Source organism: Capsicum annuum, chromosome 1 (genome assembly GCF_002878395.1).
Source record: "Capsicum annuum cultivar UCD-10X-F1 chromosome 1, UCD10Xv1.1, whole genome shotgun sequence".
Taxonomy (NCBI): Eukaryota; Viridiplantae; Streptophyta; class Magnoliopsida; order Solanales; family Solanaceae; genus Capsicum; species Capsicum annuum.
The window spans coordinates 63338774-63410862 of NC_061111.1; the positions used below are offsets into that span (position 1 = coordinate 63338774).

The 72089-nt window shown below is 34.3% G+C and overlaps 1 long non-coding RNA gene and 1 other non-coding gene across 4 annotated transcripts in view; one reads left to right on the top strand and one right to left on the bottom strand.

The window, feature by feature from the left end:
* Positions 1-21233: 21233 nt before the first annotated feature.
* LOC107845017 lies at positions 21234-40631 on the top strand. Its single transcript, XR_001666678.2, has 3 exons — positions 21234-21320; positions 22610-22763; positions 40506-40631. It is a non-coding gene; the product is annotated as an uncharacterized LOC107845017 (long non-coding RNA).
* Positions 40632-71635: 31004 nt separating this feature from the next.
* Positions 71636-72089, bottom strand: part of LOC107844782 — a 2694-nt gene continuing 2240 nt past the window's right edge. For 2 of the 3 annotated variants that reach the window (XR_007045515.1, XR_007045512.1), the window contains one exon: positions 71636-72021. This is a non-coding gene — a transcript (uncharacterized LOC107844782). The other variant, XR_007045514.1, reaches the window with a different exon arrangement.

The window sequence follows — 72089 nt, forward strand, 5'->3', positions numbered from 1 at the left end:
TATTTAGGACTGTTAGTGGAGACGGTGTAAGCTACCATTTGGGAAATTTTCTACTTACAGGTGACATGCTCATATTGTGTATTTATATACCTTATTTTGTACTTTTCTTGGTTACCCTATTATACCTATTGAGTACAACTGGACTACACTCAGCCCTACAATGCCCTTTTAGTGTAGATCCATGTACGAGTACACCATACGATAACCGAGTTCGGGTGGTGATTTTGATATATTTAAGGTAGTGTCTACTCTATGTTTTCAGATTCAACCATCGACCTCATCCTATCTAGTTTATATCTTATTTTTGTATTTTGAGATAAGCTTGTAGTTTCTTAATGGATTTTCAGTTGTATTTTCAGATTTTGAGTTGTCTGTAGATTGTTCTTACACTATGACACCAGGTTTTTGAATAATTTATGGTATTATTTCTATTCAGACTTTCTCTATTGTTATACATATATGGTTTGACTTTGCTTTAGAAGTCTCACCTTGGGATTTATGTGTGATTTACTATTATATATTAGTTTGTCTGATTAGCTTACTTTTCAAGGCTTAACTATGGTAAGTGTCATGATGACCTGAGTTTTTAGGTCATGACAAATTAGTATCAGATTAGCCTGGTTTATTAGTCTCATCAATATAAGAACAAGGTGTACGGTAGAGTCTCGTGGATTGGTATGTAGACGTCTGTAGCTATCTTTGAAAGGCTATAAGATATCTTTAGGAAATTTTCCTTATATTGTTCCTTGTTGTATGGGTTTTTCTAGATCTTATATTCTAAGCTAAGTTTTATGCTTTTCTGTACAGATGGTGAGGACTATATCCCGTGAGGCTAGAGATGTCGAGCCGATATCTGAGGAGATAGTCCAACCTAAGAGATAAGGTAGGGGTCGAGAGGGGATCTAGAAAGAGGACAAGTATGAGTATCTACCCCTTTTAAAGGGAGTACTAGAGGGTATCCTCAATCCCCAAGTTGAGAATGCTAGATATGTGGGTCCTACTAAGGTCCCACAGAGTTCTACTACCCCAGTCCTAAAGGGTTTATTGATTTCTTTGCTTATTTATTTGGAGGTTGTCCCTTAAAATTCACCTAGTATTCCTCTAGCTTTGAGTGTTGTACCTCTATATGTGTCTGAGTCTGCTTATGGTGTTCCTCTGATTTCATGTATGATTTGTTTTAGACCAACGTCTACTTATGGTATTCTGCAGGCTCTAAGTGATATACCTTCTTTTGTGCCAGTATCCAAGTATGGTATTCTGAGTTCAGGAGTTCAATATTCCTCTATGTTACCTCCTCCGCTAGGATCATAGCCTGTATATTCACTATGTCTCCTGTTGCATGGGTCCTGTTATGTCTTATGAGGATCAAAAGTGATTTGAGAGATTTACTCACTTGGGTCAGCCTAAGATTAGTGGTACTTCGGGCGAAGATGCCTATAAGTTCTTAATTGATTTTTAGGAGAAGTTATACAACCTTGGTTCTTGAGTCATATTGAGTTGCTTACACTACCTGTCAGCTAAGAAATGTAGCCAGAGATTAATGGAGGTCACTCATTAATTGTAGACCTTTTGGTTCACCAGAGATGAATTGGGATAGGTTTGTTAAGGACTTTTTGGATAGGTTTATGCCATACAATTTGAGGGATCAGATGAGAAAATTTAGTGTATATTTTGTATGCTTTATTTACTACTTTGCTTGCTCGGCCTATGATACCTACTAAGTACAAGTGGACCATACTCATGCCTACTGCTCTCTTTTGGTGCAGTTTGATTACTTGGAGCAGGGCTCCATGACTGTTGCTGATTATAAGTCATGTTTCTATGCCTTGTCTATATATTTTATTGCTAATATTGCCATTGAGCTTGAGAAGATTCAAAAGTTTGTGAAGGGATTGGATGCTAATTTTCAGTTGGCTACTGTCCAAATAGTGGTGACAGGGGCATCATTTCAGAGTGTGGTGGATCATGCAAAGATGATTGCGGCTATTAGTCAATCTACTTAGGGAGGCACCAAGAGGGTGCACTGTCAGGGCGAGTTCAGTGGTCATAGCCATTGAGGCAGAGATTTTAAAGGTTCTCGCAGGTATCATGGTAGACCAATGCAGGCAGCCTTACAGGGTTCAGGTAGAAGGTCTTCTAGTTTAACGACTTTAAGTAATTGGGCATTATCCTAAGATGGTCACTCTAGCTTAGTTGTACCTCCTCAAATTAAGTCTGGCCATAGAGGTTGTTGTGTGTGTGATGATTTTGGTCATGTGGCCAAGGATTTCACCCATTGTATTTTTAGGCCTACTCTTATATCTACTATAAGAGGTGACCCTCAAGAAGGTAGAGGTGCTACTAGAAATACACGAGGCTGAGGTGGTGGTACTCTTATGGTAGTCGTGAGTCTATCTTATCTAATAATGGATATGGATAGTGCTATGCTAAACCCACCACACCTGAGACAGAGGCTTCTAACGCTGTTATCACAGTTATTATCCCCATTTGTTTTAGATCTGTATATGTATTTTTGATTCGGGATCGACTTTCTCCTATGTGTAGGTATATTTTGCTTTGGGTTTTGATTCTACTAGTGATCCTCTTTCCATGCCTATCCATGTATATACCCTCATAGGAGACTCTTTAGTGGTGGATCGAGTGCACCGATCCTGTGTTGTGACCTTTGCTGGCTGGAAGACTTAGGTAGATCTTATTATTCTTGATATGGTAGATTTAGATGTCATATTGGGTATATATTAGTTTGATATCATGATCTTATAGACTGCTATGCTACTATTGTGACTTTAGTTTTATCGAGTGTGTCAAGGATAGCTTTAAAGGATACACTTCATTCGGGTCCTAAGAGAGTTATATCCTTTCTTTAGGATTATCACTTGGTAGAGAGAGGATGTTTTTCTTATTTGGACTATAATTGTGGTACTAGTATTAATTCACCGCCTTCTTTGGACTCTATCTGTATTATCCGTGAGTTCATAGATGACTTTCCTATAAATATTTTTGGTATACCTCTGAACCGTGATATTGATTTTTCTATTGAAGTTAAGATGGGCACCAAGCCCATTTCTATTCCTGCTTATAGGATGGCCCCAACGGAGTTGAAAGAATTGAAGGATCAATTGTAGAAATTATTGGATAAGGGACTTATTTAACCTAGTGTATCACCTAGGGGTGTGTCTATTTTGTTTGTAAAGAGAAAGGATGGGTCTATGTGTATGTGTATTGATTATCGACAGTTGAACAAGGTGAAAGTTAAGAATAAGTATCCTCTTTCTTATATTGACGATTTGTTTGATCAGCTTCAGGGTGCTTTGGTGTTTTTAATGATTGATTTGAAGTCCAATTTTCATTAGTTGAGGATTAGAACCTTAGACATTTCAAAGATAGATTTTCAAACTTGATACAGTTATTATGCATAGAGTTGATAAATTATATATTTTGATAGTATCTCGACTCTTTTGTCATCGTATTTATAGATGATATTTTGGTTTTCTCCAAGAGTGAGGTAAACCATGAGGAGCATTTAGGGATTGTACTTTAAAGATTGAGAGATGAGAAGTTGTATGCTAAGTTCTCTAAGTGTGATTTTTGGTTGATGTTTGTTTCTTTTTGGGTGATGTGGTAACCAAATATGGTATCATGGTCAACCTGGCCAAGATTGTAGTGTTTTGTGATTAGCTTAGGCCTACTTCTCCTATTGAGATTCAGAGTTTAACTATCTTAGCAGGTTTCCATCAGTACTTTATTGAAGATTTTTCATCTATTATGGCTTCTTTGACCAAGTTGACTTTAAAGAAGATTTCCTTTCAGTTGTCAGATGCTTGTGAGTCCGTCTTTCAAATGCTCAAGAATTTATTAACCTTAACACTTTTCTTAACCTTGCCCGTGGAGGGCGTAGACTTTACCATCTTTTATGAGTTGGTTTAGGTATTGTGTTAATTTAGGAGGCTGGGTAAGGTGATTGCGTATGCTTCTCATTAATTGAAACCCCATGAGAAGAAATACCCTACCCACAATTTATAGTTGTGTGCGGTTGTCTTTGCTCTGAAGTTATGAAGGCACTATTTGTATGAAGTCTATTGTGTGATCTTCTCAAATAGTTGTAGCCTTCAGTATTTTTTCACCCAATAGGATCTTAAAATGAGGCAGTATCATTGGCTTGAGTTTCTTAAGATTATAATCTTACTACCCTTTATCATCCAAGCAAGGCTAATGTGGTTGCGGATGCCTTGAGCAGAATGTCAACTATTATGGGTAGCTTGGTGCATCTCTTGAACCAAGAGAGACCTTTGGCCTTAAAGGTTCAGTCTTTGGCTAACTAGATAGTTAGGCTTGATATTTTAACACTTGGGTGTATTTTCCCATTCATAGAGGCTAGATCTTCTTTGATAGAGCATATTCGAGCTCCTTAGTTTGATGATGCTGGTTTGAGAGTGATTTGAGATAAGGTATTGAGTGGTGAGATTAAGGAAGCCTCACTTGACTCCACTGGTGTTTTAGGGATTAGGTATCAAGTTTATGTATTGAGAGTAGGTGATTGAGTGAGGTTTATTTTATAATAGGCTTATTGTTCTAAGTATTCCATTAATCCAGGAGTGACTATGATGTATCGTGATTTAAGACAACACTACTGAAGGGTGTTATTAGGAAGGATGTTGCAGACTTTGTAGCTCATTTCTATGTTGCCAGTAGGTTAAGGGTGAGTATTTAAGGCCTGGTGGTTTGCTTCAGAGGTTACCTATTTTCGAGTGGAAGTAGGAATGGATCACTAAAGACTTTATGAATGGGTTACCTTATACTTCTCGTGGTTCAAACATTATTTGGGTCATCATGGATCGATTGACCAAGTTTACTCATTTTATACCTTTTCAGGTTTTATTCAGTTCTGAGAGGTTGGTCTCTATCTATGTTCGTGAGATAGTTCACTTTCATGGTATGCCAGTGTTTATTATCTTAAATAGAGGTTTAGTCTTCACTTCTCACTTTTGGAAGCCATTTTAGGTGGAGTTAGGTACCTGTATTGATCTTAGCATAACTTTCCACTCCAAACCGATGGTTAGTTAGAGAAGACTATTTACGTTTAGAGGATATACTCTGAGCTTGTGTTATGGACTTTGGAGCAGTAGGAGCAATATTTAGCCTTGGTGGAGTTTGCGTATAGTAATATCTATCATTCTATTATTTAGATAACACCTTTTAAGGCTTTGTATGGTAGGTATTTTTCTACTAGGTTGGTTGGTTTGGGGTTTTTGAGATTAGACCTTAAGGTATGATCTTGCTTCGTGATTCACTGGATAGGGTTCGGTTATTCGGGATAGGCTTCAAGCGACTCAGATTAAGAAGAAGTGTTATGTGGATTATAGACTTTGTACCTTGAGATTTAGTGTGGGTGATCGAGTCTTCCTTCGTGTTCGCCCATGAAGGGCATGATGCGGTTTGGGAAAAGGGTAAAGCTTATCCCAAGGTATATTGGGCCATTTGAGATTCTTTAGACTATTGGGGAGGTAGCTTATGAGTTATTATTGCCCCAGATCTTTCAGCTGCTCATCCAGTTTTTCATGTATCCATGTTACTGCATTATATTCTAGATGAGTCTTACATTATTCATTGGGACACAATGCAGCTAGATGAGAAACTGTAACACCCCATATCCAAGTACGTGTATTGGCGTATTCAAGTACGTGTATTAGTCTTATTTATATGGAATTAATTTTTTTATTTTATTTATACCGGAATTTACCTGTCGATGGTTCCATGTGAAGGTTATTGAATAGGCATTCCAACGATATAAAGATTTCCAAAAACGGATAGGTTTCGATATAATTGAGCACGTTCGAAACTATAAAACGGTGGCCGGGATATTTGGAAATAGTAAATGTGCAGGAAAATTTCCTGCACACAAACTACTGAGGCCAGCCAACTTTTTGGGTCAACTTCGAACGATCATAACTCCCTTAATATAATGAACTGGGAGAGATACGACCTATGAAAAGAAAGATCTTTGAGTCTTCTTTCCAATTCAATTGGTTTCATCCAAATCCAACGTTTGAGTAAGGAGTTATACTCGTTTTACTTCAGCCTATCAAAACAGATATTTAGGGTCAACTTCAAACGACCATAACTCCTTGTACAGGACGAACTGGGTGTCCTACTTTATATGAAATAAAATCCCTTTGAATTATCCTTCCAACGATACCAATTTCACCCAAATCCAATATCGGAGAAAAGAGTTATGGTCGATCTACTTTAGCTTATCATAACAGTCCACCAAAGGACAGATTTGACATTATTTAAATTTTAAAGGCATTTTGGTCATTTTCTATTATATTATGGACGGGAATATGTGTATATATACATGTATATGAGTTTAAAAACTCATTTTCATCATCAATCATTGAGAAAAAACAAACCCTAGCAAAATTTGACCTTTAAATTACTTTTGATTCAACCGTAGAAATTCCAAAGTAATTCGATAACTGCGTTTGTCATCTCGAGAGCTTCGAACGGCACCTATTATATGTGCAAAAAGGATTGCATAATCAAGAGATGAATTCTAAGGTATGAATATTGTTTGCCTTTGTTCTTTTCCATATGTATATGTGTGATAGAGGATTATATGTATTGGTTGTTATTGAAAGGTGATGGAAATAGGGTCATGGACTATTTTGCATGGTTTGGTTGTATTGAATTATTGAAGGTGGATATGGTAATTGAGTTATGGAAGGTGGATATGGTGATATACTATTGAATTGATAATTATTTATGTCTATGACTCAATTTGGTTTAATGAATTAGTTGGAAGGATAAAGGAATCCAAACTTGATATTGGAGGATGTTGTATGAATATGCATGGCATGTGAATGTAATTGGAGTATAAGAAGGTTAAAGTGACACCCTTTATAGTGTAATTAAGGCTTACTGCTTAACCACTAGTTTGGTGAATTCAAATAATTGAATTGTGACGTTTGGTTGCTAATACTAGATTGCTATATATGTTCATTGTAGATAAGTAATCTAAAAAGACAGGAAGTCCATTTGGGACTAGTATTGAAAGTTGACATTCTGGTATGTAAAGCATACTTTGTACCATATCTTTGGCATGAAAGTGAACAATTGTTCTATTAAGAAAGTTTCCAAAGTTATTCAATAACATGTGATCCATAATGGTTTTGTATGATGTCCTACATTACCAATGAACTTGTTTCCACCCTACAAGATGTCAAGACATTCCAATACTTACTTTTTTTTCCAAATCTTACATGTTTATTGCACTAATGAATGTCAGAAGGTATCCGGTTACTCAAACAAGATCCATGTGCTATTAATGACTTCAAAACGTTTCATTGATATACCAATAAGTTCCTACTTCATTGTTATGGCATTGATGACTCCAAAATACTTCATTGATGTGCCAATGAGTTCTTACTTCATTGTTATTGCATTGATGGTCTATTTATATGTCTCTTATTGATGTATCATTGTTTCAAAGTATCAAAAATGCGGTGGCGACCGAAATAACAATCTTAAAGATTAATTGAACTAAGTGATGGAAGTTCTCTCTTATCGGGTGGTATCCTACGGGTATAAGCCTATCATGGGTCGATCCCTATTTATGTGTTTATGGGTGGTATCCCAGGGGCATAAGCCTATCATAGGTCGATCCCAATTGATATGTACTGGAGGCAATCTAATGGTCACAGTACAGTACAATAATGATTACAAAAATGATAAGAACGAAGGTAAAGTGATTGAATAAATACAATGTACAGGTTGTCACAAGTTCAAGTAAGTGTGGTCCACTCCTATTACGATTTATTCACTTGTTTCTGATTTCTATTGAGCTCTTATATCATATGTGATTATCTACAGCTTTACATACTCAGTACATATTTTGTACTGACGTCCCCCACGGGGGACCTGTATTTCATGCTGCAGGTACCTCAGCTCATACACCGCACAAGTAGGAGCCAGGATATCCAGCTGCTTTTGGTGAGCTCCAATTTGCTTCGGGGCTTTCCGTGTCATATCTAGTCACTTTTGGTATTTTATAGAAGTTAGTTATATGGCGGGGTGTGTCCCGACCTTAGTTAAACTCTGTGTATTGTCTAGAGGCTTTGTAGACCTAATATACAGTCAAGGTGGTGTTTTGTTAATAGACGTGATGGCTCCAATGGCCAAGTATTGTATATACATATATATGTGTGCTCGAGCTTAAACAGGTGATTATTTCCTTTTATATGCGACATGATGTTGTCCGAATTTTGGGTTGTCATAGAGGTATGCATGGAAAGTATAAGGTTATGAGCTGGTTCTCCCGGGCCTCCTCGATTATGGGTGCCGATCCGCCCCAATAGGATTTGAGGCGTGACAGAAACTGTCTTTTATTGAGGAATCAATTTCTATTTTATCCCGAGATGTTAAGAGGTTGTGTTCTAGAGATATTTTGGTGGTTAAGGTCCAGTGGAGACACCTTACTATAGATAAGGCTACATGGGAGGTTGAGTATAACATACGTAGTAGTTATCCCCTGTTCTTTGCTAATTTAAGTGTTTTCCTTGCCTCCGGTTCGAGGATGAACTAGATTCTTAGTGGTGGATATTGTAAGGACTTGATTCTATGAATTTCTCCTTTTTATGTGTTTTGATCATTTTACCCCTCCCTTTGGTTGATACGTGATGCTTTTGGGGTGTGGTGATGGTTGGCATCATTTTCAATGCATTTTGATTGGATTAGTGCAAGTTAGTTGTTTTTAGAGGTTAAAAAGGCCTTATGGTTGACTTCTATCAACGTTTGTTGTTCTGTATGTCAAATGGAAAAATGGACTGCGCCAGTAGATCCAAAATTTCCATTTTGGGTAAGTAGCGTTGTTGGTTCAGTTTTGTGGCTTTGGGATCTCATTTTGACCCTCGATTTGGAAAATTATGAAATTAGGTCTCGGGAGTTAATTTTATGAAATAGCCTTTTTTGAAAACCCGATGTCGTCATTATGTCCGGAACGTTGAATTTAATCTTGTAGCATATTTTATTTGCCTACACGATATTTCAAATGAATCTCAAGGGATCGATCTGCAATAATGCATTTTAGCAAAGTTGTTGGTAGACCAAAATCTAGTGGCCCAAGCGTCGCGAAAGCGGAACCTAGCCTGGCAGCCTAGTGCCGTAAAAAAGGACCCTAACCACTTTAGCAGTAGGGGAATGCTTTAACGATCAACCCGTGTGGGGCCGGATCACTTTAGCGGTCGATCCACGCTAAAGCAGTCACCACTTAAGTCGTCAATTGACCGCTTTAGCAGTCAACATTGGGTCACTTTAAAATGATGTTTTCTCAATTTTTTCTTTTATTTTTTAGACTTGGAGGTTTGGGTTAGGCGATTTTTGGGCAATTTCTTTCATTTTCAAGTTTGGGTAAGCTTCTATTTCAATTATTTTACTTTGATTCTCGTCATCTAAAACTTTATGTGATTTCAAAAGTGAAATCTGGGAACTTGTCCTAGAAGGCCTAAAATGATTTTTCTTCAATTAAAACCTCATTTAAACACGTTTTCACTTGGGTTTTCTCCTATGAATTTCTTTAATCATGAGTAAGATATTGATAAACTAATATTTTGTTTTTACTTTTTCTTTTTGAAAAACTCGTTTTGAGGGTCTGTTTTGACTCCAATTTAAAAATGGACAATATGAGTATTGTTGGCTTCTTTTTTATGTGTAAATTCTATATTTGTATGTTTTAGTTGATTCGGCAGCTGTTCGAGTGTGGAAAAGCTCCACATGAAGGGTTTAGGATTGAATTTCAACATCACGAGGTAGGTTATAACTTAACTTTCTTCAAACTGGGCTGGGTAGTTAATATTCATATAAAAGCATGCTATGGGTTTGGATAATAATAGTAGAAATAATGTTACTAATGTTGTGTGCCCGTGTGGGGGCTTATGTTGTTGTTATTGGTGATCTAAGACGATAATTTCTATGTGGGGCCCGTGTGGGGCTCTTATTTGATGTTGTTAGCCTTTTATATGATTTTACTTCCTTTCTTCATGATAGAAATGTCTAAGTTAGGGTTAATGTGATATTAATCATGTCTTACTTACATATTTTACCTTAATGGTACATGACTTATACTGAATCATGGATAGTTGACTTATTAAGTAGATTTTGAGCTCACACTCGTATATATTGAATGGATCTGGGATCTTCATACTAGTTTGGTTGTTAGCATACATCCTCATACTATACATACATTCATGAGATATTGGTTCCATTATGGAAACATTAATTTTTTTGATAGAAATAACACATTTCTACAAAACCATCATTCGTAGCCTAATAGTCGAAGAAGAGATGTGGACATTAAGATTAGGATCTGTATATTGTGATAATATATGGGTTGTGAGTCCCTCGTGTTTCTTACCTGAAAGCACTGATGCTTGGTAGGTGTATAGGGAGGTTATGTGATAACCTCGATCATATCACATTATCATAATTATCATCCTCATTACAGTTCATAAATCTATACATCTCCAGTATTATATTGTGTTTCTACATTTTATCTGATGCATACTATTTTGTTTCTTTTTCATACCTATTTTCTTCTTATGTGCTACATTTAGAGTTATTAGTGGAGAAAGTGTGAGCTATCATTTGGAATATTTTTTGCTTGCAGATAACGTGCTCATTGTGTGTATTTATATACCTTATTTCTACTTTGCTTAGTCGGCATACCTTATTTCTACTTTGCTTAGTCGGTCTATCATACGTACTGAGTATAAGTGGATCGTAGTCATTCTTACTGTTCCTGTTCGGTTCATATCTAGGTACGAGTGTGTCGCACGACAGTTGAGTTCGGGCGGTGATTTTGATATATTAGAGGTAGTGGCCGCTCTATGTTTTCAAAGTCAACCTCCGACCTCATCCTATCTAGTTTATGTCTTATTTTGTATTCTGAGATAAACTTGTAGTTTTCTTATGAATTTTTAGTTGTATTTTCAAACTTTGAGTTGTATGTAGATTGTTCTTACACTGTGACACAAGGTTTTGATATGGTTTATGGTTTATGGTATTATTATTTTTCAAACTTCCACTATTGTTACACATATGGGTGTCAAGTGGGTCGGGCCGAGTACCGACCCGGCCCTCGTAACTAACCCAGCCCGGTTTGACCCGACCCTAAAGCCCTAGGGCTTTAGGATTTTGGGTCCCGGGCCGGTTATTTTTTAAAATGGGCCCGGCTAACCCGGCCCGGCCCGGATAAATTTAAAAAAGAAAAAAAATGGTATTTTGGGTTTTGGGCCAAACTAGCCGTTGGCCCAACGGCTATATAGCCGTTTTTGGGTCCAAACGGCTAGTTTGGGCCCATTTATTAAAAAAAAAAAAACTTAAAAAAATATTTTTTAATCCCAAAAAAAAATCTATAAATACCCTACAACTTCAAATCATTTTTCACTCTCTCAAATCTCATTCTCTCTCAAATCTCAATTCTCAATTCTCAAATATTCAATATATTTAATTTCTTAAAGTGTTCACTTTAATTTTTTAATTTTTCGTTTACAAAGTACGAGTGGAAGTTTCTAAAGTCGCAATCTTCGGATACTTCCAAAATTTGGTATTGTCGTTCCATCTCTTACGTTTAATTTTTATTTATTGTATTAATTGTTTAATATTTAATTTTATTATATTTGTGTATTTTGAATATTTTTAGTTTAATTTAATTTATATTATGGATAAATTAAGAAACCTCGCTACTAAAGGTGTTAAAAATTTTTATCTCGGAAGTGGTAGTGGTAGTAAAAAGTGAATTAATAGCGGTAGAGGTAGTTCAAGTAGTAGATATACCCGTGTGCCTTCGCCTCCGGTACCGCTTGGTACACTTTTTGAGGAAGAAATAGGTGTAGGTGCTCACGATATGGATTATGTAGAAGCTCAGAAAAATCACGGTATAGAAGAAGAAAATGAGGTAGATGCGGTTAATTTAGACGAAGATAGTGAAAATATTGCTGAGACACCCGCAGTAGGAGATGCTAACGTTAGATCTGAATCAATTAATCTCCCTTCCCGTCCTCCCAATGCCCCAAAACCTCGTAAAAGAACTAGTATTGCATGACAATTTTTTGAACGTATATCAGATATTGAGGTGCAATGCAATATTTGTCAACAAATATATAAGCATAGAAGTGGAGGCAAACAAGGGGGTACGGGTACGTTAATGAGACATGTAGCTGAAGATCACAAAAGAGAGTTAAATATTGCAAAAGGTGGTGGGGATGTTGGTGGGTCAACGCAAACTAGAATGGACCCAGCAACCGATCACGTAGCGAAGAAGTATAATAAATTGAGGGACCGGGAAGAAATAGCTAAAACGGTAGTTGTGGGTTGTTTGCCTTTTAATTTTCCTTCTTCTGATACCTTTATTCGTTATATACAAGCAATTTATAATCCTATGTTTAACGGTATTCCTAGAACTACTTGTCGGTCTGATATTTTTAGACTTTATTCACAATATTATTTTTATTTATCAACATTGTTAAAAAATATTCAATGTAGATTGTCCCTAACTTCTGATCTTGGTCGTGTTGTAAATAAAAATGATTATTTAACCGTTATTTGTCATTGGATGGATAGTAATTTCGTGATGCAAAAACGTATTCTTGCTTTTTTATATGATGAAGATTGTAAACATACTGGACAATTTATTGCTAATTTTATTGTTAAAATTGCCGGATATTATGGTATCGAAAATAAAATTTTATGTATTGCTTTTGATAATGCTTCTAACAACAACACTGCTATAAAAAGATTAAAATCTACGCTATCTCCGCCCTTGCCTGAAATTTTTCATATTAAGTGTGCATGTCATATATATAATTTAATTATAAAAGATGGTCTTGAATTTTTTGAGTTTTATATTGAAAAAATTCGCCTTGCTGTTGGTTTTATTCAAGGAAATAATCGTAGATCGAGAATTAGAGAATTTAAAGTTAAATGTCAAGAAAATGGACTTACACCGATTTTGATGCCTGAGGAAATTGATACTAGATGGAATTCTACTTATGAATTTTTAAAAACTTGTTATAAATATAGAATTCCTATTACACTAGCTGTTAATCAACATTGCGATTCATTTGTTGATTCTGCTGATTGCATGCTATATAATTCTGATTGGGTTGTAATTAATGATCTTGTTAAGTTTTTAGAAAAATTTTATGTAGCTACGGTTGAATTTTCCGGTGCTTATTATCCTACTGTTTGTAATATTTTGGCATATATATCCGATATTTCTGGTTTGCTCAAAAAATATAAAAATAAAGAAGGTTATAAAGAAGCTGTTGGCGCCATGTTTACGAAATTTAAAAAATATTTTTTCCCGATTCCCCCTATTTACTTGGTTGGTGCTATGCTAAATCCGTGCATGAAATATAATAATATGTGTCACTTTAGTACTCTTATTTATACTAACTTAGAAATAAATACTAACCATGATTCTGAACAAGTACAACCTGATTTGTGGACGGCTACGGCTGATGCAAAGGATTACATAGAAAAATTATATAATCACTATGCTGATTTATTTGATTTAGCCGTACCTACAAATATCACTCCAATTGTCGCTCCTCATCCTCCCAAGGAGCCATCATCTTCTAAAAGGCCAGCACATAGTGGTTTTTCTGATTCGTTTTATGATTTAAATTGTTGGAACAGTGTTGATGAGAGAACTTACACATCAACTTATCGGGAAGAGCTGAAATATTATCTTCGAACAGCACCAGAGGATCACAGACGACGGATCAACACGTTGGATTAGTGGAGGAGTAATGAAACACAATATCTTGTGCTTTCAAGATTAGCTAGAGATATCTTGAATGTTCCAATGTCAACCATTGCATCAGAGAGCGCCTTTAGTCAGGGACGATAGTAGCTTGGAGACAACCGACACTCATTGGGAAGCAATGCAATGAATGTTCTAGTTTGCCTCAGAGATTGGATTAGAGCGGAAAGAAGAAACCAAGGAATGGAACCGGAGCCGAGCGACGAGCTAAAACTTGAAGAAATTATGACTTCACGGGAGAACTCAGTAGAATCAAGTTAAATGCATGGTTTTGCCCCCGTTGAACTATCCTATGCAAGTTCCCATTAATATTAACATGAATGAGTTGGAAAAAATGATGCATAATTTATAGATTTTTCATTCATGTAAATTATATATTTTGGATCATTTTGCAATCAATAAAATTCCCCAAATTCATTCACTCCTTAGTCTTTGCTTTTTATATTTTTTCATTTAACGATTTAAAATTTTAAATTGAATTTCTAGTTTTCTACTTTAAATTAAAAACTTACTTCTAATAGATTATTAATATACTACGAAATATTATTAATTTATTATATTAAGTAGCATATGTTTTGTATATTTGTGCATATATCTTCTATAGAAGTGTATATTTAACGTATACATGTGTATATGTTTTATAAATTAGTATATAAGTATATCTATATATATTTTAATGTATATATAATGTAGTATATTTTATAAGTAGTAGTATATATACATTGAATGGTGCGTATACATAGAATAGAGTGTATATATGTGAATAGATCTTCTATAGACGTGTATATTTAACGTATACATGTGTATATGTTTTATAAATTAGTATATAACTATACAAATATATATTGTAATGTATATATATTATAGTATATTTCATTTAAAGTATTACATATACATAGAATAGAGTGTATATATGTGAATAGATCTTCTATAGACTTGTATGTTTAATGTATACATGTGTATATCTTTTATAAATTAGTATATAACTATACAAATATATATTGCAATGCATATATATTGTAGTATATCTCATTTAAAGTATTACATATACATAGAATAGAGTGTATGTATGTGAATAGATCTTCTATAGACGTGTATATTTAATGTATATATGTGTATATATTTTATAAATTAGTATAAAACTATACAAATATATATTGTAATGTATATATATTGTAGTATATCTCATTTAAAGTATTACATATACATAGAATAGAGTGTATATATGTGAATAGATCTTCTATAGACGTGTATATTTAACATAGACATGTGTATATGTTTTATAAATTAGTATATAACTACACAAATATATATTGTAATGTATATATATTGGAGTATATCTCATTTAAAGTATTACATATACATAGAATAGAGTGCATATATGTGAATAGATCTTCTATAGACGTGTATATTTAACGTATACATGTGTATATGTTTTATAAATTAGTATATAACTATACAAATATATATTGTAATGTATATATATTGTAGTATATCTCATTTAAAGTATTACATATACATAGAATAGAGTGTATATATGTGAATAGATCTTCTATAGACGTGTATATTTAACGTATACATGTATATATGTTTTATAAATTAGTATATAACTATACAAATATATATTGCAATGTATATATATTGTAGTATATCTCATTTAAAGTATTACATATACATAGAATAGAGTGTATATATGTGAATAGATCTTCTACAGACGTGTATATTTAACGTATACATGTGTATATGTTTTATAAATTAGTATATAACTATACAAATATATATTGTAATGCATATATATTATAGTATATTTCATTTAAAGTATTACATATACATAGATTAGAGTGTATATATGTGAATAGATCTTCTATAGACGTGTATATTCAACGTATACATGTGTATATATATATATATATATATATATTGTAGTATATTTTATTTAAAGTTTAAAGTTTAAAGTAGTACATATATATTTGGATGGTGCGTATATATGTGTAATTGTGTATATGTGTATATATTTTTGAAATTCTAATGTAGTATATACTATATATATAGTGTATATATATTGTTTAACATATTTATAATGTATATAGGTGGGTATATATTATGTATATTGAAAAAAAGTTTTTTTTTTATATTTTGACCGGTTTTTTAATCGGGTTTGACCGGGTTGGGTTAAGTGGGTCAGGTTAGGGTGGTTTTTGATTTTTTTACTGTGTGGGGCCGGCCCGACCTGGCCCACTTAGACCCCAACCCGGACCCGGCCCGGCCCTCAACCCGGTTAAATAACATGGGCTGGTTCCGGGTTGGCCCGGTCCGGCCCACTTGACAGCCATAGTTACACATGTATGATTCGATTTCGTTCTAGAAGTCTCACCTAGGGATTTGTGTGTGATTTACTATTACATACAGTTTGGGTGATTGACTTACTTGTCAATTCTTAGCCACGATAACTGCTATCATGGACTGAGTTTTTAGGTCATGACAGTTCCCCTCTCGATAGATATGGTGTATTAGTATGTTGAAGTACTCCATACGACTCCTGATCATCTCTATTTCTATACTTGTGCATCAAGGTGTCTCCTCCTCTCTATTATTATATTTTTGAACATCAAAGAGTCTATCTCCGGAATCAGTGGTCTATCTCATGCTCAACACAGTAAAGTGTAAACTAAGCCTTTGAACATAGCTTTTGTTTCTGCCACTATATTTGTCTTATGCCCCAACTTTTTGTACTGGGCGTACATTAGGTTTCCTTGCCAATTCCTCACACAAAACAATAGGAACTGGGTCTAAGGTTGCCCCTAGATGCTCCATCAGAGTTCCAGTTCTCCTATGATAACTTCTAATGAACTGTCCTAGTGATCAAAATGGGATCATATTTCTCCAGCAACGCCACCAAGTCCGGCCAAAGAAAATAGATAATCGTACGCCAAGGATTTTATTACCCAATCATTTTCAAGATTAAAGGACATTTTGATACATTTGACACAACTTTAATTTAAGGTCACAAGATTCAAAAGTCTTCTTTATTTTCTTAAACTTTGTGTCAAGTCAAAGTAGGTCATTCTTTTTGAAACGGAGGGAGTAATAGCTTAGAATATTACAAGAACTTCTATTCTTAATAAATTGTCATTAGATGTATGGGAATTTTTTGAATTTTATTAGATTCAAAAAAGGAATAAAATGATAATCCGTCTTCATATTTCACAGCTCTTGTCGATGATAGCAATGAAAATATTGAAGTATATGACCAAAATGACATAAAGAAAGTTATACTTCTCCTTGAAAAAAATGATCTAAATGGAAAGATAATCCATGGTAGATCATGAACATGTATTTTGATACATCATATGCCACCATTGCTTATAAGTACAGGATGCACTATTAAATTAATAGTACTCTCATCAACATGGTCATGGTCGGCTGAATTTCGACATTTTTACACCACAAATATTAGTAATATTTGTAACTTTTTAAAGATTATACCTAAGAAGATTTTTTTCTTCCGACAGGGGCTAAGTTTTCAAAGGAAAAGATTAGATCCATTCGAAACAAAAAGTTGTGGTTAAATATAAATATTGGTATCACATTGATAACTTTAATAATGCTATTTTATATGAAAATATTAATGAAAAGCATTCTTGATTTATCAAAGTATGTTTTCATGTTTATACATAAAATATACCATAATAATTTTGCCTATGGTGAATTTTATATGGTCCTTCCCAAATTATTTTACAAGAAACTTATGAAGTTTATATATTGAATGGGGATGATGTTTTCCCAAAATAAACTAATTTAGAAAAAGAATATATTTTCTTTAGTGGAATGGTCACCATGCATTTCTTTATTAAATTTTCTATTCCAAGAATTATGAAGTGGTCCATCAAAGTTAATTATACTACTAAATTATCATGCTTACAAAGAATTTTTTTTATGCAAAGTTTTGGAACAAGTTGCATCAAAAAAATGCTGAAAGAAAGGTCCTCGACAAAGAAATTATAGACTCTATCAACGCCTCCAATAATACATATAGAGATTTAGCAAAAGCAATACTACAAATAGATGATTCTAGACATAGAGATATGAAGAAAGGAGTCATCTCGAGATATGAAATAATTGCCTCTTACATGGTAGAGGTCTAAAAGAGATTTGATGAAAAATCTAGACATAGAGATATCAAATGATATTTCCATGATATTTGTAGGTCATACCATAAAAGAGAGTGAAACTTGTTTTGGAGGAGAGTTTCAAAGTGCTAGTAGCACCGAAAAAATTGGTATTCATAATATTAAATTAATCTACTTCAATTTAAGCTTGAAGTTTAGCTAGTTAAAATTGACCCCGAGAAGAAAAATAATGACAAGTAAAAGTGAATGGAGAGAATTTAATATAGTTTTATTAGTGAGATATGGGGAAGATATGATATTTATGGGCAGAGAGTTTGTTTCCTACAGATTCTAGGCTTTGTAGAAGATTTTTGGAAGCATGGTTAAAGAAATAGTATGGCAGTGAAGTAAGAAAATACATGACAAATGGAGCAATAAATAGAGATGTGCATTCGGTCTTTGTTTTGTGTTATTTGGCTTCGCTCTTTCAATTTTGATTTTGAAAAAGTACAACTCGATTCCAACCAACATAATTTTGTTTGGTTTACTTTTCTCGTTTTTATTTGATATTTTTCTCCATTTGATTATTCGATTATGTCAATAATTAATAACATAAATAAAATTATCTTCGCATGCTGAAAAAAATAAAAATTTGATATAAGGTAAAGTAATAATATTGAATCTCTTAAATATACTTTCTAATATAAGTCACGAGCAAAATTTTAAAACACAATACTTAAAAAGTATACCAAATGAAAATTCAATGCAATTAACTTGGCATTAATTAAATGCAATAGGCAAATACATAAATACGTTATTACCCTAATTAAAAAGAAAATAATTAAATGGGTTGAAAGTGATAATTAGCTAAATTCCAATTCTATACTAAAATATTATATTTGTATATTAAATAATTCAAATTTTTTTTTTTGGTTTTTCAATTTTATTTTTTCTAAATACGAAACCAAACTAAAAAAATTTAAAAATATAATTTTAACTAGGGATCAAACCAAAAAATCAAACTCCATTTCAAATTAAAATTTAGTTTATTTGATTTAATTTATCGATTTACTCCGAATAATAAGCACTCTAACAACAAATAGTAATATATATTGAAGAAAAAGAAATTATATAATTGTTAGAACATACTATTAATAAAAAGAAAAGGAGATATATCAGTAGATCCAAAAATATGTAGATCCGCTTGCAATAGGGGCAATAGAGAATCTGGGGATATATGAGTTTGTAATTGGGACCCAAGTCTTGACAAAAGATCGACACTATGGTTGGATTCTCTGAAGTTATGTCGGATGACTGAATTCTCCAATCTCCTCATAAGCAACCTGCAAGATGAAACTATATATTCAAACATTGATGGAGGGTATTGAAAATATTGCAATACTTGTACTGCGCCACTTTCAATCTCAAGAGGACAAAAATTTTTTGATAGGAAAATCTCTTGCCCTTTTTGAAGAGCTTCAAGTTCAAAGAATTTGGTATTGCGGATTTTGCTGTAGCGTGAGTAATCGAGGATCCTATTTCTCAGAAAACCTCTATAAATCCCCCCACAACTACCTTATTAGCATCATAAGAGTCATCAATATTCAATTTAATGATGCCATTATTGGAGGGAAACCATTTTATGCAGATGAGTTTAATATTATTGGAATTGGGGTCGTTCGACATATGAAGCTTGTATTACATAGTATTGTATGTATGACTAGGAAAAGAATTGGGAGTGAAAGCATTATGATTTTAATTAAACTAAAGCTGCCAGATAGCAAAAGGAAGCAATTCTAACCAATTAAAATGGTCATTTATAATGAGATTTTTAAATCTTGTAGCTGAAGGAGCCAGTGAGTATGTAGGGTTTGCAGGGATTAGGAGAATTAGTGGGGTTAGGAGTCATAATCATAACATGTTTTGCCATATCTACATTCACTGGTGGCTTGAGTGGGAAGGAGTATTTCTTGAGGTTTAGCGTACAATTGTGAATGTATTTTTTATCCTCATTTTCGACATAACCGTAAGGGCTTCATTTTTTAGTGTTGAGATTTCTGTGAAGGCTCTTCTCCTTAGTAGAATCAGAATCAAGGGTTCTTCTTGAGAGAGGGTGGTGGGAGTCGAAAAATCTAAAAGTACTGAGCTTTGATTGGTGTAAGTGGGTTGAGGAGTTGAGATCATAACTGATGGTCCATGTATCACTGGTAGTGGTTCAATGGGAATAATAGCGAATTTAAGCTTATTACTTCCATCGGGGTGAAGAAAGGAAATTATATCAAGTTTTGCATGTTCGAAAATTGGACCAAATAATGGGGAAGGTCCCAGAGAGCTCGAGAACAAAAGCAATATGTTCTGATTTATTGTAAAATTTACCTCTATCTTATTGATTTTTCTTTGCACTACATTAAAATATGTTAATAAAGCGTCATTCTACGTTGCTTTTACCTATCTATATACTAGATATTAGAGTTTTGATTGGTATTAATAAAATTATTTTTTTATTCTAATCATTTAATTTGTTTCATATAAAACATCATTAACTTTACTTTTGTCGTCTAGGAAAAAATATTTATTCATTAATTCAATAGGATGTTTTGTTACTTAGTTTTTTTTTAAAGAAAAATCATAATTTTGAAGAAGTTATAGAAAAAGACAAAGGTTGATGATATAATAATATTAAAATAAGCATTAAAATATTTAATTGACATTCAAGGAGGAGAAAATGTCCAAAAGTTAAGTGAGAATTTGATTTCTAGAGCAAAGTTTAGAGTGTAAAAATAATAAATTACCAAATATGACATGAAATTGGTAATTATGTCTAAATTATTACTTTAAGCCTTTTATTTTGATCAAGACCTTATTAGAATGTGAATATTGCATTACAATATAACTTTTTTCATTTTTAAAACCTAGTTATTAAGTGTACTACTAAACTTATAAACTTTTTAAAATCCACACACCAAACTTTGCAAATAATTTTCCAATTAAAAAGTCCAAAAATAAATTCTATTAAATTAACTACTTAGTTAATTTAACCCAAAATTCATAAAAAGTAATAAAAATTTTAGGTAAATTCTCCAATAAGTGGTTAAAAAGCCACTTCTCCAAACTCAAGTGCAAAAATGCCACTTACTTTGTTTTTGCTTTATTTTCTAGGATGAAAGATCAAAAGGTCAAAAAAATTGTGGGGTCAGGGGATAGTTTATAATTTTAGAGTTAGAGATATGACTTTTAAAAGTCTTGTATGATACACAGTAGTATTTACTTCATTAAATATTATAAATACTTTCTTTCTTGATCTCCACACTTTCTTCTCTATTTTAAATCGATCAAACTCTCCAAAGCAGTTCCTTTTCTTCTGACGTTGCAGTTCAATTTTGTCATCCTAGGTAAATTTCATTTTCTCCCAAGTATTTTTAGGTTTATATTGATATAATTTCATGAGAAATTTGTTATTTTCTTAACCTTAGATTTAATAAATTTTGAATTGTCTTATATTTTTTTTTATATTCATTATCTTGTTGAAATTTTGTGATATTTTTTAGTTATTTGCCTTATTCAATATCTTCTTGCTAGTAATGTTCATCCCTATTCATAGATTTTTAGGATTTTTCTGTTATTGTTCATCAGACTTTGTGGTGTATTACAACACTAGTCATCAATTACTGTAGCTTTGATATCATGTTTGGACAACAATGGGGATATGACTTGTTTTGATTTTATTATTCGTATGCAAATCTAAGAAAATGATAAGAAGTAGAGGAAAAGAAGGGAACATAATCATCCATTCTTCAAGTAGAAAAATAAAAAGCAAAGAGAGCATCGCACACGATAGTAAAAGAAAAAAGAAGAAGGTACAAGATGAAAATATTTCTTTCTCAAATGAGTTTCATGAGATAGACGAGTATATTGATGAAGGTGATCAAAATGGTTCTGGACAGTTTGATATGGAGCAGACCATTTTACAAAATGCAAATGATGATCCCTTGTTTTAGATTCACAATGAAAAGCAAATTGATGTTCGATAAATATGGTATGACTACTTGGATTGATGAAGTACATAGTTTTCATGCGAATATTTTGGTAAGATCTAGGTTGCCATTGCTTGTTCAGTTTAAGAGAACTTTAGCTAATAAAAAAATTAAGAAAAAAAGGTTTAAGAGATCCTGTGTTGGTCATTTTAGGAAGTTATCAGAAAATTTTAATAAATTCAATGGTCAGATGGTACACTATTTGTTACTCTATTATGTTATAAATAAGAAAAAGCATGAGATGTGATTTTTAGTCAATGAAGAAGAACTCCATTTTACTTGTTGGAGGGAGTAGGTTTAACAAGGACAACAAGTTAAAATATTGTCTTATTTATTTTTTTCATACTACCCTGCTCACTAATGGAGGGTCCAAGGCAGAGAACTTGAATTTTGTTAAAATGATGCATTCATTAGATTTCTTGAGAAGTATCCTTGACAGAAGGTAAGCTTTTACCTGACTTTGGACTACCTCAAGAACAAAATCAATATAATCAACTTGCATAATATATATGTGGAGAAAAGGAATGCATCCTATGCCCTATGGCTTCTTGGGTTATTTATGATAACTATTATAAACCAACATCCTAGTAGGTTTTAAATTTTTTGATGTTTATTTTCTTTTTTTATTATTATTTATGTGATTGCAGGTTAGGACATATGAAGCTTTTCCTTCAAATTCAAAAGAATGGAGGAAAACTAGATGATGTTCCTTTGCCTATTACAAGGATCTAAACATGCTACACCGATAAAATTGATCGATTTGTCGAAAGTGATCCTATCAACCAATTGAGAGCCTTAGAGGTATGAACTTTGGCTTGGTTATCCATTCTTTTTCAAAGATTTAAACTTCACGTTAATATTATGATTATTTATAGATTGTGAACCTGTACATTATCCCTACAATTCATGAGATGAATAATGACTACATAAAATTCTTTGTCCCTTATCTAGATAAGATGAAAGATCTAGTTATAGACTTCATGAAGGATGAATTTAAAGGAGTTATCCTTATTTCATCTCCTAGGAGTCTAAGAAAGGAGAATATAGCATATAGTACTGAGGATGCTAAATGTAGGTGCAAGAGTTATGGGAGGAAAAAGGTCAAGAAGGGAAGTTCAATCAAGTAGAAGATATGTTGGTGATCAGGAATCAACTAGGGGTCAATTTCTGTAGACCCGGAAGTATATGGGGGTTTACTTCAGCGTGTGCTCAATATCGAATATGCATTAAAGGCATTTTTGATAATATAGAGCAGAAGGAAAAAAGAAATAACTAGAAGGAGAATAAGCAAGAGGGTCCCAAAGGACCAAGATGAACATTATTTTTTGTTGTTACACATACATTCTATATATAAGCATATTTGATAGTTATGTCTAAAATATGCATTGACCAAAACTGCTGAAGTTGATTTAACGGTTGATAAAGGACCTACTGAAGCAGATAAGGAAGATACTGATGAGGACCTTTGAGGTGTTTCTCTAATTCACAATGCTTCTCAATCATATGAGACAAAAGAACATGCTCTCAAAAAAACTGATCAGATTAAAGGGGATCCTAAACTAGTTGAAGTGGATGCCATTGTTCCTAAACTTGATGCTCTAATTGAGGAGGCAAGTGAAGAAGCCATGGAACAAGTTGATTATATTGATGCAACATATCATAAAGAGTGTCTGAATCGATTGTCAAAAATACAGCAGATGTTCCTGAACAAGATATCCCAAAAAAGATGTTCAAGAAGAAAAGGTTGGTGTGTTGTCCATTATGGCATAGCTTAAGGACAAGTGATGGTCCCTAGATAAAAAATAATTACCTAAAATAATGATAAAATATAAATAAAATTATATCAAGAGAATTTTTATCAATTAAACATCCTGACACAACTTAGTTACATCATATGAGAGTCTTCAACAAGTGGTGACATGAATCAAAGAGTTCAAGGACAAGTAATAGTTTTATAAAGAACATTCTTAGATCATAGTTTTGTGCTTTTAGAACTATTACTTATTCTCATACTAATTGGATATTATTTCTTTAAGAACTACTAATGATTCTCAGCCATCTTGTGGTTTATGTAACCACATGATGGGGATTCTCATGCGATGTAGTCAAGTTGTGTCATGATGTTTTAATAATTGTATTCTTCAATTTTAATTTTATTTATTTATCATCTTTGTAGCTAATTATTATTGATCCTTGAGCCATTACTTGTCCTTAAGCTCTTTTGATCAAGTCAAAACATGATGAGGACTCTTATATGATATTCTAAGTGATGCCATGATGTTTAATTAGGGAAAAGTCTCTTATTTTAATTAATTTATTTTTTATGATCCTAATAAATAATTATTTTGATTTAGCGGCCAATACTGTTCTTAACCTCTTTGGATCATGTCACTACCTGATGGGGCTCCCTTATGATGTAACTAAGTTGTTTCATCATGTTTAATCGAGGGCGAGTACCTTATTCTAGTTTATTTATTTTTTAATTACTTTTTTTAAGTCAATTTCATGCCCCAATCTATATATTGGTAAGTGAGTATCAATGATACAGGATGTCCATTATAGACTATAGGTATTATGATATACTTTGTCAGTGTATTATATACTACTTTATGGAATAAAATTTTTTGGACTTGTGAAATTAACCTATGCTTTTCATTAATGAATAATCTAGATAGACTATATCAAATACTTAATGTCTCTCTTCTAATCAACCATAACTAATTTATAATCAATTCACTGCTAATAGACTGTGAGAGACGAAATCAGTTGATTAGATTTTCAGGAAGAGAAAAAGATTGCATAAAATTTTAAAAATGGGAGAAAAGCATGAACATTTACATAAACCGAAATTTCATTAATATTACACTGCATTATCACTAAATTATCCCCAAAAAAACTTCACCATAATGTACCATAGCGACAAAAAGATCAAAATAAACTTTTCTATATGAAAGTCCAAACGCTTTCATCTACCACTTTCAAGTGCAAGCTTAGTAGTAAACAAAATTGATATTAGAAATAATGATAAAAAAATAAGACCTAGGGCGATGGTGTAGGGGGAGAAGGTGGTAAGGTCATCTAATATGACATCCATCCTCTCCAAATGGTTGATTCAATAGAGATGCATTTTTATTCTTAATTGATCCTTGTAGAGCCATCGAAATAGTCTTTCATAGTTATTTATGAGAAAGAGTAGGTCTTGCAATGACAAATAATGGTGGTTGTTGTTATTTTGGTCGGGGTTTCTTGTAATTCTTAGCACCTAAACTCTTTTTGCCACTGTTATTGAATTTGAATTTGAATTTGATTTTCTATACTTATTATAGAAGACATAAAGAGTTTTTATTTTATAGGCCAATAAGGGAGGGGAAAGAGAATCGCCAGCCAAACAGTAATGGCCATATGGAGGTGAAATTTGTCTATTGTAGACGTTTAGATATTGTGTCTTTTGATTGGACAGATGTGCATTATTTTGAAATCATCATTATTACATCTCCTCGATTTTATACAACAAGGATGTTGCCTATTAATCCTAGACTAAGGTCGTGTGCGATGATATATTATCTCTTAGTTATGCTTTGGAATATCATAGACCATATATGGCTAGTTGAGTAACAGACATGAGACACAATTGACTAAAATAAAACTAATATTACTGAAATACCCTGGATTTTGGCCCTTAGAAATTCCTGAGCTTTGAGCTCACTGTCCTGTTGACGACTTAACCATACGATTCATATGGTGTGGGTGTAGGTGAGGTAAAGTAGTCATTAGGTGTCCAGTGGGTGGTGATTGAGTTTTCTACCTTGATAACGACTTGGGGGAATGATTTATTAGTGGTGGTAACGAGTCGTTAGGAAGACCCTCATCAAATTAGAAACTTAGTGACTTAACTTGGCTCTGAGTTCGAGTGGCTCACTAAGAGCTGTGAGTATAGGTTATGAGTAGAAGGGTTGAGTCATAAGTTGTCCAGTATCCAATCCCTTTGGGTTCTGTCTTGGATACGACTAGACCGTACGGGCCATATGGTTAGGTCACGATTGGGGTTAGGAAGTTTTATGGTGGATAGTGTGTGGGTGTCCAACTCACTGTCTTGGTGATGACTCAAGGGTATGAATCATATGTTGTGGTCACGAGTCAAAGGGTCAATTCGTAACCACCTGCATTTTTTTTTACAGTTTTTAAATGGGGACACTTTAGACATTTCCCACTCAAAAACCTTAAGACCCCATGTCCCTATAACACTTTTTGGTCAATCATTCCACATTTTATAAGGTTAAACCTCTTTTTTCTCTCTCAAAATCCTCTCTAGAAAAATTGGCTAGGATTTCTCCAAAGTGATCATCTAGGGGCTTAAAGATCAATTTCTCTCTGTGAATCTTTGTAATTCAGGCATGTGACTCCTCCCTCATTGTTAGTTTACTAAAGGCATATATTTTAATGTATAATTTTCATGGTGTTGTTATGGTTTTGAAATAAAGATTGGGGGTTTGGTTTTTCGTGAATGAATATTATTTCTAATGTTTAATTATGGTTTTACTTATTTTAATTATGGTTTTGCACATGTGGGTACATGGGAATCGTGATTTAAATAAGGGGTCATGGTTAAGCCCCAAATTGGATGATTTTGGTTTTGATAATGGCATATCGTCAACTTGTTTGTGGAATTGTCAATGAGAATGATTTTGTCACATAGTTTAATTATTCTGGGAATTTTTGCATTGCATAAATGGTAAATGGAACATGAATTGGTTTTGGTTGGTTTCATATGGTTTGAAAAGGCCTTGTGGCTATGGTTTGAAAAGGCCTTGTGGTTATGGTTTGATTATAATTGGTTTTGATCAAATTGAAAACGATGAAGTCTAATTTGGTTTAATGGTTTATATGGCATAAGGAAATAAACTTGAAAGCTCTAATTTTGGTATGATGATACCAACAGTTAATTCTTAATAAAAAGACTACTTGATAAATGACTGAAAATGTGTAAATAGTTTTAATATGGGCTTAAAGGGGGTCGTTTAGCAAAATCATTGAAGGTAGAGGTCCCAGGAGAACCGATACTAGAAACTCATGTTTGCCGATGTGATGTTTGTTCTTGGTGATCGTGTGCATGATGTCACACTTTATATTTTAGTATATGTACTAGTCATCTCAGGTTTATCTCCTATCATGTGGCTAACACGTACTGGCCCTTTCAGCAAGGGAAGCTGAACCCATATATCCCATGGATGCCTTTAGGACGGTAAAGCTACACAACCAAGGTTAAGTTTTTTAAATGCATGCTAGACCCTGTTCCCTATCCCGACAATATATATATGTGTGTATGTGTGTGATTGCTTATGGTTATTAATTTGGTGTTGAAATGATGACATTATCTTATCTTTATCCCTTAGTTGTATGCTAGTGTTCACCCCGCTAACCGTACTCGGGCGTTGTATCCCCACGCGATGCAGAAATTGGCCATACTACTATTTCTCTTTCTCGGTGGCTTGAATTCGAGGACAACTTGAGTCAGAGTGAAGTGGTATGCTTTCATACTCCGAAAGGCCCCATTTCATGCTATTGTAATGCCCCGATTCCCAAGAACCGAAACGCCATACGATGCTTATGATCCCGAAGGACCACAAGCTAACTCTTTTTCTGATATCTGTACCTGTTCACTGCATAATATAATAAAATACATGCGAAAACTGGCTAACACTTGCCATAAGGTTCAAACATCTAGAAATATACAATACCTTAAACCACACTCTAATACATCTATCTGAAAAGCCTCTACACTGCCTGAACTGTAGAGTTGAAGGGACAATTCCCCAACTAACTCCGTCTACTAAAATCAAATACTGTAATAACAACATCCTCGGATGATGAGGATTCACTGCTGCTATACAAGTGACTTCTAAGATGCTCCAAGTTTCACTCCTCTGAACCTATGGTGCCCCAAAATAAAAGAACACCATAACGCGAATGCGTCAGTACTAAGATGTACCGAGTATGCAAGCAGGGAAGGCTAAATGCAAGGGCTTATGCATGAACATTTAATCAACAGAATAATCATGAGAATAACGAACGAGTACACATATATGAATGCACAGTTCACAACCACTATAACAACTATAACGACTCCAAATACCACAGCTCGGATACCACTTTACTGTCCTCGGAACTCACTACTGTACTGGGGTACTGAATTACTGAATCACATGATACCAACATTGATCAATCGAATACACTCACACCCCTGACTCCTGAAGATTTATACTAACACAGAAACCGTGGGAAATAGTTACATAACTCACCATGACTCCTCATTAGCAACTGAATATGTGGGGGTGTACGTAATAATTTAATAATATCTTTGATTTCGTAAAACATGCGTACGGAAAATGAAGACTCACATGGCTTGAATTTCATTATCCATACTTCTCATAATATATAGAGAGGAAACCATAAGTAAAATCCCATAAATCATCATAAATTCATCAATATTCATCATAAATTCTCATGACTTATCATAGACAACCAAACTCATCAACTCAAGACTCGAAGCGACTCGATAGTTCAAGAAACATACTCTTATGGACAGGGGAGTTTCCTATAACCGACAACCCCACGTGATCCATGTGGAATACCAATGTTTGCCCTCCTAGGGAGAGCACTCCCATTGACAGGAGTGTTGTACTCTCGCCAGGGAGTACAACCTTAAAACTTTCATAATCACAATTCGGCTCTCTGGCCAATAATATCATCATCAACAACCCTATGGTGGCACATAGGTTTGGGGAAATACCAAATTTCCCTCTCAGTGCTAAGTAATACTCCCCGACTAGCTCAGAACGCGTTAGAAAATCCACCACAACATCACAAGGGTCTATCATAAAGACCGAATCAAATCTCTTTCTCATTTATCAAATCATATCAATTTGTGGATTCCTAACTCAACACATTTTAGCTCAAAATATTTTAATTTTCCTCAACACCAACATGGTATCAATAACAAAAGCATTTCGTCTCTGCGAGCTTAAAATCAATATAAATCATCCCGACTCTGCGGATACAAATCAATATTCTCAAATGATCATTCTTTCATTTCAATATTAAAATCATGACAATAGCTTTTGAAAAGCATTTAAGATCTTCAAATCATAGTAAAATTTTATATGTCGTAATGTAACTCAAATCATGGCTCTTATATCAAGAATCCTCAAAAAAAAAAATTCATAGTAGTGGTATGCAATTTATGGCATAAAATCTCAATTCAAGAAAACAAGATAATAAGGTTATTATGTATACCAATATTGGACGATTCAAAGTTCCATAAATCATATCTTGAAAACACTTGAAATATCAACTCATGGTAGAAATATGAAATTCACCATATCAAATCATAACTTGGGAATAATAAAGTAATCATGTACATCAAAGCTTAAACAATTTATATCTTCATAACCTCATAATTCGTCATTAAAACATATAGGGTATTTACCCACTTTACAAAATCATGAAATTCCAATGATAAAATCAATTCTTTGAGCACAAGAATGAAAAGATATTTTTGTTCAAAACCCCACATACTAAGTTCTCACGGAATTCATTTTAAGTTCTCAAATCATCAAAAACTCATCGATCGTAGCACGACTAAGATTATCACGAAACTGACTTAGCTCTAGACCAGCAGACTATTTCGGGCATACGTACCCCCAGCAATCAATAACATAAGTAATACGTAGTATACAACAACGCATACTCACATGCCCACAGGCCATCATGCACCATGCATTCATTAATACCTCACACCAATTATTTGAAGATCTTATTCATATACACAAGTATTGGGATCTCATGCCATTACATCGTAGATCATTCAAAAAGGATGCATATGGTTAAGGAAGAATACAACATAACATAGTTCATCCAATCAGGATACACACAAATAACATACATTCAACACATAATGGTTCACTTCTCAAGGTTCTTTCCTTTAAGATCTTGATATATGCAATTCGACCCATAATTAGACATTTCACACTTAGCGTGGCCTAATGGACTTATCATTTCCCTTAAGCATCATAGTAAACACGTAGCATACAAGTATGGTATGAACTCATCACTTCAATCACAACGGGTCATACGATCCATTCTTCTTTAACTAGGCGTTTCTACAATTACCTTGCATGCACCATTTAGGGCATAGGTCAGTATGAACAACTACATGTACTACAACAGCATCATTCATCTTAATTCCACCAACTAAATCCCTCGTCCGCACTTACAACCATACCATAAGCCTTTCACACAACATCCCCAATTTTAGACAATAGCATGGAGTTCATGTTGAACATATACATAGACAGTAGTCTATTCATTTAGAACTTATTATATCCTAAGAACTTAAATTTATAGCCTCTTAGACAATTCCACAAACACCTTACATGCACTTTTAGGCATTGGTGAATTCGTCAAATTTTTATGTTTTCCGCCACCCCATATATCTTATCCAACACACATAATCATCACATGCATGTATCAACCAACATACACCATCACTACACATATATATATATCAACCAATATGCATAATCATCATATATATAAATCAAGTTACATACACAATCCTCATATATATCTCAACCATCAAATATCAATCAACATATATATATATACATCATCAAAGTCTAAAATATATATATATATATATATACACACATAACTTGAACTTTCAAAAAGGGATTTCGTCCATAGATAAACACTTGCATACCTTAGACTCCGTAGCCGGAAGAGATTGACGGAAGCAATTCTTGAATCAAAGCCTCCAATTAATTTCCCCCAATTCAAAACCCTAACCCTAACTTGATATATATATATATATATATATATATATATACACACACACACACACACATATAAGAGAAATGAGAGAAAAATAATACAAGTTTTCATCTGAATAGGGTATTTATAGAGGTTTAAAAGATTGGTGAAAGACCAAAATGCCCCTAAGAAACAAATAAAACCCAAATCTATCCATGGGGGACTGTTTTGATAGGCTGAAGTAAATCGACCATAACGTTTTACTCTAATATCCAAATTGAATGAAACCAATTTCATTAGAATGAGGACTCTCAGAGCTTTCCGTTGATATATAGTAGCTCACCCAGATCATTATGTACAAGGAGTTATGGTTGTTTAAAGTTGGAGAAAAAATACACCTGGCCTCAGTACTTTTTCCTGCACGCTTTACTATTCATCACTATTCACTGTTCGATCGGAATGTTCGTAACTCATCGCTCGGGTGTCTGTTTTGGATGATCCATATATCATTGGAAAGCCTATTTGATGCTTTTCGGAATGGTGGGTCTAACTCTAGGAAATTCCACATGAAAAAAATCATAAATCATTCTAAAAGATAGGACCCAATACGTTTACACACAAAATTTCGACAAAAAATTTTCTGGGGTATTACAGCTATGGACTTTTTTTTCATTATTATTTCTTTGGTTTTGGTTTTAGCTATGGCCGAGGGTATGTCCCAATCAGATATTCTTTGATTCTGGTTGGAGGTTTTGTCGAACTACTATGGGCATGGGTGGTATCGATATTAGTGTTAGTATTGGTATTGGTATTGGCATTGGGATTGGAAATGGATAGTTAATTGGTTGCGGTTTTCAGATTTTATTTTAAGCTTACATTCATGTCTTTAATTTAACATTGTCTTATCTTATTTTATGTTTAAAATTCATCCGACATAGGGTGTAGGGTTGTTTACAGTAGGGTATTGGTGGTGGTCTCCAATTCTGGTTAGACTTGAGACACCCGACACGACTAGGCCCTGGTTCGGGTCTTGTTAGATTGGTATTAGAGCCCTTGGTTCATGGTCAATTAGGTGTCCGACAAAGCCGTGTCGAGTAGAGTCTCTTTTATGGTTGTGTAGCGCGCCACACTTATAAGGGAGAGGCTATAAGGAATTTAGGAATTTTTTTTCTTGTGTTCAATTTTTGAGCAGTAGAGTTTAAGGTCCTGAAATCTTCTCTAATACCTATTTGTTCACTTTTTAGATCATGCCTTCTCGATAATCCGAAGCTCATGGAAACTCCTCTGTCCCACTTGGGGATAATGTTGATGAGACACATCCTACTTCTGGGGTCCAGACTCGGTCTAGGAGTCTAGTTCCTAATTGCCCTCCTGGAGTTCCACTAATGCGCACTAGTCCTTCTCGAGATCCTTAGGCTGATGTGACGAATGCTGTGTTTCATCAGTCTATTTATATATTAGCGTAATTGGTAGCTTCTCAGGCTGAGCATGGTGCATCTGTTACTCCATCTTCTGAGGCTAGAAGGGTTGGACTGTTTATAAGGTTGGACCCTCTAACCTCTACTGGAGTTGAGGTCAAGGAGGATTCCCGAGTTTTTTTTAGATGAGATGGAAAAGATCTTTCGTGTTATGCATGCCACCAATATGGAGGATGTGGAATTTACTGCCTACCAACTTAAACATGTAGCCTACAAATGGTTTGAGGAATAGGAACTATCTAGGGGTGGTGATGCTGAGACAGCCTTGTGGAATGATTTTTCTAGAGCTTTTCTGGACTGCTTTCTTCCTCAGGAGGTGAGGAAACCAAAGGCAAAAGAGTTTGTCAACTTGAAACAAGGTAAGATGTCAGTCAAGAAGTATACCATAAAGTTTCACCAGTTGTCTCGGTATGCTCTGAAGTTGGTTTCTAGCATAAGGTATAAAATGAGAAAGTTTTCTTTCGAGTTGTCTCGAGACTTGATTTTAGAGAGTGAGGTTGCCTTATTGAACAAGGACATGGATATCTCTAGATTGGTTGTGCAGTAGGTGGAGGAAGAGAAGAAGAAGTAGGTGGAGATAAGGGGAAAGGCAAAGCAAGAAGTTCAGGTTTTTTTAGTAGAGTGGTGCCCAACAGTAGAGTGGCAGGGATAATGGGAAGTGGTCAAAGAAGAAGTAGGGAAAATTGAGGTATTACTTGACGGCTAGTGTTTCCTACCCAAAGTCATCGAGTGAAGGGTATTTTTATGGTGGTGACAATTTTAGGGCACGGGGTGCCCAATCAAAGGTTAGTGGCCCCCAGTCAGCTCCACTCTATCCTCTCTATAGATTTTGTGGTCGATTATATCGGGGTTAATATGATAAATAAAGGACAAGTGCTTCAACTGTAGTCTATCAAGGAACATGATTAGAAATTATCCAGTGGATAAGGTTGCTTCTGGAGCAAACAAAGTTATTATTGCCTCTTCTTTAGCTCCGGCACCAAAGGGTGCACCATATGGCTCTGGCACTGGTTGGAACCGACTCTATGCTCTCACTACTCATCAGGAGTCTGAGGTATCACTAATATCATTACTGGTATATTAAAACTCTTTTCTCATAATGTGTATTATTTACTTGATTTGGAGTCCACTTTTTCTTATGTGACCCTATTTATGGCTGTGCATTTTGGTTTTGGTCCCAAGTGTATTCGGACCCCTTTTTTGTTTCTACCCCGGTGAGTGACTCTATGGTGGCTAAAAGAGTTTATAAGGGTTGTGTGGTATCTGTGAATGGTTGAGAGACTTGGGTGGATCTATTTAAATTAGTCATGGTTGATTTTTATTTCATACTAGAGATAGATTGGTTGCACTCATGCTATGTTTTTTTAGATTGTCGAACTCATAATTCATCTTTAAATTCCCTAATGAGATGGTTATTGAATGGGAGGGGGGTTCTCTAGCTCCTAGGGAAAGTTTTATATCATATCTTAGAGCCCAAAATTAATTTCCAAGGGGTGTCTCTATCATCTGGTCCGGGTCAAAGATTCTAACTCAGAGGGTCCTTTTTTACATTTTGTCCTGGTGGTGAATGAATTCCCCGAGGTCTTTCCTGATGATCTTCCTGGCGTTCCTCCCGATAGGAAGATTGATTTTTAGATAGATCTTGTTCTGGACACTCGTCCTATCTCTATTCCTCCCTATAGAATGGCTTTGACTGAGTTAAAAGAACTTAAGGAGCAATTAAATAATCTTTTAGACAAGGGTTTCATCCGTCCTAGTGTGTCTCCTTAGGGTGCAATGGTGTTATTCATGCGTAAGAAGGATGGTTCCCTTCATTTATGTATTGACTACTGACAACTGAATAAGGTAACGGTAAAGAAAAATACCCACTTTTAAGGATAGATGATTTGTTTAACCAGCTTCAGGGTGATAAGTTTTTTCTCTAAGATTGATATTTGGTCTGGGTATCATCAACTAAAGATTAAGGAGGTGGATATTTCTAAGATTGCTTTTTGTACCCGGTATGGGCATTTCGAGTTTCTGTTTATGTCTTTTGGGTTGACTAATGCCCCGACGACATTCATGAACTTGATGAATAGAGTTTTTTGTTAGTTTCTTAATTTGTTCGTCATTGTATTCATAGATAATATTTTGGTGTACTTTAAGAGAGAGTTGGATCATGTTGATCACCTTCACATTTTATTACAGAACCTGAAGGACCAGTAGTTGTATGCCGAATTCTTGAAATATGAATTGTGGTTGAACGTTGTCACTTTTTTGGGTTATGTCATATCTAGTGAAGGGATTATGGTGGATTTGTGCAAGCTTCCAGTGATTAAGAAGTGGCCTAGACCCACGACTCTAATCGATATTTGGATCTTCTTGGGTTTAGCCGGTTACTATAGGAGGTTCGTGGAGAGTTTTTCAACTTTAGCTATCCCATTGACTAAGTTAACTCAGAAAAAGATAAATTTCTTATGGTTTGATGCTTGTGAGGGTAGTTTGAGAAGTTGAAGGAGAAGTTGACTTCAGCTCCAGTCTTGACTTTTCCTAAAGGCAGCGATGGGTTTGTGGTCTATTGTGATGCGTCTCGTATGGGGCTTGATTACGTATTAATGCAGCATGGAAAAGTGATAGCTTATGCCTCTAGATAGCTGAAGGAGCATGAGAAGAATTATCCGACTCATGACTTTGAGCTTTTGGTTGTGGTGTTCGCATAAAAACTCTGGCATCATTATTTGTATTGAGTACATATGGATATCTTTTCAGATCTAAGAGCCTATAGTATATGTTTACTCAAAAAGAGCGGAACCTCAGGCAAAGGATATGGCTTGAGCTGCTCAAGGATTACGACACGAGTCTTCACTACCATCCAAGTAAAGCTAGCTTGGTTGCTGATGCTCTTAGCAGGTTATCCATGGAGAGTCTAGATCATATGGATGAGGGCAACCATGAATTCGTGAAATGTGTTCACCGTTTGGCTAAACTTAAAGTATGTCTCTTAAACTCTAAGGATGGTGGTGTGTTTGTTCAGGAGGTGGTGAAGTCATCCCTGGGTGCTGAGGTGAAAGAGAAGCAAGTGTTAGATCATATCCTTATGAAGATCAAGGGTGATGTAGGTGGGCAGAAAGTAATGGCTTTCGAGGTTAGTGGTGATGGTACCTTGCGGTACTAAGAGAGATTGTGGGTTCTAGACATCGATGGATTATGAGAGAGGATCTTGGTTGAGGTGTATGAGTCACGTTTTTCTATTCATCCTGACTCGACAAAAATGTATCATGACCTTAAGGAGATGTATTGGTAGAATAATATATAGCGGAATGTGGCTAGTTTTGTATCTAAGTGTATGGTGTTCCAATAAGAGAAAGTTGAGCACATGAGGCCTGGGGGATTGTATCAAGAAGTTGAGTTGCTTGTGTGAAAGTAGGAAGTGATCAATATGGATTTTATTACCGGTCTTCCACAATCTCAAAATCATTTGATTCGATTTTGGTCATCATGGATAGGATGAAAAAATCTACTCACTTCTTTCCAGTGAGGACAAATTTTTTGGCTAAAGATTATGTAAGGTTGTACCTCCATGAGATTATTAAGTTGCATGAGGGCTCATTTTGGAATTTAAAAATAACCTTTCGGGTCTAACGGTCTAAGGAATCATAGACTCAGATCGTGGTATTCAGTTTTCATCGCACTTCTGGAGGTCATTTTAGAAAGGTTTGGGGACTAAGGTGAGTCTTAGTTATGCTTTCCATCCGCAGCCGAATGGGCAAGCAGAAAGGACTATTCAGACATTGGAAGATATACTTCAAGCTTGCGTGGTTGACTATAGTAGTAGTTGGGTTTAGCATTTGCCTTGTGTAGAGTTTGCATAAAATAATAGCTACCACTCTAGCATTGGGATGGCTCCGTTTGAGGCATTGTATGGTAAGAGGTGTAGGTCCCCTATTAGGAAATTTGAGGTTAGTGAGGAGGAGATGTTTTGCTCGAATTTAGTTCACCAAGCTATGAAAAAAGTGAAGGTAGTTTGGGATAGGCTTAAAGCTGCCTAGAGTCTCCAAATATCCTATGCAGATTTGAGGCATAGGGAGTTAGAGTTTGAGGTTAGGGATAGGGATAGGGTGTTCTTGAATGTGTCTTCCATAAAGAGAGTAATACAATTTGGGAAGAAGGGGAAGCTAAGTCCCCGGTATGTTGGTCCATACATGGTATTGAAGAGGATTAGCAATGTTGCATATGAGTTGGAGTTGCCTTCTAGTTTGAGCTCCATTCACTTGGTGTTTTATTTTTCTATGTTTAGAAAGTGTGCGGGTGATCCGTCGTAAATTGTGCCTATCAAGGATATTGGTATTTCAGATTTCTTATCTTATGAGGAGGTCTTGGTTGAGCTTTTGGATCGGCAGGTTCGTTGGTTAAGAACCAAGGATGTAGCTTCTGTAAAGGTTCTATGGAGGAACCACAAGGTCAAAAAGGCAACTTGGGAAGTTGAAGAGGACATGAAGTCCAAGTATCCATTCCTATTCTCCATTTTGAAAAATCGTGCATGAGGTATTTGTTGTTCTTAACACCCTTGTTTTATATCTTTGTTAAAGGTAGATTGTGAATTCCTTGGGAATCTGTTTTCAGTCTTAAAGGTAAGCGTAGAGATGTTTGGGGGTTTAATCATGCTAGTTATTGCCTTGTCCTATCATTCAAGGACGAATGATCCAAGTGGGGGAGAATTGAAACACCCTGGGTTTTGTCCCCTGAAAATTCCTGAGCTTTGAGCTCACTATCTTGTTGATGACTTAACCATATGAGTCATATGGTATGGGTACGGTGACCTAGTCATTAGGGTTCAGTGGGTAGTGGTTGGGTTTTCTATATGAGTCATTAGTGGTGGTAATGAATTGTTAGGACGGACCTTCATCAAATTAGAAACTTAGTGACTTGACTTAGCTCTGAGTACGAGTGGCTCACTAAGAGTCGTAAGGATAGGTAACAAGTGGTAGGGTTGAGTCATAAGTTGTCCAGTGTCCAATCTCTTTGGGTTCTATCTTGAATACGACTAGAAGATTCGTGTCGTATGGTCAGATCACGATTAGGGTTAGAAATTCATATGGTGGATAGTGTGTGGGTGTCCAACTCATTGTCTTGGTGATGAACACTACAAGAAATACAGTTTTTTGTGACGACTTTCAGTGGCAACACAAATAGTTGCCACAAAACTTAGAATTTTTTGTGGCAACATACAAAGGTTTCCACAAAAGGTATAAGATTTAGGGGCGACCAGTAAAGTCGCCACTAATAAATGACATATTTAGTGGCGACTATGTGTAGGTCGCCACAAATATGTAGTAATTTTTCCAATAAAATTTGGGTTAGTGGCGACCTAGGATATGTTGCTACTAAAAGTCTTTTGTGGCGACTTAGTCGCCACTAATAATGACATATTTAGTGGCGACTACGTGTAGGTCGCCACAAATATGTAGTAATTTTTTCAATAAAATTTGGGTTAGTGGGGACCTACGAGTTGTCGCTATTAAAAGGCTTTTGTGGCGACTTAATTGCTGCTAAAGGGAGATTAGTTATGGCCATCTTTTTTGTCGCCACTAATACTTCTACTTTGTTATTCTGCCCACTTATATAGGTAAATTAAAAAAAAAATAGTGATTATAATTGTTGACACTCAATTTTGACCTCCCGGTACACATTTAGGCTGATATTTTAGCAAAATTATTAACTTTTAAATTTTAGTATCTTTTACACATTTTTCTTGCATCAAACAAATTTTCGACGTGCCACATTCATGATTTAAAATATACAAATTATTTTATTAATTTTTTGATATCATTTTTTACAATTTATTAATTCAACTATAACATTTTTTACATAATTTTATTAAATTATTGGTAACTGTGCATACTCACATTTTTGCAAATACATTGTCTACTTTTTCATTAGTTAGTATTATTTATTTTATTATTAATATTATTATTAATTATTATTATCTATTATTATTATTATTATTATTTATCTATTATTTATTTTATACTATTATTACTATTATTTATTATTATTTACTATTATTTAAATAACAACCTAAATTAAAATTACTTTGTCTAAATTCATTTATCTTTTATCCATTTTCTATCCAATTTTACCTAATTTAATACCCATTTTAGCCTAATTGATGACATTTTAATTTCAAATTAATTTCTGGACATCTTTTTAAATTATTTTAATCTCAGTCGTTGATCTGAATTGATTCAATGGCTGAGATCAGATTAGCCTCCCTTTTCTTTTAAAGGATAAACAAAACCCTAATCCAAAATATTTTTTTCTCCAAATTCATCCACCTCCCTTTCTTTTCTTCCTCTTCATCTCTCCAAAAACCCTCCGTCGCTACCTCCTCTTCGCCGCCATCCACCGCTGGCCGGTGAAATGACCCCCAAGGCCTTATCTCTCCATCTTCCCTCTATATCAGAGCCATTACTTCGATGCTCCGGCGAAACCACCACAAGCCGTCTCTATCCTCCTCTCCCACCGTCATAACATCCAATGCCACCAGTCACGTCAAATCAGCCATCACGCTCTCTCTGATCTCTTCTCTATCATCAATATCGACGCACCAGCCATGGCGTCACCATCTCTCAGTCCGCCGCCACTGCCAGCAGCCGGATCTGGCGCCTTTCAAAACGCCGCCGACAGCCGTCGTTCTTTCCCCCATGTCCATGCCTAGACCCAGTAATTCTCTTCACCGAAAATCAATGGGTGTTAAGAGTCTATTTTATGGTGTGAGCTCAAATTTTACTTGTTGTTTGTTTACTTTTCATGATCTAAAAATTGATGAAATGATTGTTGTGAATCTGGTGAAATCTGCTGGTTGTGTTTATTTTATCATCTGTACTGTCATGCGTGAAAATTTCAGTCATGGTAGTGCTTATTCTTAACCTAAATCCGGATTTAATGATCCTTTATTCGATTACTAATTATGTTGCTGCTGAAATGCTATTCTGTTGGATGTCGAAAACATATTTCTTGCGGACAGATTTCTTGCAATTATGGCGGATTAGCTAATGTTAATTGCTATTATTTGTTCATTGTGATTAGGGTTGATATTGATATATTGCTATTTAATATATTATTTTTGGGTACCCACTTTTATCCTTATTTAGAATGTGTAGATCATTTTGCTTGGCATGTTAATTTTACGTGAATAGTTCCTTACCATTTTTGTTAAACTGCCCATATCAATATTTGTCTGCCTTGTTTATTTTCCTGCATTAATTTTTATTTAGAAAAATAATAAATAATACCTTTTCGTACGTGTCTATTTATGAAAGACGCTACAAATTCTCCTCTTTTAAGTTGATTATTATGATCTGATTTTAAAAACTACGCACTACGTACATCACTGCATAATATATATATAGAGAGAGAGAGAGAAAGAGAGAGATAAAAGTGATGCGTACTTCTATTTTAACAACTACTTTATCGTTACATGCTTAATATCTAAAATAAGTTACAAACATAATTGTGAAGCCAACAAGCATAGAAAGCTAAGTTACTCAAGCATGGAAAATAGAGAATTGTTTGAAATTATATGCTTGCAAACACCCTTATATTTCTTTCCATTCTAACTCGCCCAAAAAATAGAGAAATTATATGCTTGCAAAGCTTTGAAGGTACAATTTTAGATACTTTGAAATATTTTTGGTTTTGTTTCTTTATTTTTTGTGTTAGTAATTAAAAACTGAACAAAAGTTATTCCACTAAAAGAATTTTTGATCCTTTTAGTTCCACTAAAAGAAAAATTGATTCTAATGAGTTTAAAGTTCTCTATGGATCCATTTTGTGTTGATTGTACGTAATATTTGACTATAAGGCCAAGTGGAGCCTCATGTATTATCAGTTGAGTAACATATTTGTTGTAACGCTCTGTGAAACATATTTATATGTATTCTGGTTAGCTGACAGGTTTTTGATAGGCCTATTTACAAAGGAAACTCTAGCAAAAATTTTTGAAAATTTTGAGAGTTAACAGAATTTTAGGACCACATAATGAATAAAATGAAGTGGAAGTTAAGTAAATGATCTCATGAGTGTCTTAGATAATTCTTAAGTCCTTAAGAAAAAAAAGTGTTAGGAATTAATGCCTAGCATGAATAAGTTTGATGGTGTTTGCTGAATTGAGATCTTTCTTTTTTACTGGCTAGATCTTTCTGTTAGTTTCATTGTCCTTTTAATCTATTTTGTTTTAATAAGTTAGAATTGAAACTTCGCTTTTTTTTTATTTCAGGAACAGGTAATTTCATGATGGGAATTGTTAGCCATGAGAAGTTTGAAGATATTTTGTGATTTTCTTTCTCATATGTATATCACACTGATTTGTTACCCATTAAAAACTTTATAATTCTCTTGTGGAGAAATATTTTAATATCGTCTTTGTACCTTTAAGTACTATAGTTGTATTATTATATAATTTATATTTTTTTTTGGGGGGGGGGGGGGGCGAGAGTGAGTATTAGTGGTGATCCATAGTCGCCGCAAAATGTGAGTATTAGTGGCGACCCATAGTCACCATAAAAAGGAAGTATTAGTGGCGACCCATAGTCACCACAAAAAGTTAATTTAAAAAAAAAATTCAACCTTCTGTGGCGACAAAAGATCGCCACTAAAACATTTGTGGCGATAATGGTCGCAGGTAAAGCCTCATCTACAGTGGCGACTATCCCAACATTAATTTTTTGAACTTTGTTTTGTGGCGTATTTTTTTCTTTTTTGTGGCAAGTTTTGTCGCCACAGAATGTATGTCTTGTGGCGTCTTACATATGTCGTCACAAAAAACTTTTAGTTATGAAAGTAATTGCTACGACTCTTATGTCGCCACTAAAAATTAATAGTGGCAATTTTTTATACTTTATCAGCGACATTAGTCGCCACAAAAAGTTAAGATTCTTGTAGTGGACTCAAGGGTAAGAGTCATATGTTGTGGTCATGAGTCAAGGGGTCGACTCGTAACCACCTGCGTTTTTTTTATAGTTTTTAAATGGGGGCACTTTGTACATTTTCCACTCAAAACCCTTACGGCCCCACTTTCCTATAACACTTTTTAGTTATTCATTACACACTTTACAAGGTTAAACATCTTTTTTACTCTCTCAATAACCTCTCAAGCAAAAATGGCTAGGGTTTATCCAAAGTGGTCATCTAAGGGCCTAAAGATCAATTTCTCTCCATGAATTTTTATAATTCAGGCATGTGACTCTTCCCTCATTGTTATTTTATTAAAGGCATATATTTTAATGTATGGTTTTCATGGTGTTGTTATGGTTTTGAAATAAAGGTTGGGGGTTTGGATTGTTCATGGATGAATATTGTTTCTCATGGTTTAATTATGATTTTCCATGTTTTAATTATAGTTTTTCACATGTGGGTACATGGAAATGGTTATTGAATTGAGGGGTCACAGTTGAGCCCCAAATTGGATGATTTTGATTTTGATAATGGCATACCCTCAATCCGTTTGTGAAATTGTCAATGAGAATGATTTTATCACATAGTTTAACTATTCTTAGAATTCTTGCATTGCATAAATGGTAAATGGAACATGAATTGGTTTTGATTGATTTCATATGGTTTGGAAAGGCCTTGGTAGCCATGGTTTGATTATAAATGGTTTTGTTACAATTGGAAATGGTGGATTCTAATTTGGTTTAATAGTTTTGGCATAAGGTAATAGACTTGCAAGCTCTAATTTTGGTTTAATGATACCAACGGTTAATGCCTAATTAAAAGACTCCTTGATAAATGATTGAGAATGTGTAAATAATTTTAATATGGGCTTAAAGGGAGTCGTGTAGCAAAGCCGTAGAAGGTGGAGGTCCCAAGGGTACGGATACTGGAAACTCATGTTTGTCGATGTGAGGTTTGGTCTTGGTGACCGTGTGCATGATGTTACACTTTATATTTTGGGAAATGTACTAGTCATCTCAAATTTTTCTCTGGTCATGCGTCTAACACACACAGGGGCCCTTTCAGTAGGGGGAGCTGAACCCATATAGCCCATGGGTGCCTTTAGGACGGCAAAGCTACACAATCCAGGTTAAGGTTTTAAATGCATGCTAAACTACGTTCCCTATCTCGGCACGATATATATATATATATATATATATATACATACATACATGCATACATATATGCATACATACATATCTATATGATTGCTTATAGTTATTAATTTGGTTTTGAAATAATGACATTATGTTATCTTTATCCATGAGTTACATGCAAGCGTTCACCCCGTTAACCGTCTTCCAGCGTTGTATCCCCACATGATGTAGGAACCGATCATACTACTATTCCTCCTGCTCAGTGACTTAGATTCGAGAACAGATTTGAGTCAGATTGAAGTGGTGAGCTTTCATACTCCGAAAGATCCTATTTCATGCTATGGACTGTTTTTTCATTAATGTTAGTTCTTTTGTTTTGGTTTTGGCTATGATCAGGGGCATGTACAAACCGGATATTCTTTGATTCTGGCTAGAGGCTTTGTCTAACTACTATGGGCATAGGCGGTGTCGGTATTATTGTTAGTATTGGTATTGGTATTAGCATTGGGATTGGAAATGGATAGTTAATTGGTTGTGGTTTTCGGATTTGGTTTTAAGCTTAGATTCATGTCTCTAATTTAACATTATCTTATCTTGTTATATGTTTGGAATTCATCTGACATGGGATGTAGGATGGTTAATGGTGGGGGTTTGGGGGTGGCCTCCGGTCTTGGTTGGACTTGAGACGCTCGACACGACTAGGTCCTTGTTCGGGTCGGGTCAATTACTTATTCAGAGACAGTTGCAACAATACAAATTGAGGTTTACAAAATCTAATTAGGTGAGATACTATCCCAAAACTGGGCATATTATTTTATTGTGGTTTGGTACCTTGCATATGGAACACTTGGTTTACTCTCTTAGCGGGTTTCGACCTCGAAGATTCTGTGACGCTGTGAGTATGGTTCACTCTTTTCCTTCCAAGTTTGGGACTGTAATTTGATGGAGGAACTTTCATGTGTAATAACTCTTGGGCCACATTCCATTCCAACTCTGAAAGAACTAACATGATGGGTTTAGTATATGTGAGCAAGTATGACTCAACCAGATACATGGGCGCGAAATATTCGTATATATTTTCATCATATTTGCTACCACACTTCAATCTAAGGGCTTCCATGGAATGAGTGCATAATACTTTTACCAGGTCATATTCTCTACAGGAATATGCCCTATCAATTAAATTGACTTTGCCAGTCAGTGTCACACTCCTTTTTCATCGAGGGTTGAAGGATTTTTCCAATTAAAGTCATAGTTTTGAATAGAAATTATTTATGTACAGAGTCGTCACTTGGAATTGAGTTATGGTATTCCAAGTCACCTTATTGAATCTCTAATCAAAAGAAAATAACTCCTTATTGGTCTGCAAATATAGAAGACGGGGTAAGGAATTCTGTTGACTGAGTGAAAGGTATGAGACACACTTCGAATTCCGTAGTTATATCACGGTTGTTTTATTGACTTACACTTAACTTAAACTAGTTTGAATAAATTATGTTTGTAGGCCTTGATGCGCTCATTTTTAATATACTAATAATATCTGTCTATACCTCTTGTATTAAACTAGTGAAAATTAATTTCAGGACCATCTTTGCCAAGGTGTATTATTGCATCCTTGAATTATTTTTAAGCGTCTCAGAAAGGTACGCCGCATTCTTAATCAAGATAAATATATTAAACGTGCCTAAAGCTTGTTTAATGTTAAAGGCATTGATGTCTCTTGTAAACTCGAGACAATTTTATCTCATCCATTTTTATTCTCTTTTGCCCTTTTCTTTCAAATTTTGAACGAATTTTGGGTTAGTATGTAACTCTCCTCGCTCCCGTGCAAATGAGGTTTCCCTCTTTTTATCTAATTCGCACCTTATATTACCTATTAATTAAGGGATCTTAGAATTTTGCCTAAGCTTAAATCTCTGAAAACCCACAAATTAACAAGTTTCCCCGACAAAACTCACTTATTTTCTTGATTTTGAACATAGACGAGCTAGTAACTAATTAGGGAGCGCGACTGAAACTTCAGCACTATTTGTCTAAACATTGTCACCATATTTAAATGCAATCTCACTTCACATTTAAACAACAAAGTGAATATTTATATTTCATTGTGTATGTAACCATTTCCTATGTCAATTCAAACTAATAAACGACTAAAACTCGAACAGAACTTAGGAACGTGTATATTAGCTAACCAAATTCAAACTAAAACTAGAGATATAATACAAACATTTCAAAATTGGAGATAAAATACACACTTCTTGTATATCAGATAAAATTATAGTTAACAAATGGACTTGTCCATGACCTAATATAAACTTCAATTCCGTGCAAAATGACTTTCCAGTTAAGGGCTTCACTTGAAAACCAAATATAGGACTTTAATTTAGTTCAAAATATTACAAAAGCTAACGCACATCATGATTTGAACATGTACTAACTACCACTAGTATTAAAAGAATTGTCCTCTTGATTATTACCACCATTACGCACCTAGCTATTAACTGAACATTAATAAATAGAAGCAAAACGTTGAAGATAGATTCACACCACTCTTTTCTTTTGCCATCAAGAGATCATTAAAATATTCTTTCCCCATTATAATTCTTATCACCATCACAGAATAAGACTCACTTAACAAGAGAAAAAAATAAATAACATGACATGGACTTCACTAATCATCTCCATCCTATCATCGGAACCCGTTGAGTGATAGTCCAATCCACCATTTAAACAATAAGAATTGTTTGTGTTGAATGTTAAGATACAACCTGTCATTCTTTTTATGACATTCACATATATTATTTGCACATAATAATCCACCACACAGAGACACCCACTGGACATCATCTATTAGTAGGTTAACATGCATGTAATTTCATATTATGTAAAAATTTCATAAAAAAAAAAACTTTACAGTCAATTAGAAAAGCAACCGAAAGCGATTATGGGAAATAGATGTCAAAATAAGTATAATCTATTGATACATACCATCTAAAGGACGTGAAAATTTGTAATGCATTCCATGTTATTTTTAACTGAAATAGCAGAATTCGATAATTTTTCAACTATTAAAATTCGGGCACCCAAACGACATTGAAAATCAAACTTCAAACTCAAAGTAGCTAAATGTGCCACTCACAATTAAAATAAATTTCAAATCAACCGTTCATACCAAATAATGCATGAAACCATTTAAAAGATTGCATTCATGCTTTGTTCACAATAAAACTTATAAGGATAATAGTACATGATTAGATAAGAACATGCGTGATGAACTAAATTGAATATAGAAGCAAGAACACCGTAATCAAAAAACTCGAATGAAATCCGAACTCAACTACGAACTACATACCAATTTGTTTTCTAGTTCACCCTCTGTTCTTATTTTCTCTTGGATTTCTGTCCCTATTTTTCTTATTTTCTCATATTTTTATTTTCCTTGTTTTCTCTAAATTTTTCCTCAATCTAGTGTTTTCTGGTCCTTTTTTCTATCCATTTCCCTAAGTGTGTGTCATTATATATAGTATTTGTGAGTGTGTAGTTTAGACGTGTGAGTGTGATATGGGGACGTGGGGGTGTGTTTATTAGGAGAAAGTGAGGGTGGTTTTAGGTGAGGATGGTTTTAGGGTGTGGGAGTGGCTAGTTTACTAGGATAATTTATTTTTTAAAGATAAAAAATATTAACTAATTAAATTTTTATATTAAGAAAATATAAGAAAAGTTTATAACTAGCCTAAAATAAAATATAATTAAGAAAAGAGAATATGCATTGTTTCCACCTTGAACTATAAATGAAATTGTTGAGACACAGTCAAACTTAAAGGGGGTCCTATTACCCCGGACCAATTAAAATCGTATTTTGGCAACCTTAGTGCCTACATAGCACATACGTGGAACACTGCGTGAATCAACACACTGAAGGTCCACATAGGCACAAGGCCGGCTCTTGACTAAAGCCAATGAAGCAAAGGCTTTAGGCCCCCAATCCTTTGGGCCCCATTTTAATAATAATAATACTCCCTCTATTTAAAAAAAATGATCTTCTTTGCATTAATATGGAGTAAGAAAATAAACAAGACTTTTAAATCTTGTGGTCCTAAATTAAAATTATGTTAAATGTATCAAAATACCCTTTAATTTTGTGTTCTTAAACATGTCAGGTTGAAAATTAAATTAAAAGTAATATTTGGCGTAATATGAACATGAAAAAGTTATTATATTAATCACGAAAGTTTCTTAAAACATAGTGTTATTCAGTTTTTAATAGTTTAAATTTATTTTTTTTAACTAAAAGTGTGAAGGACAATGATACAAGTAGAAGACAAATTTTTACTATACTCAACCAGAGAAAAAAAATTGATTATTTTCAAATGCTTATATTTAAGATTTCTAAAATGTTTAAGGCCTCTCATTACGATTCGGCTTTAAGCCACGGAATTGGTTGAGCCGTCCCTGCGTAGGCACGCGTATGTGCCATATAGGCAATAAGGTTGCCAAAAATACAGTTTTATTTAGTCCAGGGGTGTAATAGGGACCTCTTTAAGTTTGGGTGTGTCTCAGCAATTTCGTTTATAGTTCAGGGTGGATATAGTGCATTTACTCTTAATAAAATAATAAAATTACTAGCTTAAAAATTTAAATTACAAGAAAAACATATTTTTAAAAATTCTCTTATTATTTAAAAATATAAATAAAACACATCCTAAAATGTAACTTTATTTTTTGAATCATATTTCACAATTTTTTATATAAAACCTACTAAAAATAAAATAAAATCTGAAATAAACATTAGACAAAAATTAAATTCTTGATGTTAAAAATAGGTAAAAGTTAGGAGAGGATCAAAAAAATACATATCTACCGTCAGGCCACAACTAACCACGGTAAATTTATTATCGTCCTCATTTACATTATTAACATGTAGCGAGTCTCTTTCGATCATCTTCTTCTTTATGTGCTTTTCGATCGAGGGCATAGACTTATTGTTTGAATTGGCAACATTTTTGTCCCTTTCTCTGAATTTTTTTTGCAAATTATAAGAAATGGAATCAAATTTGTAGATATGGGGTACTACCTCTCAACCACCAACATAGAATTAAGAGACTCAGAGATGTTTGTTGTCATTACATCATACTTATTGGTTGAAAAATATCACTACCAGAAATTCATTATTTTTCGATCAAAAATTTCCGACTGAAAACAGTAATCGGAAATTTCTGACTACTTCCGTCGAAAATCTTATTTTTTTATTTTTATTTTTTACAAAATATTTTTCCAATACTATTTATCACAAAAAACAGTCAGAATATTTGGCGGCAAATTTCGGAAAATATATATTCCGAGTATAGTAATCGGAAATATAAATAATTAAATAAATTATTTATTTAACTAAATTTTTTAAATATATATTCCGACTAGGTAGTCGGAAATATAACTAATTAAATAAATATAATACTAAATATATAATCAGGTTCCTTATACGAAAATTAAATAATTATTTAAATAAATTATTAAATATATATTTTTGACTACTGTAGTTGAAAATACTATTAACTAAATAAAATTAATAAATAATAAAATATAACGGTAGTCATAAATGTAAAGAATTAAATAAATATATTACCAAATGTATAATCAGTCCCTTATACAAAATTTTAAAAATAAGTAAAATAAATTATAATATATGATGAAAATAATAATAATTAAATGAATATATTAGTATATATATAATCGGACCCTTACACGAAAATTAAATAACTATTTAAATAAATGATTAAATATGTATTTTTGACTACTATAGTCGAAAATATAAATAATTAAATAAATATTTTATTTAATATATAATTAAACCCTTATACAAAAATTAAATAATTATTTAAATAAATAATTAAATATATATTTTCGACCACTGTAGTCGAAAATATTAAATAATTAAATATAATAAAAATGTTCCAACTACAGTGGTCGAAAATATAAATTAAATAATTAAATATATATTTTCGACCACTGTAGTCGAAAATCTTATAAATAGTTGATTTAAATATATAATTTAATTATATTAAATACCTAACCGACCGAAGTAGTCGGAAATATTAAATAATTAAACATATTAATTTTCTACCCGACTGAAATAGTCAAAAATTTGCATTTAATATACACTAAACACACAACTTTCCCGATTCACTCTCTCAATTTCTTTCTCTCTAAGCTAGGGCACGCACGCAGTTCTCTCTCTCGGCTCTCTTCTCTCTGCGTCTCTCTCTCAAAAATTGGTCGTGAAGACTACATCTCTCTCTCAAAAAGTGGTAACGACATCAATTTCACTGATTTGAGGTAATTTTCACTTTCAGTCACATTTGCTCTTTTTACCTTGAGATATGAACATTATTTTCTTACCTTCATGAGTGTTATTTTTAAAAAAAATAAAAAAGGTAACTTGGGTTTATCTGTTTTTTGATTTTGTTATTTGGGGTTCTTTAGTTTTGGGGTATTTTTTAGTGTATTAATGTATATAGTGACCTGCATTTTGTAAGATTGTTGTTTTGGAGTTTGTTTTTGTAAATCTTGATCTACTTGTATTGAAGATTCATCAGCTCATTGTAGTTATATTTGTTGAGTTCTTTAGAAATAAGTTGCATATGTATGCGTTTCTGTTCAAATCCAAATTTAGTTGTTTACCAAAATAACAATGAGTTAACCCATTATGCTTGTTTTCCTCGTTTAGTTACAGTAATATGAATCCTTTTTCTAGTTGTTTGTCCATTGTAGGGGTGGAGGTAGAAACTGATATATGTGTTCAGCCGAATTCAGTAGTTTTAGTTCAAACAGTGTGTTTGTATTAAGAAATTCACTAAATATATATATGAAAATTAAATTCATAATGCAGTCATTAACACTTTGTGTCGCTATAACGCTACCCTAGAATTTAGAATCCATAAAGTTCAAATCTTGGCTCCATTTTTTACTGTGGACAATACAGTGAACTCTGTCTGTCCCAAACTCCTTTGGTTTAAGTTCCTGTTAAATAGTTCTTTACACAAAGTTTAGTAATCTCCTTTCTCATTAGGGATAGAATGGTTACCACTTGAAGTCTTAAAATAAAGAAGCTCGGTGAAGTATTGTGTCAGTTGTTAAAATATGAACCATATAACTACGTGGAGCACAAGTGTTGTCATTGTATAAGTTCAGTTTTGTCCTTTCCTGAGTATGCTATACTGGCTTCTGAAAACTTCTAAGAGGCACATTTGTGAACTGTGAATAAGATAGTTTTCAGTACATACCCATTATCTAGACATTGTGACAAAAGTTACACAAAGTTTAGAATCAGTTAAAGAGCACTGGTGACTACTTGATGAAACTTAAATAAATTATAGCTTCATATGGCATATGGAAAGTAGAAAGACCTGTTAATAAATATTAAATAGCATGGTTAAAGTTGATTTTAAGAATTTGGTTTATTACTATCTTAGAAAGGTAGATTGCTTGTTTTTCACATATAAGGGCACATATAAGGGCTAAGACACTACTCAATTATCCAAAATTCATCACTACCTCATTTGTTTGTTTCCCTTTTTGCCTTTCTTTTATCTTGTTTGTGAAGCTATCACATAGATTGAATTCCTATCACTGATAAAAAATTCTTCTTTTAATTAAAATATTCTATTGTTGTTGGCTGCTTTACTATGTTGTATTGAATCTTTTAGTTTTCTGCTTGTTTCCGCTGCGTAGTAGAATCTCTAAACTATTGTTTTGTTTCTCTTATTTTTGTTTCTCTTCTCTATTATTATTATCGTTGTTCTTGTGTAGATGAAAAATGAAGATCGTACATGAATATATAATAGACTTTATCCTAATTGTGCGGGGTTGAGAGAGGAATATTAAGCTGGGGTAGCTGAATTTATTGCTAAAGCAATGACACTTAATGATTTTCTTATTGAAGAGACAATTAGGTGTCCTTGTTGGAATTGCAAGTGTTGCAAGTTATTGAGTCCAGATGTTGTTACATTACATCTTTATAGGAAGGGTTTTATGTTGAATAATACTATGTGGACAACTCATGGAGAGAGTACTGCTGCTAATAATTTTACTTTTCAGAATTATGTTGAAAGTCTAATAAGAGAGAATAATGTTGAAAGTTCACGATATAGTGAGATGGTCAGGGATATTTTTGGACACACTCAGGGGCTCAAAATGAACCAAATGATAAGGCTAAGAACTTTTTGAACAATTAAAGGAAGCTAGTCATCCATTGTATGAAGGATCAGTGCATTCTAAGTTATCTGTTGCCATTTAGTTACTGAGTATTAAGTCAGATTATTCAATTTCTCAAGTGGGCATGAACTCTATCATTGGACTTATGAATGAACTTAACCCAAATAAACTTGACTTACCCAAAGATTTTTACACAACAAAGAAGTTGGTTTCTAAGTTCACTGTTGCGAGAAAGGTTGTATGTTATTCTATAAGGAAGATACAAATTTAGAACATTGCAAATTTTGTAATTAGCCTCATTATAAGAAAGTCATACATGCTAAAGGGAATAATTTTCCTATGAAGTAGATGCATTACTTACCCCTTATACCACGGTTAAAGAGGTTGTATGCTTCAATGAGCTCTGACCCTCATGTGAGATGAAACTATGAACATAAAAGACCACATGGTGTTTTATGTCATCCATCAGATGGAGAAGCATTTCGATAGTGTGTATCCGATTTTGCTAGTGAACCAAGAAACATTAGGTTGGGATTATCTACTGATGGATTCACTCTATTTTCTGTCTCAGCTACACCATATTCATGTTGGCCAGTGTTTGTTACTCCTTATAATCTCCTGCCTGAAATGTGTATGATGAGTCAGTATATATTTCTAACTTGCATTATTCCTGGTCCTCGGAATCCAAAAGTTTTGATTGGTGTATATCTGTAGCCATTGATAGATGAGTTGAACTTATTGTGGCATGAAGGTGTGGAAGCATATGATGTATCAATGAAAGAAAACTTTAGATTGCGTGTTACTTTGATGTGGACTATAAATGACTTTCTTGCTTATGAAATGATGTCTGGGTGGTCGACTGTGGATAAGTTAGCTTGTCCTTAATATATGGAAGATACAAAAGCATTCACTTTGAAACATGGGGGTAAAAACTCATGGTTTGACTATCACCGTTGTTTCTTGCCAATGCAATATGAATTTAGGAGAAATACTAGTGATTTTATGAAGAATAAGACTGATTTTGAGGAGCCACCGCCAATTTTATCGCAAGAAAAAATTTGGGATAGAATGAGGAATCTGCCTAAGGTAACAGAGTCTGCACCATCCAAGATACCTGGCTATGGTGTTACACATAACTGTACTATATGAAGCATATTTTGGGAGTTAGATTAGTGGAAGGATAATCTTCTGCCTCATAATCTGGATCCCATTCATATTGAGAAAAACTTTTTTGACAACTTGTTTAATACAGTGATGGATGTTAGTAACAAAACAAAAGATAACTTGAAGGCCAGGTAGACTTAAAGGAGTATTGTCGGTGCAGTGAGTTGTACCTGACATACTTAAACAATAAGATTTAGAAGCCCAAGGCCAGTTACACATTCACTTTGGAGGTTAAAAGAGTGATTTGTGATTGGGTTAATAATTTGAGAATGCCAGATGGATATGCATCAAATTTGTCTAGGTGTGTTGATATGAAGGAAGGAAAGTTGGCCTCTATGAAGAGCCATGACTGTCACATTTTCATGGATTCATTGATGCCTATTGCATTTTGTGCATTGCCCAATAGAATTTGGAAGCCCATAACAGAGATAAGCTTATTTTTCAAAGATTTATGTTCTAACACATTTAGGGAGGAGAACCTATCTTTGATGGATATCAACATTCGCTTAACCTTAAACAAGTTGGCAAAAATTTTTCCACCTGGTTTTTTTAATGATATGGAGCTTCTTCCAATTCACCTTGTACGAGAGGCACGACTTGGAGGGCATGTTCTGTGTCAATGGATGTATCCCTTTGAGAGGTATTGACTTTTAACATTTACCTTCATATGTTTTAATTGAATATTATTTCATCTAAAAGATCATACTATGCAGGACTATTGGCAAATGTAAGAGGACCATTAAAAACAGATCCCGAATTGAGGGATCAATAGCTGAGGCTTATTTGGCTAAAAAGACCTCTTACTTTTGTTCATATTATTTTGAACATGATGTACCATGCCTGAGAAACCGTCCTAATAGGCATGATGATGGAGACAATATAGATCCTTCGGCACCACTATTTTCAATATTCAATTAACCAGGTAAAGGAAGTCTGAAATGTGGTCCACTTCGATATTTGAATGAGGCGAAGCTTAAGTCTGCTACAATACATGTATTATTAAATTGTCCCGAGGTCCTGTCTTTTTATAAGTGAGTATATTTATATTAAGGACAATCATTCAAGATCTATCTAAGCTTTAACTAATGAAAGTCATAACTTTGTCGGACAGCTACCTCGTGGCTTTACATGGGGATGTTGCTGTTTAACCTATGTCTTTAGTGTGGTTTAGAGAATATTTAAGTGTAACTTAAATATTTAACATGATTTACACTTTTGTTGAATCTCATGTATATTTAAATTCTAACTTTTTTAACTTTTTATAGGTTTATAATCCACTTAATTATGCCCAAATGGCCAATTTTTACGTGATATAGCTTGGGGACCTGATGCTAAAGTCAGAAATTTTTCTAAGTACTCTGTCAATGTGTACAGATTTCATACAGAAGAGTTCTCTAAGGGCAAGAAAACCAACAATAGTGGGGTTTGGGTGAAAGGTGATGGCGGTGTTGATTATTATGGTGTGCTTCATGAGATTTTAGAACTCGATTATCATGTTGCTTGGCCAAAGAAAAATTGGTTCTCTTTCGGTGTAAGTGGTATGATCCTATGCCTAGGTTAGGTACAAAGGTGCACCCTCAGTACAAAATAGTTGAAATTAAGCGTACAAGGGAGTATGGACTCTATGATCCATTTGTCAGTGCACAAAATGTGAAACAAGTATATTACGCTCCTTATCCTTCGTGAAAGAATAAATTTGCATGGCGGGTAGTTATAAAAACAAAGCCCGTGGGTAGAGTTGTAGTGGAGAATCCATTAAATATAGTGTATCAGAATGACATTTCAAGTGTTGAAGAAAGGGTAGATGATGAATTAACAGGTGAGTTGCAGCATAACGAAGGCCTATATGAAGAATTTGATCCTTCTGAACTTACATTGAATGTTCATGATTATGGAGAAGGAACATCTGCGGCAAAGGACGAGGAAGATCCAACTGATGATAATGAAATAAGCGAGGAAGAGTTACTTGATGAAAATGAAACAAGTGATGAGGAAGAATCGCTGAATGAATATGAAACAAGTGATGAGGAAGAATTGATGAATGACTATGAAACAAGTGACGAGGATTGAGTTGTTATTAATAGTAGTAATATGTTGTAACAAGGTCTTGAGTTGTATTTTAGCTGCTGCTTTTTGCTATTTTTCTTGACAATATAGTGTCTTTTCTTTGTTAACATTTGTAGTGCCAGTAACTATGCAATATGATTTGCTTGTCTTGTTGCATTTTCTTATTACACTGCACTCATCTGTATGCTTGTTCTATCTACATCATATGGAATCAGACTGCTTCCTCCTTCTGTACAGGGTGAAAATGACTTACTTGAAACTATCATTTGTGCTAGACTTTTCTGTATCTATACTATATCACTACAGTGGGATCCAACCCTACCATTTGTTTTTTGAGTAGAAGTTGAATAGACAAACCTTAATCATTCCTGTTTCTGTACCACAACCTTATATACAGCTAATGAGTTCATAGCCTTGTTTTTTGTTTAATCTAAGAAACATATCTGGGCAGCATAGCACAGACTAACTCCATTTTGTGATTTTTTTTTTGCAGGTGGTTAATAAAGAAAATCAATGGCATCAAAAGGTCATGGTAATGGACGACGCAAGAAAGGTAAGAAAGGACCTGATAATCTTCCTGCAGGTCAATATACAACACCATCACCAACACCTATTACCACAACTATTCAATCAGCTATTATAAATATTATTCCTCCTCCAAGGGCAACTATTTCACTACCAAATGTATTTTTTATGCCCCCGCCGCCCCACCAGTTCCAGCCCTCTTCTCCCCATAATAATCTACATAGTAGGTCTTTATGTGTACTTCAAAATCATCCACACCTAGCCTTTCTGGATTGAGAATTGAAGGTCCCAGCACATCAACATCGCCTTCCATTGATAGTGCTACAGTGTCTAATGCTACAACATCTTCTTCCTAGATTTTAAAATTTAAAGAGGTAGTAGAATATGACGGCAACGGGAGGCTAATTATCGCCCCTGATGGTAATGGGTAAGTAAATCTTATGTTTTTCCATAATTTTTACAAATTTCAAATGCTAAGATAATTTAATATAATTTATTGCAGGTTCATCCCGCATATAGAGGCAGACATATGGTTATAAAAGAAATTAAACCATTTTACATGGAGCAATGGGGTAGTTGGAACGAGATTCGACTCAACATCAGAGTGCTTATGTGGAATCAGTTTGTGGTATAATCAAAATCAAAGATTTTACCATTTCAGTATGCTATCAAAGATGAATTTACAACTATTAAACTATTTTACATACAAAGTGTGCTTGGAATTCTTGTAATAATAATGAAATACAACACATTTTCAAGTTCAAAGCACCTCAACGGATCAAAGAACACTTGTATGAGGCCCGGAAGAACTTGGAAAAACCTGGTTGGCTGAATGCTAATGTGTGGGTTCAATTTTTGAAAAGAGGAGATACTCCTAAATATAGGACAAAGAGGGAACGGGCAAAGGCAAATAGAGCATCTCAAATGGGTGGATCGTTACACACTAGAGGTTCCATGAGTTTCGCTACCCACCGACGAAGACTGGTAATATTAGCTTAAATTTTTTATTTGTTCAGTTTAGTTCAATGTTCTAAAACATGATATAGTGAATCCATGTGGGGCTCTTTCGATTCACTATTGTTGTTATCCTCTTGTTGTTGTTCATCTTGAAGTCTAGTGATGCCGTGTGTGGCCTATTTTGATTCACTAGCATTGTTGACATCTTGTTGCTCTTGTTGTTGTTCATCTTAAAGTCTAGTAAAGCCATATGTGGCCTATTTCGATTCACTAGCATTGTTGACATCTTATTGCTCTTGTTGTTGTTCATCTTGAAGTCTAGTGAAGCCGTGTGTAGCCTATTTCAATTCACTAGCATTCTTGACATCCTGTTGCTCTTGTTGTTACTTATTTCTTTTATTGTGAACTTGATCTTGTATCACACTGCCTGATGGTTTTAGAAAGATCCATTGTCTGCATCCAACCTCTATCCTCTATACTCAACATACTCTATGACCTTACTCTCCCTAGGTGTAAATAGATATATAGAGGAGGCGTAGAAAGAATTAAACTCCCTAACCAACGGATGGCTGTAAGAAGCCTGGGGTCTAGCCAACCACTTCAACTGTAATAAATCAATTGAGTCCTGCAGGTCTGGTACCCCTGCTAGCCCTGATAAGTCTATCTTTCTTTTAGGCTGACCCATCTCTATAATGAATCTATCCTGGTAAAAAAAGCACTATAATTTTGTACAAACTAATTTTGTCTTTAATCACAGCACCATACCTCCCATTCTTTTGCCTTCGCACTCTAATTAAGCTTATCTTGCCTTTAGGATTGCAGCTTATACTAGAATTACATTCAACAGATTATTCTGTTCCATCAACACTAGCCTTCAGACATGGGGTTTCTTTAGAAGATTTGTGTTCTTTCCCTGACATACTGTTCTTGTGAACCTCAAAAAAATGTGTTGTTTCATACAAGTTGATTCTAGTCACACTAGCGATATCTAAGGTCGGACATAATTTCAAACAGGGACCAAATATGGTAGCAGCAATTTGATATCCCTCATAACCTTCAGAGTTATTGTCTTACCAAACAAAAAGTTGGAAATTACATGTGACATGTTCATCTGAGAAGGATCAAATGAATAACCTGCTGAATGAGCCGATATGACGAGGTTTCCAGGAACCTGAACAGTACATAACATAAACTGATATATTAGTTTGTCGAATAATTTAAGATTAGCAAGATAATAACGCATCAGCACTTCAACAATCTTAATGCCCAGACATTTATGTCAAACAGCTGAAACCACATCATATCTTTCATAATCTATATCTAAGCATCATCATGTCCTTTACTCAGTACTAACACACCAGAATAATTGTTTAAACAAACAAATGTCCATTTATTCTTTACCAACTCCCATCAATAACTTGTCTGCCTTCTTAACACGTACAAAACCTTCTATTCGACATCCTCCAGTTACAGGAGCAGGTCTTTTCAGGCCAGTTACCATCTTGGTAAACAAATTATCCGAAGTATTCATCTGAGACTCCAACTTGATAGGAGCTATCAAATCTTCCATCATCTACAGAAAAATAAATATCTGTGTCATCTCAATGGCATGATAAAAATGATATCAAATGCCACACAACTGCCCAATGGCATAGCACTGTGAAGAATTAGTTCAAAAGGTTATGCCCAGTGATTGAAAAAAGGAAGTATGATGTGGACCAGCTCTGTTTTCTTTCTCAATCTTAACTATCCTTAAGTTCTCCTCTTTTCATACTTCCTTCTGTTCCTTATCCAATCCCAACTATGTTCTCACCTTGACAAGGCTATACATATCACGATCGCCATAGTATGACTCATGATCATGGTGTCCATGATCGTCTCTGAACGACAATCACAGTAAACAACAAATACATTATAAGAACCATGTAAATAAGATTTGGCCTAAAAAATGAATTCATTAACTTCCAAGTAAATGGGCCAATTATCAAAATTAAGTGAAGTTAGCAAACATTAACCTATTCACTTCCATTTTTAGTTTTTATCTCCACTATCCTAACACTGGGTAATGTGCAGCACTAATTATTCAGAAAGGAGAGTGCTGAAAGCAACTTCAGCAGGGGTTACTGTGCTTATAACTCATAGCATAAGTTATATATAACCTTCAACAAAGTTATCATGCTCAATGTTCAGCATGAAAAGTAGAAATAAATAAAGATTAAAGAAAAAAGATGAAAGATATAATGATAAAGAGAGGACTTGTGTGAGCTTTGAATTATTTACCTGGAGGACTAAGGACCAATTCTCATTAAAAGTATTTTTCCCATATTTTTTAATGGGGCACCCATGTTTTAAAAATCCTAATCGTTGTTGGGGTCCAACCAATCAATATAACTCTAAGGATTGTGACTACATTGTGCTAGTACTATAGCTAGAATGTATTTTAAACAGGGCCTAATTTCATCTAAGGATTGCATAAAATGTGTAGCATATAATATAGGTTTTTCCATACTTTGATTATTATTCATATTTCATATTTGTTTGTATTATATTCATGAACTCCCGGACTTGTCTTCATACCTGCATTATCTCTTTTTCTAAAATTTTGTAGGAATATGAAAATGAGGGAAAAGAGTGCCCTTTTATTGATGTCTACGAAGAGACGCATAGGAAGAAAAACAAGGACGGTAAAAGAGGAGATTGGGTCAAAACGCGTGCTAAGAATGCATATGTAAGATAATAACTTTTCCATACATTGTTTTATTATTACTCAACTTTGCTTATTTACATACTGACAAATAATTTTTCTTTCAGGAAGAATTTCAAAAAAGCATAGAAGAGTGGCGTCAAACCCAACCTACTTCAGAGGATGGTACCATGGTTCAACCATCACCTGCAGAACTGAATAATATGTGGACAACTGCGGTAGGTGATCCAAAGAAAGGTAGAACCTACGGGACAGGGGATCTCCAATCCTCAAGTAGTCCTTCGTTGTTTCTCAGTTCCTTTTCTACTTTGCAAACTATGGAAGAAATGGAAGCGATGAAAAAGCAAATTGTGGAATTGATGCAGAAATGTGCAGCTAATGATGCTAAGTTTGCTAAATTTGATAAATTGGAGGAGTTGGTTAAGAAGCACATGCTGCAAGTATTTCATGATGAGGAAGATAATGAATATGATGATAATTAGAATGTAGTTATTGTTCTTATTTTTGGTTGTGACATTTAGATATTTAAACTATTTGATTTGATGTTTGTTTTGAACGATTTAAAGTGGTTGTATTTATAAATTTTTATCGTGTTTGATCTTGTTGTGAAAAATACATTAGTTATGTCATTTATAATCTGAAAGCAGTGTAAGCTAATGTCATATAATAATTATTAAATAAATATTTATTAAATAATTATTTACTAATTTTTCGACTACAATGGTCGAAATAATAATAGTTATTAATTAATTATTTATTAAATTTCCGACTATAGTGGTCAGAATAATTATAATTATTTATTAAATTTTCGACTACAGTAGTTGAAATAATTATAATTATTAAATATTTATTTATTAAATTTTTGACTATAATAGTCGAAATAATTATAATTTTTAAATATTTATTTATTAACTATCCAACTATAGTAGTCAGAACAATTATAATTATTAAATAATTATTTATTAATTTTTCGACTATAGTAGTCAGAATAATTAAAATTATTAAATAATTATTTATTAAATTTTTGACAACTATAGTCGAAATATTTATAATTTTTAAATAATTATTTATTAAATTTCTGACTATAGTAGTCGAAATATTTATAATTATTAAATAAATATTTATTAAATATCCGACTACGTTTCCGACTAAAGTAGTCAAAAATTTTCGACTACAGTAGTCGGAAATATGTTTTCGACAAGCTATATTCCGACTACCTTCAAGCAGTCGGAAAGTAGTCGGAACTACCTTAATTTCCGACCACTTTCCGACTACACTGGTCGTCAAAAATTTAATATTTTCTAGCAGTGTATATGCCTTACTCTGTTTTCAAATCGTATTTCCTCCAAAAAAAAAAAGCAGCAACTATGGAATGTTTACTCTTGAAGTATTGGAAATGATCATTGAACTCGTTGATACAAATGAATTGACGATATCAAAGAATACATCAAGGTAGTCTCTTTAATGGTAAGTTTTTTTTGAAGGTTTTCAACGAGGTGTCGCATGCATAGACACTAATGAGCATGCTCATAGACTTTGACAATTTCATTAGATATGCTCTTATGTCTATCAGAGATAATGCACAACTCCAGATCATCAGCTACTATCAGTTGTAGCTTCTTAAAGAAGAATTTCCACAATACATCACTTTTATTGACACCACATAATATGCAATTTGATATATGTGCTTCTAGATGTATTATGTGATGATATTCAATAACACACCCTTGTACTTGTCAGATAAATATGTGTTATCGACGAAAATGACGTTTCTCATGTGAGAGTATCCTCAAACTGAAGGTCCGGAAGCTAGAAAAAATTTAAAACTCTTCTCGTCATTAACTATAATTGCATTGATGGAACCCGACTTTACCGAGTTAACCATGTAGGTATAAGTTGGTAGGATAACATACTCGTATTTTGATACCCCAGATTACATTTTTGTAATTACACCGCCCTTCCAACACTTCTAATAGCTCGGACTACAATGCAACTCCCCAAAAATAATTCTCTCAATTTCTTTTGGAGTTGATCCTTTGTCATTGACATATTCATCCAACATAACTGAAGCAATTAAATCTACTGAGGCTTACCGTGGCTACCATAATATGTTTGATCCCAGACATGTGAAAAACAACATATTTGTAAATGCCAAACCTAGTCGAAGTACCCACTTACTAGCTCACAACATCCATCCATAATATAATACTTGCACAACTCTTTACGGATTTAAAACAAAATGACTTTTTCATCTAAGCTTTGTTTGATAAAAATCTCAATCGTCGCTTTCTTTCAAATGTTTTTCAAATATGAAAATTAGTTCCATCACTAAAATTGTGGTTGAATTGTGATTCACTTTGTTGCCTGATCTTGGGTGTATTTATGCACTTTAGTATTGTTATCCTAGCTTATTTAGCCTTCTTTAGAGGGAAATTCGTATGATTTATGCGCTATATAATGATATATATAAAAATTTAAGTGTTTAAGTGTGTGATTAGAATGTTAAGATGAATTTTAAACAAGTTTGTACTTAAATGGACCACTTAGAGTTCAATCGAGGAAACTAGTGTTACTAGCTTGAGCTAGGTGCTTGTCTAGTTGGTTTTGATTGATTCTAAGGTGTGTAATACATTCCAAATGGTTTTATTGAGTAATTATGTGTGAAACAACTTGTTTATACTGTGCAAGTGTCTATTGAATCAAGCCAAGAGATGAAATTATAAGGTAAAGATCAATGTGGGCAAGCCTAATCTTCGCTCGTGTTTCTAGTTCATCATTCTTGTTATTGTGTTGTCTTGAGCTCTAATCCGTGGTGTATGATGTTGTAGGAATCTTGGAGAGTTTATTTTGAGTATATATTAATGATACAGAAGCTCGAAATTGAAGATAAAGAACACCACAAGGCATGGAATTAAAGGAAAAGGGCATGAGACATAGTTGGATATCAATTGGCAAATTCCAGTGTGTCATCGAGATGGCAGCGTGTCGCGAACCCACTCCTCATTTCCAGATCTTGTGTCGCGACCTTCATTTCCTATTTTTCAAGCTTGTGGCGTGACCTCATCCCCTAGTTTCTTTCCAACGCGACGCAAGGCCCATTCCCTATACGGCCAACTTTGCACTACTATAAATACAACCCTTTGCACGTTGTGTACTCACTCTTGGACGTATTGGATATTGAGAGGAGGCTGCTCAACACTTTATTTAGGTTTTATTTCTCTTAAACTTAGATTTTTTAATGTATTATACCATTTATTCATCCATGATGATTACGATTATGTCGATTAGTGGCTAAACGCCCTCTTTCCGGGGTTGAGACCAAGAACATGTTTACTATCATTATGAATTGAATTTGTTTGGATTGTTTATCATATTTGGTTGTTTTTTCATCCTTGTTTTAACTATTTTAAGGATTGCGCACCCTTAGAATACATATATTGTCGACCTTATGATCTTGAGAGGGGGAATAGGAAGATAAAACACAATGATGAATAGAGTAGGGTCCTTATTCTTTTATGAAATAAGAAATTTGAATCAGCATCTAGGACAGGGATATACCAAGAAGCCTTGATTGGTTCATATGTAGGATGATATCTTTAAACACTTAATTGGCTTATTACATCCCCGCTCAATGATGTAGTTGTAATGTCCAAGTTAGGTAGACGATTAGAGGTCGGGGGACCATAATCATGCGATAAACCCTAGGAATCAACAACCAAGATAAGCAATCCAACGAATAAAGTTCAATAGCGTAGTATGATTGTTCATAGTGATTTAAGCCCGGGCTTTCATCCATTGATTGTCTTAAGTCTTTACTTTATGCACTGTTTACTTTATCTTTAGTTTACAAATCACAAACTCGTTTTGGTTACATTGCATCAATTTAAATCTCAATTGTTAAACTAGAATTGGATAGTTGTGTAAGACAAGTCTCTGAGGGATCGATATTCGGCTTTATTTAAGGCTATTATATTACTTGGTGAGGCCACTACACTTGTGTGTTCACTTGGGAGCAACACTGCCCAACACAATCATCATGCTCCACTTGAAGGTTTATCCATATTCATTTGATCATGATCATCAGTGTCGTAATTCTGAAATATATCCTCATCAACTGATGGTTGAGTATAGTCTGGAGGTTGGGTGGGTCAAATGGTGTTGTTTAACCTTTATCTTCTTCATCATCATCATGTCTCTCAACTATTTTTATCCTCAAAATTTGTTTAGAACCATCAGGGGCAACATCAAACATGTACAACCCCGCTTGCCTAACATTTGTTATGAAAGATAGATGGATTTTTCATTTAGCATTAATCAAATAATTGATGATCAAGTTGATAAACTCACAATTTAATTCCTCTCTTTCAATTATGATCTCAACCATGTCGTCATACATATTATTGCAATGCAGTGCAATTAGCACTATCACCTTAGTAAGAAACTTTCACTTTGAACACTTTGAAGTCTCCTCTCATTCACCATCATAATCACCGCCTACTACAATATATTCATCAATTTACATAATAAATTAATAATGGTCGAGGCTATTGTTCATTACTTGATAATTGTAATTCACGCAAAAGAAAAAAAACACAGGGATGGATCTCTTAAAATATCAACTATGCTAATGAAATGGTAAAATAAACCATCAAAATATCACAAAAAATGATCAAAAAGATGTTGCCAAAAAAATGAGCTTCTTCTACAACGGATAAAAAATTTTAAGTTGCTACAACAATGGAAGACTACAATGGTAGATCTTAAGGAGGCTTTTATCGTGTGGAGTAATTTTTCAGTGAAAAGCTTATCATTTTGGCCAAAAGTCGACCTGGACATCAGAGAATCTATGTCATGACCCAAAAAATTATGTATGATGGCACTTATCGCAGAACCCTTGACAAGTAAGTCAATCACCCAAACTGATATGCAAAAGAAAATCACAACACAAATTCCAAGGCAATAACTAAATGAGACATACAATGGTTGGATGAACCAATAATTAATCTTAGTTTCTTACATTACTACATGTGTATTACTTCGTAAAATCTATGTTTTCCATACTCAGATGGATTATTGGTGCTTCTTTAACCTTTGTATGCACCTACCGACCCTCAACGCTTTCAGGAAAGACCCACGAGGGTTCGTAATCTGTATATTATCTCAATACTCAATCACAATCTCAATATACATATCACATCTCTGACTCATGAGCTACGGCAGAGGATTTTGTAAAAATGTCTTAGTATTGTCAAAAATTAGTATTTCGACAATGATACTAATATCTCATGAATATATGTATGACATGAGGATGTAATTCTCACTACCAAACCAGCATGAAGATCTCAAAATCCACTCAATAATGTAAACGTGAGTCTACAATCCACTCAATATATCCATCAACCATGATTACTTATAAGCAATATACCATTAGAGTGAAAAATTCAAGTAAAACATCAATAATATCACACTAACCCTAACTTAGGTATTACTATCATGAAAAAAGCAACCAAATGCATACACAAGTCCAATGATATCAGATAAGGCCCCCACATGGGCCATACGCAATAAATATCATCTCAAACTAACAACAATAACAATATAAGCCCCCACACAGGCACACAACAGTTATAATATTATTTTCACCATTTTTATCCATATCCATAGCATGATTTTATATAAATATTAATTATCCAACACAGTTTGAAGAACGTTAAGCTATAACCTACCTGGTGATGTAAAAATTTATGCCTAAAACCCTTCACTTGGAGTTTTTCCCCTCTAAAAAATAGCTTTAGAATCAACTAAATCATAAAAATATAGAATCTACGTGTCAAAAGAAAACGATATCTATATTTCTCAAATCGAGGTCAAGATGGAACTCCAAGAAGGGTTTGAAAAAAGGGTAAAATCTGAATTTTTAGCTCAGGTACCACTAAAGTGATTACCGCTAAATCAGTCCCATGACCGCTAATGCGGTTGCACCATATAATTGTGTCAGCAACTTTGCTAAAAATGTAAAGTTGTGTATCAAGCCCTCGGAATTCGTTCGAAAGTTCATGAAGGAAAACGAAATATAGTACTAGACTAAATTTGATGATCCGAACTCAATGGCGACATCAAATGTTATAAAAGAGGTTGTTTTCATAAAATTAGCCCTTGAAACTCAATTGTATAATTTTTTGAATCGAGGGTCAAAATGAGTTCCAAAAGCCATAAAATTAAACCAACCATGCTACTAAGTACTAACCTAACATCAATATCTCAAATTTGTTGCCGCAGTTTGTTTTGCCTCTGATGCATAGAACAACAAATATTGACCGAAGCCAACTATGACCTCTTTTTTATCTTCTAAAAATCGCAAACTCGCATAAATCATGTTGACTCATATTAAGAATCATGTCAACCATATCCAAACCCCAGAAACATCATGTAGCAACTATGGAGAGGGGTAAAATAGTTAAAATACATAAAAAGAGAATTCACAGAATAAAGCCTTAGAATCGACCTGTACGAAAAGGTTTTGGAGGGAAAGATGATTTTTCTGATTTTTTTTAAAATTCTTAATAGGGACATATTATATTTAAAAAGGACATAAAGTCATCATTGAAGTTATCCTAAATTTATTAAAAGACACTTTAACGCGTCCTAATACCCCCCTCAACTAATTTATAATGGTACTTTTACATTATTTTTGGACCAACCCAAATTTTTATAAAGTTGGTGTTAATCACACACCACTTATTACTTAACATGTGCTAAATTAATTTAAAATATTTTTTTCATTTTAAATATTTCTTTTTTTCATTTCCTTCTTCTTTATTTTTCTCTTTCTACTTTTGACCACAATCCCCCCCCCCCTCCCCAAATTCTTCTGTCTTCTTCTTCTTCTTCTTCAGCCAACCCCTTTTTTTCATGTTTCTAATTTCTTCCATTATTTCACTAGGTAACTTGATCGTACTTCGCGCGATCATAAAATAATTATTAAATTTATGAAATATCTTTAATATTACTTGAACACTAAAAGTAATGGAACGTAAATTTTTTTAAGAACTAAAAATTATTAAAATATATTTTTATCTTGAGCAGGGGATCCTGAAAAAACCTATTTACCTCATCTCTACATTCTGCTCTCTCCAAATCTAACTTTGTCAGAATACATTAAATATGATGTTGTACTCTAACTTTAATCCTAGTTATACACAAAATTGCATGATACATAACATATAACCACCAACAAATAGAAATTATAAGAACCCATCTCCTTTTTTTTCTACTAGCAAGAAAATACAAAAGTAAATTGCCAAGTGATTATTATTATAACTTTTAAGAAAATTGAAACAGAATAAAAAACATTGTCCATCAATGGTTGAGTGTTGTCATGTTCTATTGCTCTCTAAAATTAATGTCCCTCTCTTCTTATGCACCTCGTTCAATTTGGTCATCACATTTTTCTCATTTCACCCTTCGATCGTTCTTCTTGATAGTGTATGTTTTTGTTTGATATGATGAATATAATGAAGAGGCAAAGTAAACCAGAAAATATTTTGTTATGCTGATAAATCTTGCTTTATGATTTCTGTTACCAATAAATTTTGCTTCATAATTTTTATTTCTAATTTATAGGTTACTAAGCCTTATTATTGATATTTGTGATAGTTATAGTGATTAATGTAATCAATTTATAATTGATATAGAATTTAAATATTCAAAAATTAATGGCCAATTAAATGCACAAATGAAAGAAAAAATGCAATGAAATAAAAAGATGATAAAAAAAGAGATAGAAAGATAAATAGATTTGTTGGCTTTAGAGACATCCCACGTCGCCTTTGCTAGATCACGAGTCACGAGCACCATTAACTTAGACACTAATCCACCTCTTGTACCAGGTATATTTGCTAACATCATTGTTGTTGGCATTGTAATTTACAACACCGCCTTTACAATCAACATTATAATCTTGCTAATTGAGCATGATTCGCAGCATCAATTTGACTCTCAAGACTACTGGCATTCTGCATTCCTTCCACTTCTTGGGAGTCGAAGCTAGAATCAGTTTTGTTTACGGAGATGTTATGTTTTTGAATGTTAACCTTTAATGTAGGATGCATATCCTTAATTATTTCTTCCTCATGTTTAGTGATTCCATTTCCACATCTCTCTTTGTACCCAGATCAATGGTTACTAGCAAGAACTAACAAGGAAAAACATATAATCAATCTACCGATTTTCTTTATTGGTTAGGTAAGAGGAAAAATCAAGAAGATATGGCTCTGCGTGAATGATGATGCTAACTTATGTTTTTCAAGTGCCATGTGATCTTTGCAGGTTTCTATGCAAAATAATGAGCAGAAAATAGTCAGATGTCGCAGAGTCTTAGATCGTATAATTATTTAATATTTTGGTGAATGTAAGAATTGAGTGAGTTTACCAAACTTTAATGAGATACAATACTATTGATAAAAAAAAAGGCATCAGGTCCATTTCTAACAATTGTTACATATTTTCGACGTAAACTGTTTTGACTACCACATACATTGGCACATACACGACTATCTATTCCATTGATATGTAATACTGATAGGAGTAGTTATTCAGTTAGTTAGTTAGTTAGTTAGCTGACTGATGAGTCAGCTGTATAAGTGGTTGAAGGTTGTTAGAGGTTGTTAGATAATGATTAGTTAGTTACAATGAGCTGTCAAATAGAATATTCTAAAAGGAGGTGGTTATTAGATATTTTGTATCCTTTTCACAGCCTATATAAGGCACAACATCTCATAAATCTTAGAGGGTAACACAAGTTTAAGAAGCAGTTATAATTTTTGATTCTCCTCCTCCTCTTAGCTCTATCAATGGAGTCTTAGCAAGTATTTTCACATAGTATCAGAGCCAGGTTCACCTAGTTCATTATTTTCGATGTTGGATCCCCCGTCTTATATTATCCACGCTTTAGATGTCCAGTCCTGGGTGTGCGGGGGGTGTTGGAGTCCCACATCAATGGGTTAAGGGGTCTTTGGTCTCCTTATATGATCTTGGGCAATCCTCTTCTCGTGAGCTAGCTATTAAGATTGACTTAGGACCAAGGTCCATTTCTTAATTATGGTTCCATTTCTTTATTATGGTATCAGATCCAGGTTCAACACTAAGTGTGTTTTTCGATCACATTTCACTAAGTTTTCTGCACATTTTTGGATCTTTGTCTTCAGTTCTTTTTTCATAATCTAGATCTATATTACAGTTACATTCTATCAATCATGGGGCCTAAAATTGATCAAAGTGATCCACTTTTCATTGGTGCATCTAATAGTTCCAGTGTTGTACTAGTTCTAATCAAGTTAACTGGTTCAGAAAATTATAGTCTATGGAGTCGATCGATGCGTATTGCTCTCTTAGAGAAGAGGAAGTTTGGATTTGTCACTGGAACCTGCAACAAGGAGTCGTATCGAGAAGAGCTTCATGAGCAGTGGGAAACATGTAATGTAATTGTGCTTTCCTGGATCATGAACACTGTAAGTGAGAGTCTGCTATTTGGCATTATTTATGCCACGAGTGCTTGTGCAATTTAGGAGAATTTGAAGAAAAGGTATGGCAAGGTGAATCGTATGCGTATATACCAATTGCATCATAAAATTAATATGCACTCTCAAGGTACAGATTCAGTCTCAACCTATTTTACCAAGTTAAACAGTTTATGGAGTGAGTATGATGTACTAGTACCAAATTCTAGTTGCGATTGCCCTAGGTCCGAAGAGTACTCAGATCATATGTGTCAACTTAGACTTTTACAGTTTTTAAGTGCCTTAAATGAGTCCTATGATCAAACTAGAAGACAGATATTGCTCAAAGGAGTGACTCCTACTCTTAACCAAGCTTATGTTATGCTTATAGAGGATGCAATCCAACATTTAGCTTGTATGCCGACTGTGCATGATAGATCAGAGCCACTTGCTATGCAAGTGAATCGAAACTATGGTTTTGGACAAAGCAGCACTAACTATAAAGGCAGAAAATGTGATTATTACCATCTCTTAGGTCATACCAAGGAAACTTGTTACAATTTGGTAGGGTATCCAAATGACTGGAAGAACAAGAAGAAACAAGGCTACAATTCTAACTTCAGATCACAAAATATTGGTAGTAACAGTTTCTCTACATGTAATAGGGGTAAAAATTTTGCCAACATTGACAACAAGTCTTCTCAGGCTTCAACTATGGTAATTGGTCAAGTTGATGCTGCTAGTTCTAGTCATGAAGTGACTTGTGCTCCACTGGCCAAGCCTCACACATTCACTGAGGAGGAGTACACTCAGATTATGACCATGTTGAGCAAAGACACAAAAGATATGAAATAAGTAAATATGACAGGTATTACTACTTGTTTCTTGTCCAAAGCATGTCCTGACAGTTGGATTGTAGACTCAGGTGCTACTCATCATGTGTCTGCACATAGACACCTATTCAAAAAAGGTACCAGATTAGATTCTAAATATTTGGACAAGTTGCACCTTCCAACAGGTGATGAAGTGATAATCTCACATACTAGAGAAGCCCATATTTTTGCAGATGATGTGATCAAAGATGTTCTACTTGTTCCAGACTTCAAAATCAATTTGTTGTCTGTTTCTAAGATAACCAAGGAACTTTCATATTTTGTATCCTTTTATCCTGATTTTTGTATCTTTCAGGACCTCTTCAATGGCAAGGTGAAGGGATTAGTAGACAAGAGGGTGGACTGTATGTTCTTAAAGGTGGTTGGACAGGAGATACTAATCAGTGATCAAAAACCAGTAGATTCATTGCAGAAGTCTCAACGTCTAGTTACAGCTTATGGCACCAGAGACTTGGACACTCTGTTGCTCAGGTTCTCAAATGTTTAGATATTCTGAAGAATCCTAGAAATGTAAATATGTTGAATAAATGTTCTGTGTGTCCACTAGCTAAACAGACAAGATTGTCATTCCCTATAAGTACTACTAGATGCTTTACATGTTTTGAACTTGTACACATGGATTTATGGGGTCCATATAGAATTTCTACTTTTGACAACAAATACTATTTCTTGACTATGGTAGATGACCATAGTAGATACACTTGGGTGCACCTGTTGCAGTTAAAGTCTGAGGCCATAGTGGCCATTAAGACATTCATTTCCATGATTAAAACCCAGTTTGGCATAATGGTGAAAACCATTAGATTTGATAATGGCACTGAATTTATCAACTCTCAATGTAAGACATTATTCCAGTCCCTGGGTATACTATATCAGACCAACTGTCCTCACACTCTTCAACAAAATGGACTTATGGAGAGGAAGCACAAACACATATTAAACATAGCTAAAGCACTCAAGTTTCAGTCTCACTTGGCCATTAACTATTGGGGACTATGTGTAAAGGCTGCAATATATCTAATAAATAGGTTACCATCTTCTATTCTAAGTGGTAAGAGCCCATTTCAGTTGATATTTTCCAAGGATCCCAAGTTGTCACATCTCAGGGTATTTGGATGCTTATGTTATGTCACTATCCTCCCAAGAGGTGATAAGTTCACAAAAAGGGCTAAACCTGCAGTCTTGGTGGGATATTCAGAGTCTCAGAAGGGATATTTACTGCTGGATATCACCTCAAAGAAACTATTAGTCAGTAGAGATGTTGTGTTTCATGAAGATACATTTCCTTTTGCTCCTTTACCAGTACAAAATACACAAGCTTCCTTATCTGAAGAAGATATCACTGAATTCTTGATCCCTACAGATGAAGAAATATTTCATGAAACGACCACTGAGAGTGTTACTGAAGAAGCTCCAATTGAAGGGGATGGAATTTCTGATGCTGCAGTACCTGGTACAGCTTCCCCTGGCACCAACCATGAAGAAACATGTCAAGACGAATGTTCCCTGTATCAACCCTATTCCAGTAGACCAACAAGAACAAGAAGACCACCAGTGTGGATGCATGATTATGTTGATACTTCCAGAAACCAGAGATGCAAACATCCATTAGCCAACAGCTTGTCTTTCAAAAATCTGATTCCTACTTATCTGTGCTATTTAACTAAATTATCCACTTTGACTGAGCCTCAGCACTATAAACAAGCTATAAAAGATAAGAGGTGGGTGGAAGCTATGAAGTCAGAGATTCAGGCTTTGAAAGCTAACAACACATGGATTATTGTTGATCTACCTAAAGAAAAGAATACTGTTGGTTCCAAGTGGATATACAAAATAAAATACCTTACAAATGGTGAAGTGGAGAGGTTCAAAGCAAGGTTAGTGGACAAAGGATATAGCCAACAAGAAGGGTTAGATTATCATGAAACCTTCTCACCAGTGGCTAAGATGGTTACAATTAGATGTGTGATTGCAGTAGCTGCATCTAAAGGTTGGAATCTTCATCAAATAGATGTGCATAATGCATTCCTCCAAAGGGATCTTGAGGAGGAAGTCTACATGGAAATGCAAGAGGGATTTAAAAGACAGGGGGAGCACAAGGTGTGTAAGTTGATCAAATCTTTGTATGGTCTTAAGCAGGCCTTCAGGCAGTGGAATCTTAAGCTCACTCATGCCCTACTTGATGTTGATTTTACCCAGAGTGCACATGATTATTCCCTATTCACTCTGTATCAAGGTAATGATACTGTTATAGTGCTTGTTTATGTTGATGATTTGCTAATCGTTGGAAGCAGTGCATCATTGATCAATGCCACCAAAATTAAGTTGCATCAGCAGTTTAAGATGAAAGACTTAGGAGATCTCAAGTATTTTTTGGGGATTGAAGTTTTAAGACCAACATCAGGGATCATATTGAACCAAAGAAAGTACATTCTTAAGGTAATTGCTGACACAGGTCCTAGTGTTTCTAAGCCTGCTATTACGCTTTTGGAGTCTAATGCCAAGCTCACTTCCATTGAGTATGATCAAGCCACAGGTGCACAAGGTGATGAATTATTGTCTGACATTTCATCTTATCAAAGACTTGTTGGCAAGCTTATGTATGCCACTATTACAAGGCCAGACATTAACTTTGTTGTCCAGACTCTCAGCCAATTCATTCAACATCCCCAGAAGTTTCACTGGGAAGCAGCCATTAAGGTGGTCAGATACCTTAAAGGTTCTGTTGGTCAAGGGATCTGGTTAAAGGCTGAGCCTGCTACTACTCTGACTTGCTGGTGTGACTCAGATTGGGCTGTTTGTCCAAACACCAGAAGATCAGTTACTGATTATGCCATTCACTTTGACGATTCACTTATATCATGGAAATCCAAGATGCAACACACTGTGTCCAGGAGTTCTGCTGAAGCTAAGTACAGAAGCATAGCTTCAGTAGTTGTAGAACTCACTTAGCCGGTTGGATTGTTTCAGGAACTCAAGGTTCCTATCACCCTTCCCATTTTAGTTTATAATGACAGTAATTCAGCCATCCAATTGGCCAATAACCCTGTGTTTCATGAGAGAACCAAACATATTGAGATTGGCTGTCATTTCATCGAGGACAAGATAAAAAAATGGCTTGATTAAGGCTCTATATGTTCAGTCTAGTGATCAGCTTGCAGATCTGCTCACTAAGGGCCTGAGCCTTGCTCAACATACTCATTTACTTAGCAAGCTTGGTGTGCTGAACATTCTACACCCTGCAGCTTGAGGAGGAGTGTTTTGACTACCACATACACTGGCACATACACGACAACCTGTTCCATTGATAGGTAATACTGATAAGAGTAGTTATTCAGTTAGTTAGTTAGCCGACTGATGAGTCAGCTGTATAAGTGGTTGAAGGTTGTTAGAGGTTGTTAGATAATTATTAGTTAGTTACAATGAGCTGTCAAATAGAATGTTCTAGAAAGAAGTAGTTATTAGATATTTTGTATCCCTTTTACAGCCTATATAAGGCACAACATCTCACAAATCTCAGAGGGTAACACAAGTTTAAGAAGCAGTTATAATTTTTTATTCTTCTCCTCCTCTTAGCTTCATCAATGGAGTCTTAGCAAGCATTTTCACATAAACTTACAGCTGACGGACGAATGCCTCCAAGAGCGGTGTATAAAGAGAGTTTCCCTACTGGTATCCCCATTCCCTGTCAAGATGAATTACGATTGTCATTAATATGGCTATAGAAACCTAACAGAAATATGTGGCCAGACA